Below are 72089 nucleotides of genomic sequence, written 5' to 3'. Positions count from 1 at the left end.
GAAGCTAGAAAAGGATAAATGAATTAAATAAATAAAGATTCATTTAATTAATAAAAGAATTAGGATAAAATAATTAAATAAATACAAATATTTATTTAATTAGACAAGACAATTTTAGGTGTCTACATTTTGCCCCTCTTTGAGACAATGCAGCTTATCACATTGTTTCAAAGAAGATAAGATGAACTGATACAAAGTTTCCCGAAGATGGGAATGATATGTCCCCTTGAGAGATTGGATTAAAATGTCTGAAAAGATCGTAGGCAATCTCTCGATAAGAAAGAAAGGATAGAAAGGATTGAAGAGATAGGATAGAGTGACAGAGTCACAGGATAAAGAAGACTGACTCAAGAGATTAGGGCTAGGGTAGTCTATAAGATAGACTACGAGGGAAAATATCCTCATTGTCATCCACACACCTAAGAGATCCGAGTCTAGAGAGAGTGGAGAGAAGTTAGAAGTCAGCGGTGATGGCATTGGTGCATAGATTCAATCGTGTTCATCGATATCAGAGGCAAGTAGATGCAGGAGAGCCGGTAAGAACCACAAAACCTCCTTGTACTTTGTTGCATTAATTGTTGTTATAAATGCATAGTAGGTAGTGTAATAAATGCACTTTAGGTAGGTTACAAAAAATGTCAAGCGGGGTAAAAAAATGCTAAGGAACATCTACATTGATGCCAAGCATGTCTAGGTTGGCTAGGCGCATCTATGTCAAGTGTATGCACGTCTATGATTGTAATAGCATCTGTGTCCAATGTGAGTGCGTCTATGAAGTGGAGAGGCATTTGTGCAGGATAGGCATGTCTGTGCAAAATAGAGGCACGTCTATGTGTTTGAGGTGCGTATGTGAAGAGCAAGCGCATTTGTGTAATATGCAAGCATGTGTGTATCTTCAAGGTCAAATCGACAGTTCTGTGATAAACACACTATCGATTGGATAAGTTGCTAAGAGGATACACTCAAGCAAGTCCTCTAGGGAAGACTAGAATAGTAGATAGGGCTAGGATTGACAATTCTATGATAGAACATATGTTGCTAACTAGGAAACTACTTAAGAGGATACACTCAAGCAAAGGCCCTAGGATAGGATAGAGCGAGGAACTTTGTGATGGACAAGGAGTACCAAAGAAATTGACAATTCTATGATAGAACATACGTTGCCAATTGGATTAGGCTAAGATTGACAATTTTATGATAGAACATACATTGTCAATTGGATAAGCTACTCAAGAGGATACACTCAAGTAGGTTCCCTAAAAGGTAGGATCAAAGAAACACTTTGTGATGAACAGGGAGTACTACTAGGATAGAGTGCCATATGATAGATATAAGCACTAGGATAAAAAGAAGCACTTTGTGATGAACAAGGAGTACCACTAGGATTGACACAGTTGATTTTCTTGATTGCACAAGGACCTACCTATGTTGGAGTCACAGGAGAGATTCCCTTCGACTCAAAGTTTATGATCAAAGATAACATATGAGGATAGTGCAGTAGTTGAGGCTATGGGCTTGTGATATATTATGTATGTGCTTGAGTGTCAAGTGAACATGGGATTGCTGACTGCATTAGCTGAGAGATGGCAATCATAGACATGTACATTTTATTTGCCGATGGGTGAGATGACAATCATCGTAGAGGATGTATATAGGATACCGAGTATAACGATCATTGGGGATTTGGTTCCTTATGATCGAGATGGAGACAGGGATGCACTGAGATGAGTGTTTCAGGATCTAGGACTAGAGATGAGGGTAGGACATGTGGCCTAGGACACTATGACAGCTACAAGATTGGCTCTACTAGCAGTGCTGGCAGGAGTGATCAGTTGATTCCTATGTACGCACAGGGAAACACAAGGGTTGGTTGTGGGATGGGGGAGGACTCTAGAGACATTGGTGATAGAGCACACTAGGTTTGCATGGGGGTTATGTCTATTGACACACTTATATTATGAGCTACATCAGTTTGTATATCACAAGTTAGCAGGATTAGGATGTAGAGTGACATTGTTGCAGGTATGGGCATATGAGAATCTGTCGGTTACATGTCTAATACACTTTAGAGGTAGAGGACATGGGCACAACTATGTACACCTTTATGATATGATTACTTCACAGCCATGGATTGGGAGGCTAGAGTATTGGTGTAGGGTGATTGATGAGATAGACAGTGTGGTATGGAGGTCATACTTAGACTATGATGAGTGGGAGGATGACACATTGGAGCTGCCGTATGTATTCAGGAGTAGGTATCTGATCGGTTGGACACCATATGTGATTGATAAGCAGTTGATAGACAGGGTATGCAGGCAGTTTGGTAGGATACAATGAATGCCATGGGGGTCAAGGATGTATGTGCAGACCGTGAGGGATCAGGTGCATTTGGGGCCATTATTGTCTTATGATCAGGTTGTGACACATATGCTGGAGATGGTTCCCATGCCTTGGGACATATGGGCAGATGTAGAGGATGCAGGGATGGGCAGATTACACTGCATATTGGGGAAAGCATCTATTTCTATGTTTGACGGATCTAGGGGAGCCGATAGAGAGAGACAGTGGAGGTGATGGAGATGATAGTGGGTATGGTGGAGGTAGAGGCTGACGGTGGAGGCAAGGCACAATGGTAGAGATAGATGAATGTAGTGAGGGGTAGAGGCGGATTGCCATTACAGGTGCCAACAAAATAGGTTCCCAGACAAGTATAGGTATGGGGACAGAGACAAGAGGAGCCATAGGAGTAGCCACAGGGATAGGGTGAGGGGAGAGAGGAGGAGGATAAGCTACTATCCTTGAGGGAGATCTACTAGGGATAGGTTGATGAGATCCAGGATCTAGAGAGGGATGCGGTTAGGTGAGAAGACAGCTAAGGGACATTGAGTGGGAGAGGGATCAGGCTATTCAGTGCTATATAGAGGTTGAGACAACATTGAGTGCAGGGAGGCAGACAACAGAGGACATAGGGGTCGGATATGCCTATGTTCTACAAGCAGGGGAGGAGATAGCCTACTAGCGAGACCTTCACTATGGAGTGGTGTCACTAGATTAGTAGGCTAGGAGCTTCCAGAGACCATCGCAGACTACGTCGACCATTGGAGGGAGAGACAAGAGACAGGTGTCTAGCGGTGGGGTCATGGGTCCTCCACCACCACCAGATAGAGGGGGGAGGAGAGATGATCCTGAGATGGGTCCTTCCAGGGCTCAGACTCCATCAAGGTTAGCTGGTTCCAAGGGAGGGAGTTCATCATAGCCTTAGAGGGTTGCCTATGTATCAATTTTGTACCATTTTGTATGATGATGTAGACACCTTCAAGTGATTAAAGCCATATGATTTTGACATCATTGTATTATGATGCTTATGATTTTCTGATATATATATATGAGACGATTCATCCTTGTGGTAGCTATATCCATGTGTACCTATGTGATGCTTCTATATGTCTTATGATGTATGTTTCTATGGATGCAAATATGTACATGATGAAATACAATATTTTTATTTTTTTATGTTTTTAAATTTTATGCAAATGCAAATGTGAATGTATGAAATGCAAATGTGAATGATAATGCAAATAATTATTTACATGATGAAAATGTAAAATGTGCTAATATGTGTTGTGTGTAGGATGTGATGTAATTGTGATATCTATATGTATGTATGAAATGCTAATATGTGGTAATGCAGGGGTGAACTACATGAAATGCATATATTTTTGGCATGTCATTATACTCAGTCATGTGATAGCAGGCTACACGGACTCAAGAAGGATGATGGAGGTCAATCAATAAAGGGGGATGTAAGATAAAAGATATGGAAGTGAAAGAGATTCTTGTGCTATTATCATCATTGAGGTTTATTATGGAAAATAGGATATGACAATCAAGGCATGTGTTCAACCCAAAAAGTCATTGTACCTGTTTGCATGGAGATCAAACAGTCACAAACAAAGAATACCCCAGTTCACACTAGACTCACAATGTCCTCATATCCTTGGACAAGTCATAACATTACTAAGAGACAATCCACTGACAACAAAGAAAAATAGGTGACGATATCCCATCCTTTCCTTTCTAGTCGAAGACATACTAGAGATAAAATCTCTAGTCAGAGACATCCTGAAAAAGCTAAAAGACATTTCACCAAAAGATAGAATAAAAAAAAAACTAAGACTCAACACCAACATCCACTGTAGTCCTCAAGTTTAGTGTCTCTTGTCACTTGTATAAGTCTATTTGATTGTGGTCACAATGTTTTCATTCACAAAAGGATAGATAGCACTGAACCATAATGTTGTCTGAGTCTATTGAAAGATTTGATTTGTGGAAGCCCATTGCTGCTTGTGTCTCATCTGAAACTAACTGAATCCATGAAACTAATACTTTATTGTAGAGAAGATGAAACTTTATTGCGGATTGGCGATGCAAGTGTTTCTTTATTATGGATTGTGCATGGATAGACTGAAGAAAACTGGAAGAAATTGTACTCCTCAGAACGTGTGATGCTCTTAGTTCCACACTCATCACTAGACTTAGGATTTGCCTTAGCCATAGATAGGAGCTGATTTATTATGGATGGAAAGGTTGTGCGTGTGTGCAAAGTGAAAGGATGAAATGGAATCTTGAAGGAGGGAGGAGCAATGTCTCTACACATGGTGTCGGTGACCCGGTTTTCACCATGGTACTTGCCCAGGATGCCATCGAAGTGGTTTTCACCTTTGGATAGATTTATTTGTCTTTACTTTTTTTTTTTGTCACAAGAAGCCTGTTTGCTAGGTTTACTTGATATTTTGATTTTTTTGTATTTTTGAAATAGGATATTCGTGAAGAGCTATGTATAAAACCTGTGAAGGTGCATGTTGTTGATAGGATCTTCCAAAGATTCTCTATCTGATGTTGAGAGATGATATGCACCTAATCCATAGATTATTGTGATGACATAGGGACCAAGCCAATTGGGCTCAAATTTTCCTTTCTTTTCTCGATCTTGCTGATTCTTGGGGTTCTCTCTCGGCACTAGGTCACTCACCTCAAATGTGAGAGGCTTTACTTTGTAGTTATAGCTGTGATATTTCATGACTGAATGATGTGTAGCTCGAGTGACTCTCTTCCTTGATAAAGGAACTGAGATATAATTACTAGCATTTGGAATACACAAGCCCACATGCATGTCACCAAAAGAAGTTTGGGCATCCTTGATAACAAAGTCTCTCAAAAAACTTGGTGAGAAAACCCCCCTTCAAATCCTCCAACTGAGGGTTTGAAAGGGTTTGTGGATACCCTCATATGGTTAATCAACAGTCAGAAGAAATCTGTGGAGGATAATAAAAAGCTGACCCACAGGGTCCAAATTCTGGAGACAATCAGTATTGGGGAAGGCAAATCTATGGTAGATTATGTTGAGGATTTGAGTAAAATTGTTGCTAGAGCCGAAGAGATTAGAGATTCCTTCAACCCTAGGTTTGAGAAAATTGAGAAGGCCCTAGCAGAGATAAAAAACAATGACAATGCTACAGACTAGAGAATGTAAGAAATTGACAACAAATTCAACAAAATTGAAAAATGCCTCAAAAGCATCGCTGAACAAAGCTACAACATTCTGAAGGCCTCGGCTAACAATACCAAAATTCTCATTAGCAAACTGGACAATGAGAAGGATTCCCTGGACCTAGAACCTAACACTAAAGGTATGGGAGAGGTGCAAGGACCTAGAATGAGGACTAGAGGCAAAAAGAAGGAGAAGAAGCCAAACAAGGAAATGAAAGAACTCAAAGTTGTTTCGATAAACTATGACCAGCTGGTCAATATGGAGGCTGATCTTCTTAAGTCTTTATAGTTGTTTTTTTAAGGTCGTTTCACTGGTTATTACACTTTGTTGTTCCTTTCTTTTGTTGTCTGTTTGGTTTATTGGCCTTTTTGCCAGTCTTTTGTAAGTTGTTTCTATGCTGGTATGGATGCTCTATGTTGAACTATTGTATGATCCTATGTTAAAGGTTGCGGGTCCTTAAAACCTATTTTTCATATTAATCAAAATAAAGTCCCTCGAGGAAGCTCCATTAAAGGTCCACGATGTATCACCAGAAGGGAATGGATGTGTGGAACAAGTGGATGAGTTATGAAGGCTTATGATTGCGAAAAGAAGTGAAAGTAGGATAGCATGATGGAGACTTAGGATCAACAAGTATGCTTTTTGACTTAAAATAATAGAACTTTTGCCCCCAATTATTTTGATATTAGGGGAGATCATCTCTTGTTCTTTTTTCTTCATAGGATTTTTATCCTTGACCTTGATTTTTGCAGAGTCCAATAGATTTTGATTTTGATTTGGACTGAAGGAATTTTCTTTATTTTTGACTTTTGGATTTTTCTTTACAAACCTTAATTTTTGATCTCCAATAAGTAAGGGCATTTGTAATTCTTGTTGATCCAAGTCTGAGAGAGGATTTAAAATGGAATGAGTGGATGAAATGGTAAGGCTATAGGATTTCTCAAGAGGATTGGCAATATGCTCAATAGATTTTTTGTTGGAACCTCTTAGGACTATTGATATCAAGAGTTGCTTGCACCACTAGAGGAGATTTGCATTTAGACATAGTAGCCACAACACTAGGTGGTTCACACCTAATTCCTTGCAAATTGTTTATAGATTGTTCCTATCGACTAAGTGTCTTAGGAGATAGTGGGAGTTGATCAACATGAAAGATATAGTCACTACATCCCATGTCTTTAACCTTGAATTTTTCTTTGAGCTCTGCTTGCTTTGATGTAGAAGCTTTTAAGGTTTCTAGATCCACATATGTTGATGAAGGAACAACTTCTCTCTTGACTAGGATTGTTATTTCTGATCTTGACCGTAGGTTGTTACAATATATGAATGGATTAGGATCACCATTAACAGTTACTTCAACTCCATTGTGAGGAAACTTAATGCATTGATGGTATGTAGATGGGATTAATCTCATCTCATGAATCCATGGACATCCTAGCAATATGTTGTATGTGAGATCGAGGTCTAGAACTTGAGAAACCACATCCTTTGTAACCGACCCTACTCTGAGAGGTAAGGTGACTGTGCCTTTGGATGAACACTCTTCATCATCATATGCCTTGATGGTAATTTTGTTTGTAGCATTCACATTTTTGTCTAAATATCCCAATTGTATTATTGTGTTCAAAGTACATATATTAAGACCAACTCATCCATCTATCAGGACTCATTTTATTCGATGTTTGTGTAGGAAGGATTCAATGTGTAAAGGTGCATTATGTGGTTGGCTTATGGAGGTGTCGTCAGCTTCAGTGAATGTAAGAGAATGTGGAATGAAAAGGTATCCCACCATGGCTTGAAACTAGTCCATGTTCAGATTAGTGGGTGCAAAGGTTTCTCTTATGACTTTGTCAAGTATGGCTTTATGTGAAGGAGAGATATGCAACAATTCTAGGATTGAGATAAGCACGGGTGTCTTCCCTAATTGTTCTACCAGATCATACTCAGGTTTGGTTGCTGAGGAAGCGGTGGTTTTAGCTAGAGCACATTGCAGGGTGATTTTACCTCGACGAGTTGTGACATTACATTTGGAGGTAGATTCAAAAGAAGGTCCAATTCCTTTTGGGACAACTTTGGGTCTTTGGGTAGAATTTTTCAGGTGTTTTATCCTTTATGATAATGGTAGAGACATAATTGTTCATCGAAATGTGATTAATAGTTAAATCATAGTTATAGGATGCTCTGGTATAGTTGGCCTGCTCATCTATGGTTTTGGCTTTTCCCTTGTCATGTTTAGGGAATGTTTCCATAAACATCTCATGTTCTTGATTAGATGTATGTCCCTTAATCTCAATGTGACATCTATCAATAAGATCTTGTATGATGTTCTTCAGTCGATGGCAGTTTCCTATTTTATGTCCCTTGCTCTTGTGATACCCATAGTACTCATCATCATTCCACCAATTTGGTTTGACCTTTGGTTCATATGGAGGATTGTCTGGAATTGTTATTATCTTGTTTGCCACTAGCTTCTTGAAAGATGATTCAAGTGGTTCTCCCAATGGGGTATATTTTCTTCATGGTTTTGATGTTATTTGAGTATTCACTTGGTTGTTTGTAGAACTTGATCCAGAAAGAATGATTTTGGGTCTCACTGTGTTAGAATCGACAACGCCATCATTTACTATGTTCTTGTTTTTGTTCCAAAATCTTGGCCTGTCTTTTCCTTTAAAGTCCTTTTTGTTTTCTTTGAATATCTTAATTACTCCTTGCTCAATTAAGACCTTCTCTATTTCTAACCCTTTCTCAATGACATCCTTGAAAGTGGACAAACAAGTTTTCCTTAAGTCATGGCCAATTTCTTTGTGGACATTCTGTGTGAACATCTATACCATTTGTTTTTGTGGAATTTCACAAGAGCATCTGTTGGCTAAATTCTTCCATCTTTGTAAGAATGATGAAAATGACTCCCCATCCTTTTTCTTGGTGTTGCACAAAGTGGTAACTAATATATCTGTCTCTATTTTATATGAGAAATGTTGTATGAAATATTTTTCTAGATCACCCCATGACTTAATTCCAGGTGGAAGTTGGGAGAACCATTTTGATCACCTAAGATTTGTGGGAACAATATCATCAAGTAAATTTCTTCTATTGTTACCTCAATGCAAGCTGTGAAAAATTATCTTATGTGTACCTTAGGGTCTACTTTGCCTTTGTACTTATCAAAATTTGGTGTTACAAAATGTGTAGGGAAAGGAGGCATTGGAATTCTCTTATCAAATGGATAGGGACATATATCTCTCATTGTGTAAGTTGGCTTTGGTGTATTAATGTCCTCCATTTTCTTTTGTAAGTCCTTTATTTTCTATTCCAAATTGTTCTTAGGTGGAGAGAAACTTCTCGGACCATATCCCATGCCCAAGCCACCAGGTGGAGGAAGAGGATACTGTATGTATGGATGGTATTGATCATAAACATGTTCATAAGGAGGGGGTCTATAATGATATTGCGTATGAGAACCACCTGGTATAGAGTCATAATAAGGAATGGAATATCCTCTTTATCCATGTATATCATATTCTAGTGTGTTGCCCCCAAATTTGAAACGGGGTTTCCTTGTGTCCAAATTTTGAGGATGCCTCTAGATATCCAATTGCTTTTGAGGTTGGTCCTTACTATTGGTATGCAATTGAGTGTATTTATCTGCATAAGACTTCCATAATGATCTGCGTAGATGGAGTTGTTCATGAGATGCTCTTTCATGAGTATCATAAGCTTGACCATGTGTATTTGGGACCTCAAGTTTTTGAAATAAAAATGATGGAGACTCAGGCACAAAATGTGGTCCTCTAGTACCTCCACTATTATGCCTCCTTTGATCCATGTTGAGTTGAGTTTCTTGCATAGGTCGATTTTCCACTATTTGAGACATGTGAAAATCATGAGGTATCTTAGCTCCACTTTGTGCCATAACTTGTAAGAAATATTGTCTATCTCTTCTCATGATTTCCTCAACCAATCTATTAAAATGGACACCCATGATGGATTCTTCCACTTCTGCAGAATGTACAAAAAAGTTGTCTGTATTGCCATTGTGTGTATCATTATTGTTCGTGTTATCCATGCTCTCATCATCTTGAGTGTTTCTATAAGTGTCCATTTCTGGTAATGTGGTATGATCAGAATTGAAGAAGATGTCATTGTCATACTCATAGGCACTCATGTTTGTGGACTCTTGAGCCTCTTTAGCTTCTCTCCAAGATTTTTGGGAGTGGGTTTCAACCATGAACTAGGTCTTGACCAAGATGTGTGAGACTAGATGAAAATGGAAAGAGTATGGAAGACCAAGAGTTGGATGGAATGTAAATGAATATGAGTTGTATTTCTAATGTCCAAAGTGTAAGACCAATTATGTATGTAGTAGAGTAGGTGTGGCTCCCAAAGAGATGATAGTTTCTCTTGATGAGGTAAGTTGACCTTGACTCTAAGTAAGACCAAATGAGACCCAAAGGTGATAGACCTTGATGAGGGACCACTTAGCAAAATGTTGTTGTATGTATTGTTTTGATAAAACAAGATGAGGACAAGCAAGTGACCTTTTGACTCAAGTTTAGACAAATGTGAATTTAATGCAAGGTGTAAAGCAATGATGAACTTTGTGAGACCCAGAAATAGGTTAAATTCTAGATGAAAACCTAGAGAAATAACCTAGGAAGCTCAATGAATCTGAAACTGATTGCTCTTGTTTGTTGGATTGTAAGTTTTTTTCAATACTGAACACAAAGGTGTTTGAATGCTTTAGAGATACGATTTCCCAACACAGACATTTTTGAACACTGCACCGATGTGTTTCTAGATTTTGTGAATGCAATTTTTCTTATGATGACACAGACGCGTTTCTATCCCACACAGATGTGGTTAAACGGCACAGATGTTTTTGAACACTACACAGGCGCGTTTCTAGAAACTGAGTGCAATTTTTCCAATGTGTAAAGTTGCTTGTTGTGACCAAATCTGAATGTTTGACTATTTTTTTCATGACAAGAGGATACAATGTTGATGAGGACTAAATATTTACAAGTATTTAGACTCAAAATGACTCAAAAGAAAGTGTGTTGTTTGATGTAAAAATGTTTTGCATACGCTTGAAGACAAAAAAGACACAATGTTTTGATGTTTGGTCTTGAATGTTTGGATGTTTAAAAGAAGACAAGCACAATTCTTATGGTTGGCCAAGACAATAGTTGTTGATCCCACATGGGGTTTCCCCCAAGGTACGCTATTCAAAGCGGATACTTAGATGCTTGACCCCACTGGATCCACCCTCGACACTCACTTCTCCGGGGCAGCCAAGCACTAGTCCCCATGAAAACTCCCTATGACAAACTTTGTATCTCTACTAAGAACCGTATGTGTGTGGGCCACTCCAGAGGTCCGACTTCCTGCCCCAACAACTAGAAGGATTTTGGCTTTCTAAAAAAAAAAGGTGCTAGTAAGGGTATCCGCTCGTGTGGCCATACATGTGACACTTTCAACTCTATAAATACAAAAGGATCCCAATCGATAGGGGTAACACCCTACAACTAATCAAATAAATTTGATCAAACGGGTTTATGGGGAGACATAGTGTCGGTATGAACTAATCAACACATGTTACCCATGGCTTTCACCATAGATACATTTATTTATAGTGGTTTGGAAGAGGTGAGTTTTCCTCGCTACCACTTGGGTCATTCTCTTCTCACTAGTAGTCCTAATGACCACATGGGGAGACATGACCTCTAGAGATTTAAACAAAAAAAACCTATTTCTCAAGACACAAAAGACATTGGTTCAATTTTAGTGCACCAATTGAAGTGTTTGGTAATGTATGAAAATAAGGCACAAAATAAAGATAAAAAACCCTTGCCAAAATTCTGCAACAAAGATTTAGTAGTTTTGCAATAATACCCCTCTTGCAAGAACACAAGTTAGGTAAATTATAGATCCAAAAGACTCTATGAAAAAAGGGGTCTTTGACAAGACAATTTGCTTCAAGGACAAGATGTACCACTTTGTTAGCTAGATCAAAAGATATTAGCTCAAATAAACCAAATCTGAAACATTAAATGCAAGACAAAATGGCAAAAATGAAAACGCTAAATGAGGAATTTTTTTTTTGTTTTGAAAACATAGACATGATTCTACCCTACACAGACGTGTTTTAACACCTCACAAACGCGTTTCTACCCAAAAAAAATAAAAAAATAGAAAATCCTGGAGGACACAGACGCAGTTAAAATTATCACAAACGCGATTAGATCTCACAGACGCAATTAAATTGCCCACAGATGCACCTATAATGAAAGCTTGCAATTTGGAAAATGAAAATATTGTCAGAAACACAGATGCGATTAAAAGGTTCACAGACATGGTAGAAAAGCAAAAATGTGGTTCCAGTAAGCACAAACGCGAAAATGTCGAAATGTTATCGGAAATGCCAGATCTGCAACTTCAAAAGCATAAAATCTGCAACCAAGATGTTAAGTGCAAAAGGAAAAAAGTCCCACCCGGCGTGCCAAAATGTTTATGGTGAAAATAGATAATGGCAATATTGAAAGACTAAATAGATTCAACCACAAAACCCTAGCCTAACAACAACAAAGATCCACCATAACATATGAAGATTACCTAAGACAATGTAAATCAACAAATCATAAAGATTATACCATCACATGTCCAATAGGGTTTGAATCTCCATTCTTCCTATCTCCATTGATCTTGCTTGATATATTTTCTCTCAGATTTTATGTTTGCACAAGAGCTCAACAAAGAACGAAAATGTGGTTGCAAGTAGGCTTGATCTCATATGAAAGTTCGAAAGCTAGAATACTTGAGAGTGCTAGTAGTTGACTAGGGTTGATAATGAAGGAAGCATCTCCTTATATAGAAGATTCTATAAGAAATGGAGGGATAAGATTTAGAGGTGAAAAAGATAGATGGTCAGCTAAGATTAGTGGGTAGGTAAAAGAAATAATAAAATAATGAGAGGGTAGGTAGTGTAGGAATTAAGAGATGAATGACATGTTTCATGGGTAGAAAAGGCTAATGAATTAATTAAATAAATAAATATTTATTTAATTAATAGAGGAAGTGGGATCAATTAAATAAATAAAATATTTATTGAATTTAGGAAAAGGACAATTTAAATAAATAAGAGTATTTATTTAAATGAGGAATGAGGCTAGAAAAGGATAAATGAATTAATTCAATAAATAAAGATTGATTTAATTAATAGAAGAATTAGGATAAAATAATTAAATAAATAAAACTATTATTTAATTTGACAAGACAATTTTAGGTGTCTACAGCTACAAACAACAAGGCTTATCAATGTTATAATAAAAGATTGAACAAAATAGTGCACTATACAAACATGAAAGTATGTGAAGCATGGGATTAGATTTCCTTGGAACCTATTTAGGATATTTAATTTGAGATCATACCTGTTGCTATCAAAGAAAAGACACCCTTGAAAGGAAGCAATGAGGAGAAACCATCTGAGGCAGAAGAAGAGGACAGAGAAGAAGTGGGACAAACAATTAAGACCCTAAAATATGTGTATAAGAATCATTCAGAAGATTAAATAAGTGGACACAAGAATAAAGGAGTTCAAACAAGAAGCATGAAAAAGGTAAATGAACAAACTAATTGATGTTTTATTTCACTTATTGAACCTAGATCATATGAAAAAGCAATAAAAGAAGAAAGTTGGGTTAAAACTATGGATGAAGAATTGAATCAGTTACAAAAGGATTAAGCTTGAGAACTGATACCTAGACCGGTGAACAAGAATGTGATAGGAATGAAGTGGGTGTTCCAGAACAAATTGAATAAACAAGGACAAGTCACAAGAAACAAGGGAAGACTGGTATATAAAGGCTATTCTCGGGTAGAAGGTATTGATTTTAAAGAAACTTTTACCCTTGTTACTAAGATGGAAGCTATCAAAATGTTTCTTGCATTTTCTGCTTACAAGAACTTTACAGTATATCAAATGGATGTTAAGTCAACATTTCTTAATGGATAATTGGAGGAAGAAGTGTACATTGAACAACCAGATGGATTTAGACTATCAAATAATACGAACATGGTTTGCAAATTAAATAATGCATTGTATGGACTTAAACAAGCACCTAGAGCATGGTATGTAAGATTGGACAAATATTTGTTACAACATAATTTTAGGAAAGGTGCTATAGACAACAATATTTATTTTAAAGTTGAAGGCATTAAGTTGTTGATTGTTGTTGTCTATGTTGATGATATTATCTTTGGAGGAAGTGATAGTTTGTGTAAACAATTTGTAGAAAAAATGCAAAAAGAATTTGAGATGTCTATGTTTGGAGAAATGTCATTTTTCCTTGGGCTTCAAGTTACTCAGTTCGATAATGAAATTTGTATTTCTCAAGCTAAGTATGAGTTGCATTCAAAATAGAACCAGATATAGAATATAAAAAATTATTCATACTTCAACTGAGTCTAGAATTAAGCTTCTCTTCTTTAATTCATTTCTTTCTTAAGAAAATAGTAGTCACCAAGTTATACTTAGAGAATAAATTGTAGATTTGTTCATGTACCTATTATATATCAGAATAAAATATCAATGTTTAGTATGAAATTAATATGTGGAACCAACTCATAGAATTTAAGGTTAGTCATAACCTTAATTCAAGAAGGTTCATATATGAAATCTTGCTTTGATTTATTTCATTTTTCTCATCTTGGAAGTTCCTTTTAAGAATAGTAGCTGTTAAAAAGACTTTCTTTTAGTCTTGAAAAGGTTTTTAAGAACAACTACATAGTTAACGTAGATGTTTCTTGATTAGATTGTGTAATTTTTTTTTGCATTAACGTTTCGGATCACAATTCGTGATCAATCAGATCAATCATCAGGATGAAAAAGAGAGCTAAAGGAGATAAAAAAAAAATTGCCTCTTGATGATAGATCACAGAGTGTGATCTGAAACGTTGATGCAAAAATTCTTTACACAATCAAATCCAAAAACATCTAAATTAATTCATTATGGATTATGGAAACTTGATATAATTAGCCACATAGTTATAATACTATTGCCTCAAATTTATGGAGTATTGTATTTAAACTTATATGCTTGATTTAGCATTCTTGTAATTTATCATAAATTGCATGTGAGCATGAAGAGAAAGGACTGATTCTAAAGCTCACATACAGTTACATGGTAACCTATGGAATTGTATTAATATTATATACTAAGATATATCTAGATGACTGAAATAAGACCAATGAATATAACTAAAGTCTTATATTTCATTCATGAATTCCTTAATCTAGAACCATGTTTGTGATTCATTTGAGGTGTCTAATATGAAGTATGCAATAAGAGTCTCATAAGAAATTAAACCTATAACAATTCACGGTAAAAATCAACTACCTAGGCACTTACAAAAGTGTATGAGTTTAAAGTTTGAGTATTTTAATGTCAATCAAATCACCTAGTCATAAAAGTGTAAAGGGTGAAGAAGTTTCATACTTTGTAACTTAAGTGTAAGTAATGTATCAAGATGGATTAACATCATTTTTTGTAATCATGGGAACTAGTGGTAGATGGTAAGATTGTATGCAATTATGCATAATCAGAGGACCCATGATGTCCTTGATTGGTTTAAGTCAACTAGTTTAACTTTAGGAGATCTAAAGTAACCAATTTGAGTAAGGGTAGGTGATAAGATGATTGCACTTCATATAAGTGTTATAGTATAAAAACCTTTGGCCAAGGTGGCACAAAGGTCATCTTGCACCTAGACACTTCATCATGTCTAGAGACAATTTAGTTTTGGGGTCATGCATAGTTAGCAAGGGTCTATAGTTGCATGATTACCTAAAAATATGCAGGATACAACACCAGGCTCAGATGACAACCTTGACCAATTCCCATATCTATACCCTAATGAAGGGAAGGGCCAGTTCCAATAGGAAGGTGTGTGGGGACCACCAAGTTTGTGGTTGGAGGTAAAACATTTGAGTGATGCTCTCCCTTTGTAGATTCACATCAAGACTTGTGATACAACTCAGTTATCCAGATTTAGAGAAGTCTCTTAATTGTCTCTCTCTTTGCACGCTATGCTATTTCAATGTGTAGAATAATAGGTTATGAACTAGAGTAGAACATAGGGAAATGGAGAGGAAACCTGAGATAGGGGAGCCTTTAATAGACATGAGAAGAGTAGTCAAAGTAATCATAGAGAGGAGTGTTTCAAATCCATAGCTGAAATTGAGATGAAAAGAAAGTGGTTTTTTAATTCTTTGAGGATATAAAAAAGGTCACACCCCCTAAATTTTAGGGATTGGTGTTAGGCGATGTTGTTGAAGCTTGGATCATAGAAATTAAAAAATATTTCAAAATGAAAGTCTACTTGAAAATAACCAAAGTAGGTCGGGGAGCATTTTAATTATCTAGGGAAGTCACAACCAGGTGGGAAAATAAGAAGGCTAAAATAGGCCTAAAATCCACAAGTTTAACCTGGGATCAGTTTGTAGTTATATTTAGGTAGAGGTGATTACCACAACTATTCTTTGATCAAAAGTTGATGGATTTCCAAAACATATGTCAAGGAGAGTCCACTGCAAATGAATACTAAGTGAAAATCACATTATTCCTTAAGTGTGTGCCACAATACCAAGTTGATGAAAGATTTAGGATTAGGAAGTTCATAATGGGTTTTAGAAATAAGAAGATATGGATATACTCTGCAGACTCAAGAAGACATTTTATGGACTCAAGCTAGCTCCTAGAGCTTGGTATGGAAGGATGGATAGGTACTTGTTGCATAATTTTTTTAGAAACGGTGTTGTAGATAAAAATCATTATTTTAAAATTGAAGGTAATAATTGTTGATTGTTGTTGTGTATGTTGATGATATCATATTTGAAGGAGATGATGATTTGTGTAAGAAGTTTACAAAAAAAATGCAGAAGGAATTTGAGATGTCTATGATAGGTGTGTTATCATTTTTCCTTGGCCTTAAAGTTACACAATCAAAAGAAGGCATTTTCATTTCTTAGACCAAGTATATCAAAGATATGTTGACGAAGTTTAGGATGGATAATTCTAAACTAGTTGCAACCCCTATGGCTATTGGTTGTAAGTTAAGATCTAGGATGATGGCTCTTTGGATGTTGATGAAGCAGTGTAGATCTGTTGGCTTGATGATGATTGTAATGAATGACTTCATATGTTGTCATTGATGGAACATGTACACACACATATGTTCACATTGTCCACTGGTATTACTTCTAAAGTTACTTGTATTGCAATCGGTATTGGAAATTTAGTTTATGATGGTTTAGAGAGTGTCAAATCGGTACATGTAGACAACCGGTATATGTAGGAAATGACTTGACACCAACTTGAAGATTTAGGGGAGACCATCAAACAAGCAATGGAGGACAATTGGTTTACATGTTGAAATGGTCAACTCTAATTGGTATTGGTGTTCCAATTGATATTCATTGATTGTGTGATGACTTATCACTGGCCGTGATGAGTTACCCTAACCGACAAATTTTGGTGATAATTTGTGATGAGTTATATTTGATTGTCCAGATACACTGCACCTAGGAAATTGTGATATAATTTCTAAGCTGACATGAAATCTAAATGTCTATATAATGAGATTATGATGAACTATTTTGAAAATATGATATGAGATGATTTGATGCGAAGATAGAAGTGTTAAGTTGTTGAAGGCACTGCAAAATATGTTGGTGATGCAGTTTTGAGTGTGCAGAAGAGGATCTATTCAAGTAGGTTGTGCTACTTCTAGATCACACCACCTGTTGTTTTCTAATCACCACAACAGTCAAATCCCCTAACCGGGTAAGCTCTAACAAGCTTCATTGTACAAATCCTTTAACAAGGTGATCCATTAGTTTGGATTCAGAAATCCTCTACCGAGGTTACTCCTAACATGGTACTAACTTTAAAAGGGTATAGTTCCTAACAGAGCTTTGGGATCTTTAACAAGATTAGCTCCTAGCAAAGCACTTTTGTAGACCTTAACCAGTCAGTTACCTATTACTGCAGATAGTTAACTTGTGAGTCCCATCTCACCGTGGTTTTTCCCATTTGGGTTTTCCACGTATAAACACTTGTGTTATGGTGGATGTTTTACTTATTGTGGATGCTTTAATATCATTTTGGATTTCATGCATAGTGTTCAGTAAACTTGTTAAGTATATCTTTCGTTCAGCATTTAAAGTAGTATTATTTTTGGTGTCACTAATTCACCCCCCTCTTAGTGCTTTATAATTCTACCAAGATCTATGATTGGAGGATTGTTGTATTTGACTGCTTCAAGACTAGATATTATGTAGTCTATCTATTTGGTTTCTAGATATCAAGCTAATCCTATGAAATCACATGATCAAGCAAGGAAAATAATATCCACATATTTGAAAGGAACTCTGGATTATGGTTTGTGATATGAAAAGGATGCTAATTTCACTTTGAAAGCATATACAAATGCTGATTGGGATGGATGTGCTAATGATAGGCTGAATGTGCTAACAATAGGATAAGTATAGATGGTGTTGTTGTTGTCACAGGGATTTGCACCGGGAAGCTAAGTGTGTTTCTTAAAAATCTCATGAAATATTGGAACATCTTCAAGCCTATGGGTTTCTCATTGTGAAGATGACCCTCTAGATTATGGGCTGACTCCCCTTTAGATATCCTAGAAACTATTGATTTTGCTTGAGAAAGGGGATAAGAAGATGCTTTTAAAATTGAAAAATAGTGATTAATAGGTGATACACTGAGTGAATGAAAAGACTTGTCCTACTATTGGACTCACAATATACTCAATTATGAAGCTATATTAGCTCACAACCCAGCTACACATGTTTGCAATAATGTTTCATATGAAAGGTTTAATGCTTTATGATGTTTTTATAAGGGAAAACAATGTTGTTTTCAGAATTTCATACATCAAAATTAATAACACATTCATTGATCTGCAGTATAACATGATGTCTCTAAAACAAGCATTGAAGGAAATAAATAAAAATGAAGGATTGCTAAGTAAAAATCACAATATTTTTATCAAAACATTCACATACAATACTAGAACAGTGAATAAATGAGAAGAAAATGAGCTTCTTTGTTGATAAATAGGAGCAAATTTCATTACAAGTTTGCAAAATGCCATAGATTGGCTGAAAATCTCATGAGGAATGAGTTACAAAGTATTTTCCTTCTTGCCACAACAAAGAAAAGACTCAGAAATAGAGAGGAGAGAAGAAGAAATCTGACTTATACTAAGAGAAGGCTCCAAAAGTTTTTAAATTTGAATTCCTTGGCTCCCTTTGGCTCCATGATTGAGTTGACTTGATGAGCTAGCTACTTCTTGTGCTCCAAATCAGGTTCAATTGACTTTTGAATTTGAAAATTAGATGCTTGGGTGGATGGAACTGAAGATATGAAGCTAATTTTTCTCCCAGAACTGCCCTTAGTTAATGACTCACCCTTGGGGACCCTTAAATCAGGTAATAGACTACTTTTTAACCCTCAAAAACCTCCTCAAATTGTGGGATTTCTCTTTGGACGACCCCCTTAACTTATTTTTAAAAAAGACAAATTTGACTTTGAAATTAAAATCTTGCTGATGCAAACTAAAAATACACACAAACACCTCTTATATTGACACCTCACTTCTATATACTTTTTTATTTTGAAGCTTAAGTCATGATAGTGGATCTCTGTCTTTTATGATTGTTGCTCCTCAAAATTTGAGCTCATTATTTTTTACATTATTTTCATAGACCTATGACTACAATTAGCCTATTTTACTAATCTTAGAAGGTTGATGTTGTCCATAATAAATCATCAATGTGAACCTTATTTGATTCCATCTTTGTACTGTTTTGACTGAGATGAGCTTCAAACATGTATCTCTTCTGGTAAAGGCCATTGATAGTGTTAAATTCCTCTTTGTGATTTGACAATCTTCATTTTCTTTAGGGTCTACTCCTAAACTCAAAATTATCATAATCTACCTTTACAATGCATTCCTTTGGTTATGGAATTGAGCTTCACACTTGGTCAAAATAAGAATACAAACTGAATCTTTTTTACGTCATACCTATGGTTTATTTGTCTTGTACTTGTCTAACATGTGGGTCTAAGATCTTTACTATAGACTATGATCTACATTTCATTGTCCTTCAACATATTTTCATTGTCAAACCCTTCTACTATTTCTCTAACCTCTTTTTTCTTTGCTACTTGACATGAAGATCTTGACTGTAGAGTTTGAAGCTATTTTACTTTCCATTCTTTGATGTAGATGTTAACAACAACCTTTTTTCTAAGCCTCCAAACACTGTCCATTACTTCTTCAATATTCTCATTGGTGCTTCATGGTGATTGTCTTACTTTGTAATTTTATAGTTCCCTCTCCTCATGCCTTGACTACAAATATTGATGCCTTCGATTGTTCTTCCCTTCATTGTATTGTCTCTTTTGGCTTCAATTTTGCTATCCTTTCATGTATAGAAGACTATATTCACTGTTCTTTCCAACATAGTGATTGTTTGAGCTTACATGACCTCATTGATCCTTGGCCTTCACTGTACATTTGAGACTCTTTGTAACACCTATAGGCTATCATTTTTATTCACTTCTTATACTATTTTTACTGTGATTTGGATTTTGGATTTGAAGTTTTGAGGATCTTTATAATTGTGCAAATGTTGCAATCTTGGTGTAGTCATGTCATTGATCCTCTATCATACTGGACTTTATGTATTTGTGACTAGGATTGTCTTGATGAGAGGACCTTTGTGAGAAAATAATCTCTCCGAGCCTTGGATTGTCCTTTGTGGTTTCTTTTGTAGGGGCTACACTTTGAAACTTTGTTGTTGCTATTGCTATAATGGATTGTGTTTTGTTATCATTTCTTGTCCCATTTCATAGTAATAAAGTCTTTATGAAGCCTTTTAGATATTCTTATGGATGCTTGCATTTACTATTCTATTCTCTTAATGTTCATTTTGTTCCTTATGTTGCAATCATTGCCTTACTAGTCCCTTAAAGTGCAATGATGTGACTTTATATATATATATATATATATATATATATATATATATATATATATATATATATATATATATATATATATATATATCTTTGAACCTCCATTATTCTAAGTACATAGAGCTCTTTTACATTTCTCTTTGGACTGGTAAAGTTTTCTCCAAAACTATGAACTAGGTTGGCACAAATTTTACTGGGTTTTTCATTTGATTGTTTTCTAATTTTTGTGAAAAAATCACGAAAGCCTAGTTCGTATTTTATTAGATATGATTGAAACATGAATGTGGTTGCTCCTAAAACCCTTGAATTTTTTAATTTTGTAATCATGCCATTGTCTTTGTGGTTGTTTGTTTTCTTCAACAAATATATCATTGGCCTTTACTTGAAGCTTCTCTTTGTGCACTATTATTTCCATTGTTTTCTCAAATTTGAATTTTCCTCCTATGTTCTACATGCTATGTATAGTCATTGTAAGGTTTGTTTTATTTCTATCACATTTTTTCTTGTGTTTGTTTCAAAAAAATTTCAAAACAAAGCTTCACAATAATATCGAGATGAAGGCAATGATATAAGTACAAGAAAGTATATGAATATCAGTGTAGCACAAGGGAAACTATCACTTATTTTGGCAACATGAAGTTCTCTTTGAGATGAGATTGGAGCCCCAAACTTGTCCTCAAAAATTAGCTATAAATTATGCTTCGACAACAAATTTCATTAATAAAACTATGTATCTCTCCTGATTCCATGAAAACCCTCTTTGACAAATACATTTCCATATATTCTTAGGTATTATTGAAGGGATTTTTCTCATTGAATATCAAGCTAGTACAAACCCCATGCATGTATTGAGATAAATATTAACACTCACCATTATAGAGATGATCATGGCCTTAAAATCTCCTCAACACATGGGCTCTAACTCCAAATTTGCACTTCATTTCTTGCAACCTACCCTCCATGCACTTGGTCGCCACAATGAACCCATTACACCATAAAAACTTGTAAAAAAAATAGGGTTTCTTTGTAGAAAACTTAAGTTTTCCTTCAAGAGAACTTAGAAAACTTATGCTATGTGGAGACAAGTTTGATGACAAAGAATACAACATGAATGACTCTTTCAAACTCTTACTTTCCCTCCAACCATTTTAACAACAAATTTGCTTTATCCAAACTCTTTTCTACGTGGATTTTGGAAGTAATAAAGCCCCCCCTTTTTTTAAATTATTGCCTTCATCAAAGATGTTAATAAAACTAAAGTCTTTTGGATAAAATGAAGTAACCAAGACCTAATAAAAACATCATGGGACCCATCAAAGCTATAAATATTTGACACAAAGTGAAGACTGCACCCACAAATCATCCTAGAATCAAACCATTCATTTCTTCCTTTTGAAAAAACTAAACCAAAATGTGCAATTTAAGATGAGATCGAAATTGGACAATGGGTGCATTTTTCTTGGGAGAGATATTGGTCTCTTGGTTGAGTAAGAAACAAGATCTAGTGTCATTATCTACTGTTGAGGCATAATACATTATAGTAGCATCTTGTTGTACTCAAATCATATGGATGAAGAAAACTATTAAAGATATCAAGGTGAAGTATGATGAGGCAATTCCTATTATGTGTGATAATACAAGTACAATTAACATGTCAAAGAATCCAGTGATGCATTCAATGACTAAACACATTTCAATCTACTATCATTTATTAAGAGAGATGGAAGTTAGATTGGAGTATGTACCTACTAAGGAATGAATTGTAGATATCTTTACTAAGGCTTTGGCGAAGGATACTTTTGAGTATCTCTGATAAAAGTTAGGGATTATCATCCCTCCTCCTATGAACTAGATGTATTCAAGTGGTTCACCTATCTAGGGAAGATTTAGAGTTCATCTTTTGTCTCCTGGATTAATCCAATTATTGCTCTCAAGTGGAGCAGTGTAGTGTGTTTGAATTCCTGGTTGCAAGAAAGTGGTTTCAAATGGAGTGATAAAGTTATCAAAGTTATTTCCGGAAGAGAGATAGAGAGTCAAAATGGAAGGGATAAATTTTAATAAAGTAGTTGTTTTTTGTTGTAAGTGTTTTATTTTCCTTTGATGTCAAAGGGGGAGAGAGTTCCATTGAGAGTTCAGTAGAGGAAAGTGTTCCTTGTTGTTGGTGGTACAAGTGTTGCCATCAATGACAAAGGGGAAGAATGTTGGAAACTTGAGTTATGTTGTCTTGTGTGGTCATTGGTGTCAACTTGTTTGGTGTTGTCATTGATGTCATTGTGTATTGTAGGTGGTCTATAAGTGAGTGTTCAGATGTTGTTGTGTGGTCTAGTATGATGTTGTAATGCCCACCAAAATACCCTAGAGAAAATAACTAAAATAACTAATAAATAGAGATTTTAAAAAAAAAACATCTACTAATGTAACATATTATACTACAAGAACTCATATGCATTAATCATAACATTGCATGAATGCAGAAACAACTTAATGAAGCCATCAATAATAAGGAGGAAACTCAAAGAGATCAATCCAGACTGGTCAACAAGAGTAAACACAATGAAAACACACAAATATGATGGAGGAAATGCAGAAAATATAGTTTTATTGCATGAAATCTGATTACATCCAACTGATAGCAACTGGGTTACAACATACCGACACTCAGGCCTGGTAGAATAGGTCACAATCGAGACCTTGAATCAAAAGATCTATCTTCTATGCACAGTCTGTCTATCTGATTCTCTAATTGATTCTAACTGATTACATTCTAAAGAATAATTATATATATATATATATATATATATATATATATATATATATATATATATATATATATATATATATATATATATATATATATATATATATATATATCGATCCAAAGGATCCAGTTGGCCCAAAAGGGATCAAAACCCAAAGAACAAGACCTAACATGAAAATAACAAAGGTCGGCCTCCACCAAGAGATTCCTCCAAAAAATCTAAAGGATGAAACTAGAAGGTCGGCAAAATGCCAAGAAACATTGAGATCAACATCCAAGCCTTTGTAAGCTTCTGAATGGGTTTTGGTAGATCACCAAAATAGGTCTTAGGCAACTGGTAATAAAGGAACAACCAGTAACAAGAAACTATCATGGAAACCAGTATTGATATCTTGTCAGAAAGTGATCCAAATGCGATGCGGTCTGAAAGAAAGAAAGATTATCAAGTCTTCAAGTAGAACCCAAATCCATAGGATTTGGTGAGCCAAAACTGAGACATGCAGAAAGGAAAACTAAAAAAAAGAACAAAGAACAAAACAAAAAGGAAAATGTTTTTGGTTGATGCAAGATTGTCGTGAACCAGGGATGCTCTTGCATCAAACATCCGAGGTTATTAAAAAAAGTGAGTCTCTCACTTTGCAAGGGTCGGAGGAAAACCAAGGCAGCCTGCCTCTACCTGAGAAATCCAAGATGAGTCTTCAACTGGTCTATCCTTCCACTTCACAAGATATTCCTTATACTCACTGCTATGGGTACTACACCCAATCCTACTCTCCAAAATCTCTTCAATCTAATCTGGTTACTTCCAGCATAATGATTTCTCCAAGTCTACGACATTGTCCCTATTGAAGTCTAGTTCATGGTACTCATGAAGATCTGCAATGTTGAATATAGGTGAAATACTTAGACTATCTGGCAGCTCCACTTCATATGCATTTATAGAACTGAACTTCCTCAAAATCTTACAGGGTCCAAACTTCTTCATTTGTAACTTATTATAAGTTCCAACTGGGAATCTCTCTTTTTTGAGATATACCATCACTTCATCACCAACTTTGAATTCCTTATGTCTCCTCTTCTCATCTTCCTTCTTATATTTGATATTCATGTCTTCCAAATGTTGTTTAATCTGAATATGCAATGCTTCCATGTGATCTGCAAAATCTTCTGCTTCTGAACTCTTTCAGTCTTCACTGCAAATGTCTCTCAATTTTGCTATACCTCTAGGGTGAACTCCGATAACAATCTCAAAAGGTTTTTTTCCGATACTTCTATTCACTGAATTGTTGAAGGCAAACTCTGCTTGTGCAAGAATCAAATCCCAACTTCCAGTTTTAACTCCCACTAAACATCTCAACAAATTTCCCAAACTCTGGTTAACAACTTCTGTCTGTCCATCAGTCTATGGATGAAAAGTAGAACTGAACTTCAAATCTGTCTTCATCTTCTTCCAAAGTGTTCTCGAAAAATAGCCAACAAACTTAGTGTCTCTATCTAAAACTATGCTCTTAGGCAATCCATGCAATCTCACCACTTCCTTAAAAAGTAGGTCTGCTACAAGCAATGCATCTGAAGTCTTCTTACAAGGTATGAAATGAGCCATATTCAATAATATATCCACTACCACAAATTTAGAATCATTTCCTATTGATGTCTTAGGTAATCCAAGTATAAAATCCATGCTTATATCCTCCCAAGGTATTACCGGTACTGTCAAAGGTTTATACAATCCCACATTCTGACTACTACCTTTTGCAACTTGACAAAATCTACAACTCTGCACATATATTTTAACATCCTTATGAATCTGGGGCCAAAAGTACTGGTCACTCACCAATGCAACTATTTTGTCAATGCTAAAATGTCCAACTAAACCTCCACTGTGTTTCTCCTTTATCAGGTTCTCTCTCATGGAACTCTTAAGTACACACAATTGAACTCCCCTAAATAACATTCCATCCTAAATGAAGTAATCCATCCATTTTCTTCTATCTACCATAATTGGTTCTCTACATGCTTTCCAAGGTTCTGCAAAATCCTGTTCTTCATCATACAAGGTCTTCAAATCTTCAAAACCTAATATTGTCACACTCATCTTTGTCAAAAAATTCCTTCTCCTACTCAATGCATCATCAACTTTGTTAGATTTTCTACTTCTATGCTTCAACACAAAGGTGTAACTCTGCAAGAATTTTATCCATCTCCTATGTCTTTGATTCAACCTACTCTGATTGTTCAAATATTGCAAAGCTTGATGATTCGTATATAGTACAAACTCTTTAGGCAACAAGTAGTGTCTCCATTTCTTCAAGGCTTGAACTATGGCATAAAATTCCTAATCATACACTGAATATCTCCTCCAGGCATCATTCAATTTCTCATTGAAATAGAATACTGCTATCCCTTCTTGACTCAAGACTGCTCCTATTGCTCTTCCACTTGCATCACAATCCACTTGAAATACTTTATTGAAATTTGGTAAAGCTAACACATGTTTCTCAATCACTTTGTACTTTAGCAGTTCAAAAATTTTGTTTTCTCTAGTGGTCCACTTGAATTCCTTCCGATCTCCTCTCATGGTCTTTGTCATAGGGTTACAAACTGAACTGAAATTTCTGATAAAATTTCGGTAAAAACTAGACAATCCATTAAATGATCTTACCTCTCCAATGCTTTCTGATGTAGGCCACTCAACAATGGATTTCACTATCTCAGGGTCCATCTCTAAACCATCCTCAGATATCACAAAGCCCAAATAGACTAACTCATCCTTTATGAAAGTACACTTCTTGATATTGATCAACAACTTTTCTTCTCTCAACCTCTGCAAAACTTGTCTTAACTATAACAAATGCTCCTCTTTTGTCTTACTAAAAAATTAGAATGTCATCCAAACACACAATAACAAACTTACCCAATAATTTCTTCAATACCTCATTCATCAGCCTCATGAAAGTACTTGGTGCATTAGTCAATCCAAAAGGCATCACCAAACATTCATATAGTCCTGTATTTGTCTTAAATGTTGTCTTCCACTCGTCACCTTATCTGATCTTGATCTGATGACATCCACTCTTCAAATCTATCTTTGTAAAGTATTTTGCTCCACTCAAATAGTCAATTATGTCATCCATCCAAGGCAAAGGAAACTGGTATTTCACTGTGATCTTGTTTATTTCAATTGAATCAATACATATCCTCCATTCTCCATTCTTCTTAGGTGCTAATACTATTGGTACTGCACAAGGGCTCAGGCTCTCCTTGATCAAACCTTTCTTCAACAGCTCCTACACTTGTGTATTAAGCTCTTCATTCTCTACCGGTGTCAACCAATGTGTAGCTTTGTTAGGCAAACTAGCTCTAGGAACCAAGTCCATGCAATGACTAATACTTTTTACAAGTGGCAATCCATCACATACATTATCTGAAATGATGTCCTCATACTTTCTTAGCAAATCTCTTATCTCTTCCAGGTTTTCTCCTTCTGATTCTGGTCTCTTATTCTTCTTAGGAATTAAGGCAAAACACACATTCTCATGTCTCAGTCCATCCATGAATTTCCTTCCATCTATTAAATAGATTCTGGCATTCGTATAGAATTCATTCTTCAAAGGTTACTCCAAAGGTAACAAGGTTTGCTTTATCCCATTGGCCACAATAGTGTATGTATTCTTCCTTCCATTATGTATTGCTTGTCCATCAAACTACCAAGGTCTACCCAACAAAAGATGACAAATATCCATAGGCATAATATCACACAAAACTTCATCATGATAATTCCCAATTTTCAATTTCACCAAACATTGTTCACTCACTAACAACTTATGTTCATCCTGAATTGATGCTATCTGAAAAGGTTTAGGGTGTTTCAATCTCTTCGATTTCAAATTATTCACCATCTCTTCCAAAACAAGATTATTTGAACTACCATTATCAATAACAACTTTACAACACTTACCAGATACCTTACATCTTGTCTTGAACAAATTCTTCCTCTACAAGGGCTCTTCATTTCCTCTGGTATGACACAAAGCTCTCCTTATCATCAATAGTTCTCCATCTTCTGGTTTATTATCTGATCTGGTGGGGTTTTCTTCCACCACTATTGCTCTTTTGGTAGCCTCTATTTTCTTACATTTGAATGCATGGTGTCCTTCTCCTCTACACTTAAAGAAGGTTCCTCTAAATGTCCTCTTGTCTTGTTTTCCAAAGTTCGCATTCCACTAACCATCTGGTTCCCTCCTCCGATAGGAATTTCTATCATCCTTCTGGTATGGATTACCTTCTTTTCTCACTTCCTTGTCCTTGTTCTTATCTGTATCAGTTCCTCTTCCTTCGGTATATCCTCTTCCTCCTTGAAATATTCCTTCGGTAAACCTTCTACCTCTACCTCTCTATCTCTACTCATGTGTTTTGTTCAATTTCTCTTCAACCTTTAGGGCATACTAGTAAGCCTCTTGAACACTCTCCAATTTCATCATATTAAGTTCATCTTGTATAGACATCCGCAATCCATTCAAATATTTTGCAATTTGTTCAACTTCATTATCAACATGTTTGGATTTGATGTTCAACTTGTAGAATGCTTCAGTGTACTCCTTCACACTAGATTCCTTTTGTCTCAGATTCTGCAACTTCTGGAACAAATCCACTTGATAATTTTCTGACACAAACTTCGATTTCAACTTAGCAATCATCTGATCCCATGTCTTAATCTTCTCTTTACCTCTTCTCTATCTATCAACTTGAAAATTCTCCCACCAAAGAGATGCATGACCTTTCAACCGAGTACATGCATATTTCACCTTTCTCTCTTCTGCAATGTTTTCAAAAACAAAATACTTCTCCATCTCCGAGATCCAATCCATCAATTCATCTGAATCTAACTTCCCATCATAATCTGGTGGGGTAAAATGAGGTTTAGTGTTCGCCCTACTCAAAACCATCAAAAACCTTTCTTCATCTGGATCAACCACCAGTAGGTTTAGTTGTTCTGCTGGGGCTTCTTCTCCTTCATATTCACTTACATCTTCAATGTGTCAGCCTCTTCTTTGGGCTGTCTCCATGACTTCTAAGCACGCTTCTATTCCTTGCAACATCTCCATCACAAGAGGGTTTGCATTCCCACATGCTCCACCATTCCTAGTTCCTCTTCGCATCATCAATTCACACTAGTCCTCTGCAATTGCAGGTCAGATCCACAATCTTCCACCCTACAACAAAATTCAGGACACACAACCTCCAGAATGAAACTTCTCTCTAATACCACTTGAAGCAGTCACTCGTAAGGAGGGACTTCAAAGAGATCAATTCAGACTGGTCAACAAGAGTAAACACAACATAAACAAATAGATATGATGGAGGCAATGCAGAATAGATAGTTTTATTGTATGAAATCTGATTATATCGATCCAAAGGATCTAGTCAGCCCAAAAGGGATCAAAACCTAAAGAACAAGACCTGACATGGAAATAACAAAGGTCGGCCTTCGCCAAGATATTCCTCTAGAAAATCCAAATAATGAAACATAGAAGGTCAACCACACACCAAGGAACATAGAAATCAATGTCCAAGGCTCCGCAAGCTTCAAAGTGGGTTCCGGTAGATCACTAGAATAGGTCTCATGCAACTAGTAACAAAGGAACAACCGGTAACAAGAAACTGTCATGGAAACCGGTAGCAATATCTTGTCGGAAAGTGATCCAAATGCGATGCGGTTTGAAAGCAAGAAAGATGATCAAGTCTTCAAGTAGAATCCAACTCCACAGGATCCAGTGAGCGAAAACTAGGACACACAGAAAGGAAAATTGAAACTGCAAACAGAAAACAAAATAGAAAGGAAAATGTTTTTGGTTGATGCAAGATTGTTGTGAGCCAGGGATTCTCCTGCATCACTTAAGCATAAACATATTCTTACAACATAATACATAAGCAAAATAATAATATATCTCACTAACAATCATTCCCTAGGGTATCTCAACATCATTACTTAACTACCATTAAAACACATCTATACATCATGATACCATCAACATCCATTTCATTTAGTTCCTAATAAATTACTTCCTTCCTAACATGAGAATGCAAATCCTACATATCCCCATTAACTCTTGAATTCATTTTAAGACCCCAAATCAAATGTTCCTAATTCCCTTTTTAAAACCATCTAGTGTGATAATATCAGCTTCCTACATAAAGTATTACTTAATACAAATCTAGTTTATTTATTTAAAGAGTAACCATATAACCTACAAGTTATGCATTCATATTCATAATCCAACGATGACCAACATTAAGAAATAACATCTTTCAATTTAGTACATTCACTCATAGACATACATGAATCATTTAATATTTCTACTAATATCCATAGAGATGCACAAGGTATTCCAATCACATTACTTAACCATTTAATTCATTTCTAATCTAGAATTACATACAAAATAAATATCCATTTACAACATTCATAATCTATAACAGCTCATCATGATCTCAACCCACTACAAGTCCTATTACATATGATCACAAGATACTAGTTACATAATCTTGTAATAATCAATCATCCATACCTATCCAATCTTCAATTTTAAGTATAAAATTTTCTCATTTCTAATAGAAGAATCCACACATCTAAAGCATAATTTTTAATTAAATCACATAAGATACACATATTCCCAATCTAATAGCTTCATTATTCATTCATTAACCTTAATCCCTAAAATCATGGATACTGATAAACCAATATACAATATAGGGCCAACAAGGATTGCTACACTATATTTGGTTAAAAGAGTGATGGTCACAACCTACTACTTCCTAATCCATTTCTAACCACATTACACATGCATAAAGCACTAAATACACATCAATAGATCCATTCACATTATTTCCATCAATGAATCAATATCCAAGTTACAACAATGTGTTCTCTTACAAGAATCATAAGCATTTCCCAATACATCAACCATCATTACATATATATCATAGGAGCATAGTTCTCATCTATATATGCAATTATCTTATGTAATCCATAACCCATATGCCATATGAATCGTGTAAATCCATCTGCTATAATATCCATCCATAAGATGAAGAGATAAGAATTCCACATCCAGTCACAAGAGCATCCAACAAGAACATCCCAATGGAAGAAGGCATCAAACCACCTGACCATGTGGAACCATAAGGAACCACCTCCCATGCTAGGAGATGACACAAGGTCCTAAATAAGACTCTAGACTTGGGCTGACACCTACAACCAAGGGACACATCATGACATTCACAAAAGAAACCAACCAAATAGTAATAAACCAAATCACATCACGAGGCTAAATAAAAAGCAATAAAATCCCAGAGCGTACCAACAATCAAGGCATATAAATCATGGACACATGTAGGGAGAGTGTGTCATCACATGCTATCCTTACAAAGAAGGGACCAAGCCACACCCTAATAGACATGTGGAGTTGTCTCAACCTTGTAGCTAATCAAGGGAGTTTGGCTTACCATCTCAATCATCTTCCCAAGATCATCTCGATTCTATACTCAAGGGCTATGAGGTGGGGTCACATAAATTATTTCATTATCTTAATTAAGTGAATCCTAATTACCCAACCCACTAATCAAATTATTATGGTTATCACTTGCAAATTAAACATAAGTTCCCTCTATGTGGTCCCATGGTAGGTCTATACCCTAAGCATCCTTACAAGGAATCCTTTTAGAAGCCTATTGCTCATGACCTCGGTCCTAAACATGGAAGAGCCCACTCTCCCTATCCATGGACCAATACCTTAGGGTGAAACATAACAATAACAACATCACAAGGAGGCTCAACATAAGATTCGTCAATAACAACATCACACTGATACAAATCTGAAGCATAACAAGGACCATGAAGTCAACTTGAAAATCAAGATCCTCAACCATCAAAAGCACAAAAACAAACAAGAGTAAGGCATACACCATCTTACTCAACAATAATAAAATACAATCCTCAACAGTGGGGCACATCCATCCCACTGGAGCTCATATAAAATCAACCTCAACAACAAGGCATTCTCCTTCTTGTTGGAGCTAATCAACATATATGCACAATTATCAATGGCAAGGCATTATCCCTCTTACCAGAGCCAAAATAACAATGAAACAATCAAATCTGAGCAATACACAAAGTCAAGAACCTCAAGGACATCACAACATGCCTCTGGTAAAAAGCCAAATTCAAGAAAATTGATCGCAAACTGACAAAACCATCAAAACCCAATAAAAATGCAGATTGGTGCATTTAACACATACTTTGGCACATTTGACCAATTAAGTGACACATTCAACATTTTAAATGGCGCATTTAACCTTTTTTGTGGCACTTTTGAAGCTTTCTATAGCGCTTTCAAAATAGCAAGCAAAAACTCAGAAAAATGGAGCTATAAAGTGACGATTGGCTTAGATAAACACTAAGGCATAAAAATAGGACTCAAAATCCATCCAAAAAGATGCAATGATGATCATTTCACAAGGATCAAATAGAAATTTCATTCAATTAACCAAGACATAGACATTAAATTCATTTCCAGGTGACATAAGAGCTCACGGCACGACTCGAAGATTAAAAACTTAAAACCATCAAATTGAATCATGAATAGGGAATGCAATCATTCCAAAGTCACATAAGGGAGTATGACAATCCAAATCACTCTTCCTAACCAAAATAATAGCTCCTAGAAACCAAGGAAATCATAGTATACATGCAGAGTTGTTCGCGACAAACCACAGGTAAATGATCTATTAAATGGAAATGAAGAATACACACAATTTAATTCCCCGGTCTCTATAGCATATCTATTTAACATTCAATATTCAACATTAATTCTCCCAATACTCGATAGACAATCTTTTGTAGACACACAGAGAACAAATTTTCTTTCAAAACTCAAAATTGCAAGAGATAAGATCCCCCAACTTGGAAATAATAGAAGTTATGGTCAAGAAAATCCAATGAAGAGTAAAACCTAAAATCCACAAGCTTCAACAATCCAATCCAAGCTTCCAATTCCAACCAAAATCTCCAACAATAATCAAATTCATCCAGAGGAAAGGCAATAAATAAAATTTAAAGCCAAACTATAGAAAAATCTTCTCCAATCAAAATATTCCGATAAACTATATTCTATACCAAGCCCCTTCAAAAAATCAAGGTAAGAATATAGAATAATATTATTTACTTACCCCCAAATCTCAACCAATAAAATAATAGAGTAGGTATAAACATAATATTTAATTACTCAATTAGTAACAAGAGAATATAATAATATAATAACCAATAATATTAATAAATGCTCCAATTAAATAAAACCACAAATAATATAAATAAACAAACAATTAAATAACAATATCCTCACAAACACAATTCCCAAGAGGGCCAATCATAACATGGGGTGGGTACATAAATAAATAAATAAATAAAAAATAGACAAATAAATAAAATGGATAATAAATAAGTAGATGTATGGACAAGCATAAGTACTTCAACCAGTAATTAAACAATAAATAAATAATAATCCAATAAATCAAAAGCTCAATAATAAATATCCAAATAAACATTAGACTATAAAATAATAATAATATAAAATCATAAAATAAACATTAATGAATACTAATCTCCCAATAATCTTTATCACACATTAGTATTAAATATTAATGCCATCCATTAATTTATTTTAATACTAAATAAACTATATGAACTAGTTAATTATTAATTAATAAATAATCGCAAACTCACAAGGCAACCCGACACAAGGGTCGAATGACACACTACAAAGTGCCACATGACGATCTAAACCATGACAAAAGTTACTAACACAACGACTCATTCTAAGACACATAAACTAACAAGGATGACAACTTAAGCCTAGAATGTGTAGAGAGAATTCATGCCCTCTCCAACAACTTGTCATTGGGATAAAGACACACTCAGACCTATGAAACAAGGTGGAGTCAATGTCCAGTACCTCCAATCCTGCAACCACCACTAACCACAATGCAACATATACATAATATATCATAAATGAACAGACAAGTGGTAGAGAATTGCAATGCCATATCATGCTCGCAATGAGTGGTATGACATAGTCCCTATCACGAAGACACTAGAAGACAGACACAATCATCATAACATCAACTCAATCATCATCATAATCATGGAATAGGGTTAGCATAATCAAGATGTCATCATAACCTCATAAGCAATATAATTAATACATGAATAATGAGTGCATCTAGATCACTACACATAAATCTGATCAACATATTAGTCCAGGACATAATTTTATCCACATAAATTATAATGAATCCACTAATTTCAAAGAGACTATCAGAGTACAAATATAAAAGTGTTTATCACATGCTCTCATAAAAGATGAGTCAGGGAGGGGCACTACAGATGTTGAGTAAGTATGAGGTGATCCTAGAAGGCTAGTGTGGTGGAAGTTTCAATATGTAGGAAACTGTTTATATGTAGCAATATTTGATATCCCATTGGAAGAATATTTTGCATTCCTTTGATTTGTGAACATTGTGGCTTGTAGTTCTAGATATAATGCTTATGATTTATGTATATTGCACTATCATGTTTTTAGGTCCTTTTATTTCTTAGATGGTAGAGCTGGTTGTTGTTGTTTATGACAGTGAGGTTGTCTATTAGAACTGGTTCGGAGAATGGTTGGTGATTCTCATATATGTGGACTCAAGTGTTGAAGCTTGGAGGACATGTTCATTTGGTTTGTGTAGTGTTCCAGTTCATTTTTCTTGTGCTAGTTTGTTTGGCAAGTGAATTTATCTTAATCCATGTTTGGAATGCTTAGTTGTGTTAGCTTTTGGCCGACCTAGTTGGTTTATCTTATTTGGATCATTCTTTTTTTATGTTTTGGATATGATTTGGAGGTTGTGATTGGATGTTGATTTGGGTCTCACCATGGTGTGTGTAGATCCACATTGTATATTTTGTATTCGAAGATATTTTTGGATTGTTTGGTTAGCATGCTTTATTGATTATTTACATGTTTTGTTTGAAACCAACTTTGGAGGATGTGTTAGTGTGCGCGGTTCATTAGAATCATTTAAGAAGGATGTGTTGTGATGTATTTGGGTCCCCTTTATCTCCTAGAGTGGACAATACTTTTTGTTATTTGTTTGGGTGGTTTAATTTATGTAATATTATATATTCTCTTTGTGGCCGACCTAGTTGAGATTTTTAATGAATAATATTGTATATATAGATGTGCAGTTGTATGAGTTGAAGTATGGAATGTGTGTGAATTGTTGTGAAGTAGATGTTAATGATGTGCAAATAGATTTGGTCTAACAAAAGTGAAAAAGTTAGTCTGTGAAGAGCTTTGATGATGATATCTCCAGTGTGACAGGGTTTTGAGAGAATGATAGATGTCAAATGTGTTTGCCATGATATTTGTTGCTTGACACAAAGAGATCTTTTTCATTTCAATTCATCTATTCTTTGTACCTATCCGAAGACAATGTATTTTTCTTGGTAGTTTATGCAGTCCCTTGTATCTTTCCCTAAGGTTGTGTGGCTTAGTCTTGCAAGTCCAATAAGGTGTAGTGATTTCCTTGGCCTTGAGCCTAAAATATTATAATTAGTTATTCATATTGTGAGTGTGATTCTCGCTATGGTTTTCCCCTGATTAGGGTTTTCCACTTAAATCTAGTTTTGATGTGTTAATTGTGCTTTGTGCTTTCATGTTTCATAATTACAATAATGAGTTAATTGTGGTTTGAAGTTTAAAAGATCAAAAGTAGAGTTGTTTGTGGTCTAGATTGATTCACCCACCCTCTCAGTCTTATAGTGTGTTCAAAATTGTAAACTAATAGAGATGCATATGATTGCATTAGTGTTGCATTGAACAACCATGTAGAATAGTTATGCACATGAATAACCATAAGCATGAAAGTATTGGTCTTGCATTGAAATATAAACTGTAGAATGATGAAACAATATAAGATGCATCTAAAAATCCATATAGGAAGAGTCAAGATGTCTCCTCTTAGGAGAGCACATGGACATGAGATCATTGATATATGTTGTATTATTTTTATGGGATAAGTCGTGATTCTGAGAAGGAATGTTGAATGCATAAAAACAAAGGATGAGGATTCTTTTTTTGGGAAAATCCATGTTTTAAAAGTGCATTGGCCAAATCATAGTGCATTGAAGTAGATGAATTGCCTAACAAATTTAATTAATACGTTTCTTTGCCACATCTTGATAATATGACACTGCATTATCATATAGTAAATAAGCATGTAGATTTATTAGGTTGCACTGTGGTTTCCATCCTACAATTGTTTCTAGGTAGCTAGGCTATTCATGTAGGGTAGGTGGTTCTTCATGCTAGGAAGAACTCCGCGGAAGCATAATTTCTTTTTGGTTGGGCAGAAAAGTGCTTGGGCCATGTTCCTGTCCTCAACTAGCATATGACCATGTTGTTGGTGGCGAGCAAGGATGATTGATTTCTATTTATTTGTATCATTGCATTGTATTTTACTTTGTGTTGATATCATCATGGCATGTAAGCCATCATTGTATTTATGACTTATGTATATGTGCTTTCCTTGAACAAGCACTAGAACTCCATTTGTAATTTGTAATTGTAATTTGTTAATTATATTTTTATATGAAGTTAATACTAATAATCTATATTTTATGTTGTGTTAAATACATTAATTGAATAATTATAGTTTTGCGGTCCTTATAGTAAGAGCAACATCACATGATATTATATAAAAAATAATATAAGCGTAAGAAACATGAGCTATACTATCGTCACACAATGATAACATGTCAATCACTACAAGAGAAACAACTCAAATGAATGAACCATCAGCCATGTCATGAGAAGAACAAGTATGAGTTGTAAAAAGAATATGCACATTGGAAAATAATGCATTGAATCATAGTGTGCTCTACAATCATCATTATGCACAAGAGAAATTAAAACACATATATCACAATCACTAGTATATCCATCATCATGTGTCACACAAAGGGGATAATCATCACATATAATCTTGACAATCTCTATGAAGGAAGAAAAATGAGAGACATGATCAAGAAAGAGATGCATTGAGTATGAAGAATCCACCATATCATAGAAAAAGACAAAGTCATCAAGGATCTATGGATAGTAATGATGATTCCATAAGTATCAAGCCCCATCAAGTGTTCCCTTTTTTTAGGACCATACATCGCTCACGAACACCAATGATGAAAAGGTTTGCAATCCAATGGATGACTAGAAAGCCAATCTTTGATTTAAGGATGACTCCCTACCTAATCTAAGCTCACTCTATTTGAAAAGGAAAGAGAATTGAGTGGCATGCTTGAAAGTAAAATATCAATGTAGTAACAGGCCATAAGCCAAGAATCGATATCCCTCTACTAATTGGCCAAAGCTTTACAACTCACCATGCAATATTAAAAGAGACACCAACATACAACATAAGTATGCATCAATCACTCCAAATCATATAAGAATAAGGTTCCAAAATGTTAGAGTCACAACCTCATACATTTCATACTTTGACAAAACAATATAGCTATATAAACATAAATGATCAATTACAGGTACACATACATTTAGGCTTCCCTAGAACCAAAAGGACAAAGGCAAGATAATACATAACCCAGACCTAAGAAATAATAGCATAGCTCTAGATATAATCCTACCTTAGAGATAAGAAACAACAACAAAACATGTCTATTGGAAATGATGCAACCTCTTTGTACATTGAAATTCCAAGGATATATATTGAAGAGGAGGAGAGGTAACTAGGAAAGGAGAAGAAGAAAAGAGAGGGAAAGATGAGTTACATGTGATTTGACTTACACTTGAATTTCAAATGTTTCAATTTGTTGGAGATACATTTATGCCTATAATTACCTCTTATAAATTATTGATTTTATATTATTATTTGACTTGTGTGAACTCTCCCTTTAAAATGTTATGAAATAAATAATAGCATTTCATTTTATAAAAATTAGTTTTAATATTTTCCTTCTTTTACATTTCCCAGTCACATCTACCTACATAATTACTTTGAAAAACATTATTTCTTACTTAATATATTAAATGATTTTCATTTGCTCTAATTCTTGTTAACTTCACATTTGAATTTGCCTACCTCTGCTTGAAATAGTAAAGTTCAAAATCTAATATTAAATCATTTTGCTTTCATGGCTTGATCTGAATTATTTTGTCAATTCAAAGGACAATACCCAAAGGAGAATTGGTGGTATTGTAAATGCATAATAAATCATATAAAAATTTCATTTCATTGTAAATATGTAAGAACCATACAATTTTTGGCAAACTCTGTGAAAGAGAGTTGTATGCCCTTGAATCTATCCAATTTGGGCAAACTCTGTGAAAGAGAGTTGTATGCCCAGAATCCATCTAGTTTGGGAAAACTCTGTAAAAGAGAGTTGTATGTCCAAAATTCATCTAATTTGGGCAAACTCTGTGAAAAAGAGTTGTATGCCCAAGCTTGTACAAGTTAGGAAATCTTGTGAAGGAGTGTATGCCTGTGGACTTCATGAGAGCTGATACAAATTGGCTAACTCAACAGACAAGATGCATGTCATAGTTTTGCAAAATCATCCTAAGAGTTGTATGCTTGTAACTCTATAACTCTCTGACTCCCTACAATTGGATTCGAATTGGGCTTATTTATAAGCTTTCAAAGAAGTTGATCAGCCACTACATTTATGTCCTCATCGGAAGTCGAAAAGACAATCCAGTATTGAAAGGTTATCACATTTATATGAAAATAAAAATTAATTAAAGATTAAAATATTTAATACTCTGACTTATTTATGATCATTACTCCCTTCTTGAAAGACAATGAATCCCATTTCTCGATCATCTTCCAAATAAAATCCTTCCATGCAACTTGAAGGTGATAGATGAGAGCCTCTACTACAGATTCCTTTAACCAAGAGTCTAAAGGTGTTAAAAGTTGTTTGATTCCACCAATAATCAGGATCACTGCTTGAAAAACATTGATTCAATCTTGACACGACCTCCTTGTGTAGGAAGAATGGAGTCCAAAATGTTACTGTTCATTTTTATTCACCTGGGTAAGGGAGATTGAAGTAGGCGCTCTTCCTCTACTCTATAGTCACGTTAATGTGTGACATGCCAGGCATCATCTTGGGAAGCAATAAATAAAACCACCAGCCTGTCTGGTTCAGAATGTGTACCCACAATTTATTTGGAATTATGTAGATGGAAGTTCCAATCCTTGGCAAGTCCACCGCTCTAAAATGTTTCTTGGCAAATTTGAGAGAAAGAAAGGCCATCAATGGCTGTATTTTCAATGTGTACAAATGGCAGCACCTTTGCATATGATTTATCTTACAAATGATATTGATTTTGATAGTTTGCAGCAGTTTAGAAATCCACAAAAACTTGGTAACGAGGTACTTTCTTTTCAACATGTGTTAGGATCTATGCTTGGTTGCAAAAGACCTTACAGTTGAAAGTCTATAATACAGGTACAATCTATAGTTTAGACGGTAAAATGTTTGTCGGACAGCCAACAGTCACCAATCTTCTCCCTCTATGCATAAGCCTATGAAACAAACCAGATTTACATGATGCCAATGGACGTTACCTCATTTTCAAATCTTCGGTCGCTCTGACTTGAGAAGTCTTGAGAAGTCTAATTTCATGTCTTGTGAGATGACTGACATGGACGTGGAAAGAAATGCTCCTTATTAATGGCGGGCTCACCAATTTTGAGCTTATTGTAAAGACACCATACTGTAAATTGAGAAATGATCTAGAGTCAACTAGATGCCAAAGAAGGCACCTTGTAAATGCACTTGAAATGATCAAACATAGCTCTGATACCACTGATTTGAATTATTTTGTCAATTCAGAGGACAATACCCAAAGCAGAATTGGTGGTATTGTAAACACATAATAAATCATATAAAAATTCCATTTCATTGTAAATATATAATAACCATACATTTTTTGGCACTCTGTGAAAGAGAGTTGTATGCCCTTGAATCTATCCAATTTGGGCAAACTCTGTCAAAGAGAGTTGTATGCCCGGAATCCATCCAGTTTGGGCAAACTCTTGAAAGAGAATTGTATGCCCAAAATTCATCTAATTTGGGCAAACTCTGTGAAAAAGAGTTGTATGCCCGAGCCCGTACAAGTTAGGCAATCTTGTGAAGGACCGTATGTTTGTGGACTTGATGAGAGCTGATACAAATTGACTAACTCGACAGACGAGATCCATGTCATAGCTTTGCAAACTCGTCCTAAGAGTTGTATGCATGTAACTCTATAACTCTCTAACTCCCTACAATTGGATTCGAATTGGGCTTATTTATAAGCTTTCAAAGAAGTTGAACAACCACTACATTTATGTCCTCATTGAAAGTCGAAAAAACAATCCAGTATTAAAAGATTATTACATTTATATGAAAACAAAAATTAATTAAAAATTAAAATATTTAATACTCTGACTTATTTTTTATCAAGGCTTCCATTTTAATATTCAATTAAAATGCAACACCATTGTTTCCTTTGGCCACCACCTCTGTAACTTAGTTCACTTACACAACTATCTCTATAAATTCCCATATGAATTGTCATGCTCCATATGAACTGATGCTACAGTCTTGCTATTTAAACTGTTATTGTTTGCACATAGAATATATGGCTTGTCTATATCAAAATGTCCTAGTGCTATTCTTAGAAGCACTTGTACAATTTCATCTGAATCTTAATGGAATTGTCAGTTGTTTGCAGAGACTCTATCTAACTTTTATGCTTAAGATAAAAAATTATTGTGCTAAGGAAAATGTCTCTACCTTCAGGATAACTGGACCTTATACTGAATGGTTACACAGCATGCTCAGAATCCTTTCCGAAAACATTGCATTAACTTTTCCAATCTCTGACATTATTCTAGAGCTGTGGATCCTCACTTAGCAATTTGTAGTATGAACCCACATTGCTCTGTTATCATTCTGCCCATTGCTCTTAATGGTGTGCAAAAAGAAAATCTGAAAGATTTCAATGGTGTGCATTGACTGCATAATAGGTAGTATGCCACAAAAAATTAAAAAAACATGAGGATCCTTGATACAAGACTGGATAAAGTCCCAGGGTAAGGGATGATCATTTAGTTATACTACATTATTTACATTATTTAATAATGGAATACAACTCAAAGGTGGTAGGATATGGATGACAGATATATTAAATATTGAAGATCCAAACCTTAATCAATGAAATATAAGGGTGGATTTAAGTCTTAATCAAATTAAAGTGATAAGATAAAAATATAGAATTTAAAAATTGGAAATGTAAGAATGTCATGTGATATAAATTAGAAAATTAAAAAATTAATAGAAATTTAAACATAATTGATTTCAAAGGTGAATAAATATTTTTTCATACTTTTAATCATAACTTTTGAATTATAATCTAGAATCATTTGATCTTGGTTGTTTTGAAAGAAAATGATAAAATATGAGTAGGTCATTGTCAAAATATTATTAGGTGAATTGCAAAATATAACAAGAATTGAATTCATTAATGTGGATATGATGGATAGAAATGAACTTTGATCCATGCTTTGGAAATTATTGGCTAAGATAAACCTAAACCTACAAACAAATATATGGCTAGATGTTTAGACCTACATAGTAATGGTTGCTAATAAACACCTTTAAGGAGTTTACTAAGGGATGATCTTTTTGTTTTACCCCTTTATGACACCGAGTGAATGACTTTATATAAAGAGTAGCAGACAACATGTAATGAATGTAAGGACTACCTTAAATGAGAAGTAGCTTAAAATTTATAAATTTAGAATGTGATACATGGAATTTGGAATTTGGAATTTGGTGCAAAAATGCATTTAACACTCAATTAGAGTTTAAAAATGTGTAGAGGATATGAAGGTATGAATGATTTGTTGCTAATTTGGATATGAGTCCCTTTGTGTACTTGTAATAATAGCTAAGATGCTACTAAATTTTAAAAATTGATAGATGCTAGATGGAAAGTGATCAATATTAGGTGAAAGGAGGTGATGTCTTTTTATAAGTGAATTATTGGCTTGGCTTTGAGTTTGACTCATGGTTTTAGATATGATTTGATGGTTTCTTGTTTTTTGGTTTCCTTTACATTGAAAAGCACTAGATAGTAGATAGTATGGTTCTTTGTATTTGTATCCTTATGTAGTTAATCTATTACCAAAGGGATATGCGAATTGCATTATTGTACTTCATCTTTTGAGAGCAATACACGCTTGTCCCTTTGAAGTAAATTTTTTTTTTGTAAGGATTTCTCCACATATGTCTAATGTAATAGTTTGTTTAAGCTTCACCATTTTTCCACTAATACATATTTATCCCCTTAATCACAATGTAATAAAATTAAAATCTATATTGTTTATTATTTTCATTGTGTTATTTACTTCATATTTATTTTTTGAATTGAATATTTTTTTAAAATCTTATACAATCATCAACATTAGACCAATACAAGCTCCTTATAAGAAAATAAATTAGAAATCACCTATGAAGACCAAGAGTAGCTTCTTAGAAATCAACTTTCATTTAGAAAATTATCTCCATATTAGAAGCCAATTGTGGAAGACCAAAGAGCAACAACTTAGAATTCTACTTTAGATGTCAATATGGGAAATCAAAATTAGATTTCTACAATGAAAACCCTTTGTTTTAACTAATTAAACTCGTCCCATTGAACATTTACCTTATATTTTCAATAACACATTACAAATAAATAGAACTAAATTTACTTAAATGCAAACTAAATTTGAATCCTCAAAATTCTAAATCAGATTTATGAAACTTATTAAAATTTTAAAATTTAAAAAAAATAATGTAAATTAAAAATTATTTCAAAAAGATTTAATTTTAATTATAATGATCATCTAAAATAAATAAAACTACATAAAATCATCTTCTAAATTAAATCTTTAAAATATTCACAAAAAATAACATAACATTTACAATAATATATTTTTATCCATTACAACTAAAAACTTTTATATAAATTAAATAATATTACTATTTTACCTTAAAACATTTTTACATAAAAATATCCCAACAATGCTTTCAACATCGATGTTACAAATTAATCCATTGCAAGAAAAGCTACTCTAGCAAAACTCATCACAAGTTTATTTGGGTCTCTTGAAAATTGTTTCATAACTAAAATATGAAATGTTTATGGATTGCCAATATATAACATGTTGGTCAAATGATTATTTTCCATATAGAACATATTGGTCAAATGATTATTTTCCATATAGAACATATTGGTCAAAGAATACATCATTTAAAAAGTTAAAAATATATATTTAAAGTTATCTTTTGTTTAGTAATTTTATGTCAATTGTAGACAGTGTGGATATATATGGAGAGTCAATTTGGGTTCGTACTAGGAAAGTTCCACAGTTATACAACTAGATTCAGTTGACAGATCTTTTTAAGAAGTCTTTTTAAAAACTGAGAGAGGAGGTCACTATTGGAAAGTTCCGTTGTGACTTGAATCTTTATTACTAGATTCAAATGACAAAGTCTTCTTAAGAACTGGGAGAGCAAGTCACTATTGGAAAATCCGTCAATGATTTGAACAACTTAGTGTTCAGAAAAACTGAGAAACTGGGAGAGCAAGTCACTTTTGGAAAATCCGTCTGTAATTTGAACCACTCAGAATCTTTTAAAAACTAGGAGATCAGATCACTATAGATAAATCAGACTATAACTTAAACCTGAATAAACATTAACTGAACCCAACTCTCAAATCCATTCTCAAATCCATTTTTAATAGAATTATCATATTACTCCTTTTAACCAAACATTAGTTTTAAAGAAATAACATTTTGATCAAACTTTTCATATGATATTGCTATTCTCATTTTACAATGATTGTATATAATATGACAAATCCCAACAACGAAATTCAAAATCTGGGCTAGGTATTGCAAGAAAATACTTTCTTAAATTGCTGCAAATAGTCTTAAAGAACTGTCAGAAAAGGGCAAATTTTCAATGATGTTTGCCATGTGAGCAATGATGTTGTGACTGCTGTAGAAAAAAGAACATTAAACTCCTAATTAAACCTTGCATACTATTACATAGAAATTGTCAAATAAGTGAACAGAGAAAGATGCTCTCTCCAATGATGACCTAAAATTACTTTGCCAACATCATTCTAACAAATTCTTCGTAGTTGACTTGCCCATCTCCATCAGTGTCTGCCTCTTTGATCATCTCTTCAATTTCTTGCGGAGTTAGCTTTTCCCCCAAATTGGCCATCACATGCCCAAGCTGCACAAGAGAGAAAAACTAAATATTAACAGACAAACTCAAGGTGTTTTGAATGATTTCAAAACATGGGTGGAATAACAGAATCCTTAAATCAATCTCCCAAATTCATCACAACACAGGGATGATTTATATGCCCAACAGATTTGATTTTCTTCTACTTCATTTAAATAGCTTTTCAAAAGTAAAATTCATTGCCATTAAAGAAAACTTCAGTAAGATTGACCTGCAAAAAATAACCCACCTCAGCAGCAGAGATGAAACCATTCTGATCCTTGTCAAACACCTTGAAGGCCTCCTTCAGCTCTTCCTCTGAATCTGTGTCCTGTAACATCATCACCAATCTTTTAAAAGGGGACAAAACAAATACAACCATTCAAACAAAATTTCAACATCGATTCACTGATCACTTTTTGTGATTTAAAACATCGATTCACTGATCATTGGGCCTGATTCAAAATATCAATTCAAAAACATACTCAATTACAATCTTTCAAACATTTAAACATTATAATGAATAACATAACATTCACACTGTTTTTGACCAAAAAAAAAGATTAATTCAAAAACATAAACAGCTACAATCTTTCAAAAATTTAAACATTAAAAAGAATAACACAACATTCTCACTGTTTTGGACCAAAAAAACATCTCGAGAATTAATACTCAAGGTTCTGGCATGCTGATCAGGCAGAGAAATTCATTCCACATAATAAACTTTAAAGGGTCTGGCCCAAAGAAAAATAGGAAAGGAAAAGAAAAAACAAGTTTACAGATGTGTAAATTAAAACAATCAAAGAAATCGGGTATGGCAATGAAAAACCTTCATTTTGCGAGCCATTAGGTTAAGAAACTCGGGAAAGTCAATGGTTCCATTCCCATCCGCATCCACCTCGCTGATCATATCCCTCAGCTCAGCTTCAGTGGGATTCTGCCCCAAAGACCGCATCACAGTCCCCAGTTCATTGGTCGTAATGGAGCCTACAAAAAACAATCCTTTAATCACAAATCTTTACACAAAAGAAGAAATTATAACACAAAAGGGCGGGTGGAAAAGCCCTTTTTGAAGATTTTTCAAAACAGAGGCCATTGGAGATCATAATTTGAAAATTTACCATCGCCATCTTTGTCGAAAAGGCCAAAAGCCTCCTTGAACTCTGCAATCTGATCTTCAGTGAGATGCTCTGCCATTCAGGTCTGGTCAATGATTTCAGGGCCTCTGATTTCTTGGATTCAATGCAAAAGCTGTGAATTGGAAGACGCGTCTGGAGGGGGATTTATTAAGAATCAAACAGGAGACCTCAGAGAATAGAAATTTCGCCCTAAATGCGGCTTCGAGGCAGAAGCAGCGAGAGATCGAGGAAAAACTCCTGAGCTGAATGGAGTCTCTCGGGCAGCCGCCTGGCTTCTGCGCAGCACTTTCTTCGTTTCTTTCTATACGATATGTACGTTTCTAATTCTTTTATTACTATTTTTTAAATTAAATTAATAAGGCCTTGCAACTTGCACCTCAAACCCTCACCCTCTGCCATGTGCAAACCAAAAACTCTTTTATTTTTTCTAATATTATATAGGGGAATATCACTAATTATTTAAAAGGAAAACACTCACATTTAAAATCAGTGTATAGATATAAAATTAATTAGTGAATAATTAAAAACTAATTAGATCTGTAAAGTATAGAATTTAACAACAAAACTTATATTAATATATATTTTAATATTATTTAGTGGTTTTTTTCTTTTTTCTTTAATATTTTTTAATCATTTTTTAAAACTTTTTTTCTATTTTTTCTTGGTCTTTTTTCTTTTTACATCCATATTTTACAATGATGACAGGGTCTAAGGAGGTCAGCAATGGTAGGGTCTAAGGAGGTAAAAAAAGAAGAAGTTAATATTAATAATTGCGACTTTCTATTGGGTCTAAGGAGGTCAACAATGGGAGGGTCTAAGGAGGTCAAAAAAGAAGAAGTTAATATTAATAATTGCGACTTTCTATTTTTGTTAGATTTGGATTTCACTTTAATAGCTAAGCCGCTCTCAAATAGTAAGAAAATATTGATGGAAAGAAAGTTGTGCCAATAGTAAGAAGTTTGGGGATTGATTTGTAAGGACGACAACCTGCGAAAGAGAAGAGTCGGGAAAGATGTAGCTTCCAGAGGCACTGAGGTGTTTTGGTCCAATGGACTAAGGTCTAGATCAGCAGAGCGTTACTAGAGACAGAGTTGTTAAGCAGATGATCTATGAATCATAGATTTGAGTTGTTTGAATGATTTCACGATTCTGGGCTACAGTCCAACATGAGTAAAGCCTGAGGGCATATGTAATTCATCAAATAATAGAAGGATTGAGATTTGAGGCTGGGATTTTCCCTTTGAGGGTTTTCCCAGGGTATATCTTGTGTTGAAAAATCTTGTTTTTCTTTGTTATTTCATGGTGTTTGTGTTATAGGTTGCAAGGCGGGGCTGCCCTTCTTTGGATCTCCCTACCTTGTCTGCATCAAGTGGTATCAGAGTTGGTTATGAACCTGTTGATGGAGGAAGAGCTGGTTGTGAATTGGTTGGATGAAAAGAACTTGAGGCAGCTTGAAGACTTGTTCAAATCATCGAGCATTGAGGCAGTACAAGGCTTGCAAGCAGACTGCCGAACCTAGGAGCATGAAATTGAGGCAGTTGGTAGGTGGACTTGAACAGATCGCTGAATTGAGGCAGGCTACAAGGTTGTTTGGTAGATCATCGAGGAGAGGCAACTGGAACTTGTAGTGAGACCACCGAACTTGAGGCAGTTGCAAGTATTTGTGAACATATCACTGAAACAGATTTGATGTAGCATTGGTTGTAGAATGTTGCAGATCAAGTGATGGAACTCACTTTTCAATTAACCCCGAGAGTTTGATGTAGGAGCATTTGAGTAGTTCATCCGGTTGGAGCAGTTAGCAGTGGAGTTGCTTAGAGATTGTTTTTTATTACAGGATAAGCAGATTTTGAAGGGATCCTGAAACCCTTTACAAAAGATCCTTAAAAGATAAGAGCATTAAGAAACAAGAAAAGACATTCTGCAAAAAAAATAGCACAGATCTGGGCAAAAACCAACATAAAAGCCCAACAAAACCAGCAACATCCAACCATAATAGAAAAAAGACAAAAGACAAATTACTTAATGTTTTTTAGGGTATTAGCCAAATTTTTGCTAATCCCTTGCAAATCTTTAATATTATCCCTGAGCATAGGGATTTCCTTGGAAGAGGCCAAAGCAACTTTTTTCATACTCGCCCTAGTCCTTTTTGTCGCGCCATCAGGAGCACTTTCCACATTCCCTACCTCAATATCATCCTCATCAACATATAGGTCCACAACAGGTTTGGAAGTGCTGGAGCCATCAAGGAACTTGGCAATTTCCTCCATATTCCTGGTCACAGAGGTAAGGATATGCGGAATCATAACCAAAAATTTCTTCATGGTTGTTTTTCCTTCCTCCCACTTACTAATCTGAGCTTCCAGCTTCTCCACTTTTTCCTCCATAACCTTTTTCCAATTCTCCTGGCTACTTTCATCTTTCTTTCCCTACTCTTCCTGCTGCTTATCAATTTTTTCCAGACTCTTGATTCTTTCATATACCCACCTATCAAAACCCATTCGATCCTTAGACTGGTTTTTGAGTTTATCCAGAATAATCCCATCTCCAGCTTTATCATGTTCCCTGCTTGTTTCCTCCTTATCCCTCTCTTGCTCAGTTTCCATTTCCCTTTCCTCCTTATTAATCTGATTGTCTTGCTCCTCCATAGGCTGGTTGTTAACATTACCAATACTCATGTTGTGGGTAGGGCTATTCTGATCAGAAACATCCTTTGCTCCTCCTTCCTCTTCCCCCACTTCCTCTTCTTTCTAGCTCTCCTCTCCATCAGACTCATCAGTCTCCATCTCACTTCCATCTTTTCCCATGTCCTCAGAATCAGCCTCTGTATCCTTTTGTTTACCCATGTCCTCTTGAATTTTCTCCACAATGGCTTTTTTAACCTTTTTACTATGTATCAACTCATCCTTATTGGGCCCACATTCCTCAATTTTCCTCTTTCCTTTCCCTGGCGACACCGACAACCTCTTGTTTTCCTGGATAGCTAGAATCTTGCAATGCTCATAAATGAGCAAAATAAGGCCATAATGAAGCACAGGCGAAGAAGGGTTCTTGCTATGCTTGTTCAGAGACAGCGACAGAGACCTGAAAAGGTAATAGGGCAGAGAAATCCTCTTCTCATGTCTAAAGTGATTTAGAAGCACAAAATGGTAGGTGTGGACCCTGGTGAAACGACCCTCCACAGTAATATATTCCATAATTGCATTAAGCACACAACCCCAGATTTTATTGATATTAGAAGCATCATAATACCCCCCGTAGCTTTTCCTAATTTCGCTCTCTCCTTCTCTTTACATAGAAAAAGCTTAACTTCATTATTAGACACTTTCAGGTCCCTAAATAAATTAAGACTAGAATGGGGCATACCTGTGACCGTCAAAATGAGGTCCACATCCAACTTGAATCTAACACCATGAATTTTGAAGGAGCTATTTTTCCAATTTTCAGTAACTTTGGTAACTGCTAGGTTTACTCTGCCTTTATCATAGTCTACCAGTTTTTCCATGAAATGCGTCATGAATCCCTTCTCCAGCTTTGTCTATACCTTAGACATCTCTCGCCATCTGGAAATATTATCAGGTTCCTCTCTTCTTAGATCCCCCCCCCCCATTTTAAAATTCGTTTTACAATTTCTCTGCTTCTACAACTTCAGAGCTTTCTTCCAAATGACACTCGACTTTTTGAAAATACACACCCACAAAGCATGTGGAAATTTAATATTCTTGTTTAGGACTCTGCCCTTCTGACATGCCATCATTACCTTTCTAAAAATTTGAAGATTAATCATTAATACTTCCATGATTACCGTGTGATCCTTCTTTCCCCATAAATCTGTTCTTTCTAATGAGTTCTTTAATGTTAAAATCAATGTTAACTTCCCCATTCCATATGCTTTGGGCTTCGGAAATAATGCCAAGGTTAGCAAGACTGTCCGCTATGACATTTTTTTCCCTGAAAGCATGTTCAATAATAATTGATTTAAAGCTTGAAATAATTTCTCTAGCTTTAAAAATAATATTTTCTATAGTCCACGAAGGCTCAATTTCTCCCTTAAGGCATCTAATTATGTTAAGAGAGTCTCCCTCCAACCATAGATTATCATGATTGATATTTTTTGCTATAATCAAAGTATTCAGTGCCACCAAGGCTTCAACATAATGACTAGTTTGGTTACCCAAAGGGCCAACAACAACCACAAGGCAACTTCCAGCAAAATTCCCGACAATGCCCCCATAACCAGCTTTCCTAGGATTTCCCTTAGAATCCCCATCATAGTTGGCCTTAATCCATCCCTGGGAAGGAAAGCACCAGAAAAGACCATCCCTAACCTTATCCTTAGTATTTTTGTTATTGGAGAGGTTCCAATTTTCATTAAAGTCTTCTTTAGCAACTAAACCATTATCAATTCCATATAAACATTCATAGATCCCTCTATAGATTTTATCCACCACCACTTCAGGGTTCACACTTTTATCCCTAAAAATCTTGTTGTTACGCTCCTTCTAGATGTTCCATATGACAATAGCGAGAGTTAGTCTCCAAAGCTCAACATTCTTAGAATTGGAACTAGGGCAATACCATTGCTGCCAAAACTCTTCTAGAGAGTTCAGGAAAACCCAACTCAACTTCCACCTACTAAAAATAATATTCCAAATTTCATGATTGAAATTGTACTGGTAGAGGATATGACAAGCAGACTCCTCCCTGTAGCAAAGAGAACACGGGAAAAACAAATCCATGCTAATGGAGATTATCAAGAGTTAGCACCTTACTTTGGATTAAAATCCAAAAGAAGATATTAATTTTGGGCATCAACTTCTTTATGCACACTTTAGCCCACAAAGGGATCTCTTCCAGAGATTTTTTATGGATAGACACCGCTGAAGACACAAAATATTTCCCATCAGAAGTTTCCCTCTAGATCAAACAATTTTCAGAGTGGTCCATAAAGATTTTGGAAGAAAGCAAGCTCTCTAAAAAATTTAATCCCGGACAAAGCTAGCTGAACTCAATCCACTTCCCATTTCTCCAGTAGTCTCTTACAAATTCTCCATACCTTCTTTTGAACCAGTCTTTCCATTCCTTAAGAATGGGGATTTCCTCCAGCAGTTTATCCATTAGCCATCTGTCCTCCCAGAATCTAATAATTCTCCCATTCCCCAATTTCCACTTTCTTCCAGTTGCAGCCCAAGCTTTAGCCGTTTGAACTGCATTCCAAATTGCAAAGCCTTCCACAAAAAAGGAATTTTTCATAAATTCTTCCTCAGAGGGTTGCATGTAAAGGTATTTCTTTTTCCAAATTGAATTCCATTCCCTTTCCTCCCCCTTTCATTCTCCAAATTTGTTTAGCTAGCAAAGCATTATTCATAGTTATAATGTTCCTTAAACCAAAACCCCCCAAAGCCTTAGGAGTACAAATATTATTCCATGCAATAAGGGGGATTCTATTTTTATCTTCCACTCTCGACCATAAGATTTTTTTTTGAATTCTTTCAATGGCCTTGCAAACTTCCTGGGGATTTTGAACAAACTAAGGGCATAGATAGGCAAATTTGAAGGGTAGCTTTAAGCAACATCACCTTACCCGCTTGGCTAAGGAGGGCTCCTTTCCAACCAGCCAGTTTGAAATTGAATCTATCAACTAGCTTCATCCAAAAATTCTCTGAAGGCTTTAAGCATAGAGGGAGACCCAGATAAGTAGATAGGAACTCAACAATTTTACATACAAGGATTCTTTCGATCCTTCTTTGTCTATCCATAGGGGTATTGATGAAAAACAAAGAACTCTTATCCCAATTTATTTTTTGACTAGAAGCAGCTTCATAAGAATCCATAACACTCTTCATGTTTCTCTCTTCTCTTATGGTAGCTTCTCCCATATTGATAGAATCATCAACAAACTGTTCATGAGTACAATTTAAGTTGGACGAAGAAGGTTTAAGGCCTTTGAGCTTCCCTTCTTCCACACTTCTCATTATAAATCTACCCAAAGTTTCAGCCAGAATAGTAAACAAGATAGGAGAGATAGGATCCCCCTGTCTTAGGCCTCTAGAACTTTTGAAGAAACTGGAAGGGGATCCATTAATAATAACAACAGAGGTTGAAGTGCCAGTCAACTAAGAACAAAGTTGAATCACCTTTTCCCCAAACCCAAAGGCTTTCATAATTCTAAAAAGGAATTGCCAGTTCACTCTGTCATAGGCCTTGGACATGTCCAACTTAAGAAAAAAGCCTTGTTTTTAGCAGCAGTTAAAGAATGAATATTCTCATGAACATAAATGATAGAATCCAGAATTTGTCTGCCAGGGACAAAACCATTCCATTGAGCCGAAATAATGTGGGGGAGAGTATCTTGCATTCTAGAAGTAAAAACCTTAGATATTATCTTGTAAACAAAATTATAAAGATTGATAGGTCTAAACTTATTGAGAGAGTTAGAGTTGCTTGGAGATTGTTACGTTTCTTCATGTTTGTGAATTTAGAGTTACAAATTTGGATTTAGCATCTGGAGATCATTGCATTTAACATATTCATGATTTATGAAATTTGGATTTGATTCCGGTGAGATATCGATTTTGGTATTGGTCTGGTGTTGGTGTGTTCTTACCGGTTGGTCTTGCAATGAGTGGATAGAAGAAGAATTGGGTTGCAGATGGTTTCCGTAACTTGCGGATCACTGGGAGATGTTGTTTTGGGCTTGACTAAAGTTCTTGGAGGTCCACACGAAGTTCTAAGCATTATTGGAGGTGTTCTTGGTGATTTGGCTGACATGTTGGCGTTCTCACATTTCATTATGAATCGGTGGATCTTTTGTCGACTTGATTTAGTTGTTGATACTTGCAGATAGTATAAAGAGGAAGTTTGGGGATTGATTTGTAAGGATGGAGGCTTGTGAAAGAGAAGAGTCAAGAAAGATATAGATTCTGGAGGTGTTGAGGTGTTTTGGTCCAGTGGACTGAGGTCCTGATAACAGAGTGTTACCGAAGATAGAGTTGTTAAGAAAATGATCTATGGATCATAGATTTGAATTATTTGAATGATTTCATGATTTTGGGCTATGGTCCAGCATGTGCAAAGCCTGAGGGCATATGTAATTCATCAAATAATATAAGGATTGAGCTTTGAGGTTGGGCTTTTTCCTTTGAGGGTTTTCCCAGGGTATATCTTGTGTTGAATGATCTTGTTTTTCTTTGTTATTTCATGGTGTTTGTGTTATAGGCTGCAAGGTGGGGTTGTCCTTCTTTGGATCTCCCTACCTTGTCTGCATCACATTCCTAGTTTGATATTGTTGATAGCGCAATAAAGAATTTGCATTTTCATGGAAAGGAAGGGAAAAAATTTGTTGTCCATAGTATCTTGCCATACTAAAGCATAGAAGAAGCTAGTAGATTTTTGAAAAATTCTTAAACAAGAGAAAAAGGTCCACTCAAACATAGAACCATGTACATAGAAGTAGAGTCACCCATAATTTGATTGTAGAGTTTGTCAGGTTCTTAAAAATTTGCCTCTTCAAGGCTATAAAATATTGAAAATAATAACACTTCCTCAATAGATAACTAAAGCTTACTAGACTTTTCCCATCAAGTATGCCAAAAATTATCATCACATGAAATTGCATCCTTTTGGATTGGGTTCAACATTCCAATGACACATGAAAACAACCTCAAAGTGTGGGAACTTTTCAAAGTGAAATTAAATCTTTAGATAAGGTTAGGTTCCTTTCAAACCTAGATGCATAACATCGGTCTAACCCAAAACTTAAAAACCCTACTCTAATCCTATTCTAACAAATTTTACAAGAAAAGGGATAAAAAATGCATAAAAAGGAAGGAGGAGGTGATGCACCTAGATTATAGGTTATGTTCCTTCCTTCTTAAACAATATAATTCATTAATAAAACAATACGAACTTACATAATTCTCTATTTCACTAACTCCTAGGGGTATACATGGAGGTTAGGGTTTGATAAAGCATTGGAAGGAAAGAAGGTATTCATAGCCAATACTTGAAAGAATATAATTAACACAACACATAGACCTAGAAACTAGCAAATACACATTCAAATATGAAGGTAAGATTATTTTCACATAGCACATGTATAAGAGAGAAGAGGTAAAAATGATAGTTTATTCATACAAAGTTATAAGCCTTCTTATAGTTTCAAAATGCATAAAATATAATTTCTATCAAATAAAATAAGGAGAATCAACCCTTTACAATGAGGCTTAACATCCTATCTATCATCTCTAGATGTAGGAGAAGACTATATAATATAGTGAATTGTAAATCCTAGCTCCACTAACCCCTAGAAGATCTAGCAAAATCCACGTTGAATCTAAACTTGGATTATCAAGGAGGCCTTAAAGGATATGACTCCAACTCAACCATGCCCTGACATTAATGATTCTAAGTTAGAGTGCAAGGAAGAGGAAGATTGCCATAAAATCATGATCTAGGGAGGGATCAAGGATGGAGCATTTATGCAAGTATTGAAAGAGCATGGGTCTCATTTCCTTGTTAAATCTATGTCAAGACATAATCAAGACCTTCTATAAAACACAAATCTCAAGAAATGTTGGTTGGAGGAGTTATTGGACCTTAATGGTGGTCATTGTTCTTTTCTATCACATTATTGGACTCATTCCAATGAATTAGAGGCTCACAAATAGCCATTCTCAAAATTTAAATGTTGACCATTGAATAGTATTTGGAATGGAAAGATCAATGGTGACCATGGCTTGACCAGATTTGAAAATTTTAGCCCTAGGAAAGTGATAGATTAAGAGCTATCGACCAATCAATATTTGCCATGAAGAGTTCAAACTTTATGCATCATTGGTCAAGGCTCGTAGACTAGGAAATATCCTTTAATAATTCAATGGACTTATGTTATGATTGCACAAAATCATGGCCATAGTTAGTCTTGGCATCTTTCCCTTTGCAATAGCATGAAACATCATCACATGGACCACATTATCAAGAGGATATTTTTGATATGCTATGGGGCCCTAGGCACTTGGTACAATTATGCAACAACATGACCTTGAGGTGGGAAACCTTTTAGAAGATTTTGATCATGTGATGAGGAACCATGTCGATCTATTAGTATAAGTTAGTGCTTGAGGGGATGGAGATAGTAGATGGTTCCAAGACACATGTTTCAATATTTTGACATCATAGCTATGTGATGAGTCAACCTTTTAAAGCCTATTATAGTACAAAACCAATTAGGAATCACCACATGGAACAAAATGGAAAATTATTGGATTAAATATAATATATTTAAAGTGATGAAGAGCGGGGGCCGACACCAACACTAGGACGCACATCACAATCACACACCATTCTAGGGTAAACTAAGCCAGTCCCTTGGATTCATGTGATGTCATGACAAGGAACTATGTGGTCAAGTAGGGATCACCTCATTGGAGTGAAGAATTAAGGAATATTGGAGCTCACCCTCTGACTAGGAGATAGATGTCAAAATTGTGTGCCATCATGTCTAAAATTAGGTTTGACTCTCGAGGTATTGTAATTGCACAATAAGGCACCATTAGACAGGTTGATACCATCTTCAAGAGTGCTTAATGCGATCACTTAGGAATATTTATGAAAGAAAACTTGCAACCATACAAATGACAATTTCCACATAACCCAAATGAGAAATCAAAATAAATAAGAACTTAGAATCCATATGCAAAGATTAGAAAACATACCCATCAAAGAGAGACAAAAGATATACCTTATGAAAACCCTCATGAGGGAAAAAACTAACCTCCAAAAGTATTCATCCATCATGTATTATTCAACAATGCAACATTACTATACATCTATGAAAGCCTTTGAACCCCAAGCCAACTGTCATAACCCCTCTTTGGACATTGGATTAAATAAATATGATAATTAAAACATTTATAAATTAACATTTAATGATATTGGAAAATCGTCTCATTTATGAGACTTCACGATTTTCCTTTAATATATGATTATTAATATTTATTATTTGTTATGATTATTATTTATTATTATTGTTTTATTTTAATGTAACGTTCATATTTCAATTATTAATATTATATTAACTATTAAAGAAGTTTTACCATTATAACATAAAATAGATATATTGAATATATTACACTAACTGAGTCAACTTAGTTCACTAATTAATATACATTGTATTATGTATATGAATCAACTATTATATGATTCGATTCTATGAGTTAATTAATATGAATCGATTAATATATGAATCGATTCCATATAATGCTTAATATATATGAATTGGTTAATATAATAATAAACATCATTGGTATTGACATGATAAACATAAATGAGCAACCAACAAGCATTAAGTAGATATCCGATAAAGGAAGATATTATAAGCATTCGATTGCTTTGGATCAATTATCGTTGCATAGTAAGGATCGACCCATAGAATGCTAAGTAACAACCAAAGAATATCGATTAAGACAAGAACTAACAAGCAATGATTAATCATGGAGGGCGGCGATTATACAAATGAAAAGTGTTTTGCATAATAAACTAATTGGTATCATGAAGGGATGCGATTTGTATAACAAACCAATATATTTATGCTAGGAAGAGGTGCGATTCGGAAGAGATATGCCCCTTAGACCCTCAAGAGATGCAATCCCTTCAATATTGCAAGATATATAATGGATATCAAATCCATTCTCTCTGAGGCAGCAGATTACTTCTTATTTTATTTACATCCTTATTGGACCGCTCAAGTGAGCAAGTGCCATTGGCATAAACTGGTTGCATATACATAAAGAGCAAAATCAGGAAGAGCGCCATTGTTGTTTACCAAGACTGATCCGCAAACTCCTAACCTCTGATTTTGCTCATTGTGCATCATTGAAGCATTGAAGTTTCATATGGAGGTCAACGATTTTAATAAGAGACTTAGACGATTCTTTTTATGACAATTTAAAGGAGGATTGGTGAGGAATCGGCCCCTTATGAATTAAAATCAGAACCGAGCCTAGGCTGCCATGGCCCATCGTATTTGCCTCTAGCTTGTCGATTTGTCTTCCAAACTCTACATCGAAAGTAGCGATACATCCCAGCATTGAAGGCGATCCTATTGGTGGAGGTTTGAAGTGCTTTTGGCTGCCATTCATTGAGATCTCAGACTTCACATTACAACAGTAAGGGCAATTTTGGAAGAAGACCGATTTGGCACATTAGAGGGTCTTGGACATTGGATATTGCTTTCTTCTTCAAGGCATCATTATCAGGTTCATTTACGAGTAGCGTTCATTGTAAATTCTCAGTGTGAATGCATAAGTGTAGTTGCAGTCCTTGAGTCTTCAGAAGTCTGAAAATTGCTCATTTATGACGGTCCATGTAAGTGTTCATTAGCTGCTCAAAATAAGTAAATCGCCCTTTTCATTAAAGTCTTGACTTAGGCATATAATAATTAAATTACCCAAAAAGCTTAGCCACCTGGCTTATTAATGAAGTGGTCCCCTAGTTATAATTAATTAGGAATATCCTATAAACTTAAAATTCAAAGACCACCCTTTATTAATTATTCATTTATTCCCTTTATTATTATATGCCTTAGCCTATGGGAATAAAATAGGTTGGCAATGGTATATATTATTGAGCTAGGCGGAAAGGGACATTACACCAACAACAAGCACTCCATGTGAACAAGTATGTAACCACACATCCCATGTCATGCTTCCAACCTCCACAAATGCTAACTGGGGTTACCCAAACAATTACCCTTGTGGTTGCTTTTATAGACACAAGCTCCCACAAAACCACCAAGTGGTATTACATCATAACCTTCTGCTAAAACCATGGGCTACCTAAACCTTGACCCCAAAATTAATGTTGGATACTAAGTTTTCTCTTTTTAAATATTTTCCCCAATATTAAATAATTATAATATAATCCAAATGTTACAATACAACTCATCAAGTGACCCCAAGAATATTCTTAGGAATATCTACATGTTACACGTCCATGTGCAACTCACATAATAAATAAAATATTATAATTATAAACATTATTATGCAAGGTTTACAACACCTATTTTCCCAACAATTTAGGCACATAGTCAATTGCTAATAGACAATTGTGCTAGGAAGAGGAAGTGATCATTGTAATGATATAAAAGACTTAAGTTATAACTTAAGTGATTGAAAATGGACAATGGGAGGTCAATAAAAAAATAGAACATAAAGAGATAGGAACTAAAGGTCTTTGGTTTTATCCAAGGGAAACAAAGATAAACACTATTGATATGCATGATAAATCCCAACAATAGAAGATTTGACTAGGTGGCATGAAAATGTCAACATTCTCAAGGGCAGAAATTTTGTTAAGCATTCAAGAATAATCTTCATCATCTAGTGCCAATCATCTAGCAACACTATAGGCATAATTATGAGGGAGGATGCATGGTTTTTCTTCTCATATTAGTTTTGAGAGGGAGCCTTTCTTCACATGGATTTATTTCCTTCTCACTTTTTGGGGGTCACATAGAAATTCTCTCTTTTCTCTCTTATGGGGAAATATTTTTTGTACCATGTGCTAGAAGTAGTCGTTGGGGGGTGACAATGGGTCCTTCTATATTATTCGCTTTTACATTTGCATTCAATTTTTTCTCTTTTGGAAAGGGGTTTTTTCTTTCCCATTGAGTTTTTTTATATTTTAATCCATTTATGAGAAATTGTACATGTGTACCTAATATGGCCTAGTATTTGGAACCCATCATCATCATTTCATACATTACCCCCTAATTTGCACTTTAGGGAGGTGTTAGTGTAAAGATAGACATTATATATTGAGTTGGTTTTTAAGCTACCTAGGAGAGTCCTATTCACACTAGTTAAATCTCCACTTAGACAATTTATTCATTTTGTCTCACTTCATGTGATTAAGATACATGTACTCACCTTTTGAGACGCTTCACAACTTATATGTGCTTAGACACTTATCATATGAGTATACATGTATTTCACTTTTGGAGGGGTAGTTAGTCATTCAATCCTACCTTTCTACCTCCTCTACCTTGCCTATATATGAAAGGATCTCATTATAATTTATTTTATACTCATCATTATATATGATAGATTTCTAATTGTGGTTATTTTCTTCACTAATGAAAGTTTATTTTGTGCTTTCAAATATTGGCTTGTTGAAAATGGTATCAAAGCATGCAACTAATTGATATTTATGGCTCAACAAATACGAACATTACATGTAATATTTTGTTGAATCCAATAGATAGAAATGAAGAAATTAATGACGGAATCCAATTTGAGAGTGAGAAATATGACCTTGGCATTTAATAAAATAGTGTGAAAAATGAAGAAGGCACATCTACAAATAAATTATTAGATGAATATGATCAAGTAGCCAATTATACAATCCAAACACATGTTGATAATGAAAATGGTGGAAAGGAAAGTTTTTTATGGAAATAGGGCTCACTAGTTTATGTATGCAAACTAAGAACTAAACCTATTTCAAAATAATTGTACATTAAAAGGAGAATGAACTCAATAGGCTCAACTTTCGACTTGATAAGGAAGGGGCTAAACACAAGGTGAATTCAATTTTCCTTGATTGAGTTGAAAATAAGCAATGGAAAAGATGTGAATTGAATGCAAGATCTAGGTTTAATGATGTGAGATCAACAAGAATAAGCATGTATAGTTAGTTTTAGATAACATATGCAAACATAAAGTATCAATCTGAAAAGGGGATGCAGAGAGGGACATGTGTTTGAAGCCTATACATTGGCACGTGGGACAAAGGTTCTTTGGGTGCCACTATTTAAGATCAACAACCTTGTCTTAGAGTGTTAAATGCTAGTAATAAATATTTTTTGGGATCACAATGTCGTTCTAATTATTTCCTTGAAGTTTCATTGGGAAGTTGTCAGACATAGATTCTCTAGGTGACCTCTTCCTCCACTTTTGCCTCTGCAAAAGATAAACCTATATGTCTCTATCTGCTCCTCCCGAATTCACAATTATGTCTTTAGATCTAGCCACCTACACATGTAAAGGATAAAATGGTGTTGTTGATAGGGGTTTGCCTAGGTTGAACCTCTAGTTTGGAATTAACCATATAATTGAATTGAAATAAATATAGGAAACATGCTTTGATAGGGAAAAAGCTAGATCTAAAATTAAAATGGCTGAATGGAAATGCTTGATTGAAATGATGATACCTTCAATTGATGACACAATTCTCTTAGGATAAGTCCTCCATGTGTTGATGCAATAAAATGATAAATCATCATAAAATCCATCACGAAATCATAATTGAAACATAAATGAAGATGCCTTGATGTAGTTTTCTACTCCTTAGATTCATATATGCTCTTGAATTGGTATGATGATGGTGATATGGGAATGTGATAATAGAAGATGATAAAATAGATTAGAAGGGATGACATATAAATATCTCAAAGTAAAATCACCTTTTGGTTGTCTTAGAATTGTCATATTTTTTGCATTGGGGATAGTTCTAGAAATGGTAAGATCGACATATTATCCTTCCAAAATTCTAGCCAATAAGCATTGGACTTAGGTTCCTCAAGCACCTATGTCACAACAAAATAGGCCTGAATTTTTAGGGTCGCAAGATAATAGGGCCTTGATACCATAAATGTAATTTATATGAAAAGATCTAATATTTAGATGTGGGAAAAGGTCCATTTAACTTTGAAAAGACATAAGACCCATATAAGAATAAAATGAAATAAGATAAAGGGCACACTTAAAATAAGGGCCCAAATAATAAAGTGTTGATGTATTAAGTGAAATAGGACTCACAATGTTGAATTAAATATTAATTTAAATCAATAAAGGTCCTATAATGCATAAAGGAATGGGAAATATTAAAATGAGTACTAGAAGAGTGTAAAATTGGACACCCTAATTAAAGGTGTGCAATTTATGATGCTATAGACCTTTATTTTAATTTTAAAGTTGTTCCTAATTATTTGAATGGGGACAACACAAGCACAACTGCACATGATAATGAAAATATAATCAAGAATGGTGATACAACTAATTAATTTCAATATGTAGATTTTTCAACCAAATAATATGAAGTGGGTGATCATATGAACACGTGAGAGTTTATTTTCTTAATGTGAAACATTTTTTCTTCCTCATACATATTACATTTCAAAAGAGTCATATGAACATGTTGTAAGAATAAAGTTGAATGGAGAAGGGTACCACTAGTTTGATTTTGGCAACATATAAAAATAACATGTTGTTGAGTGAAGATTGAAACATCAAAATGATTTGAAGAGTGCATCTCTTCACTCAAGGTGTCTCATGATCCAAATTTTCATGTCGACGAAGATTGCATCAACATAAGTGAATGTGAGGTATATTAGTCACTTTTTCTAAAGGTGATCAAAATTGAATAGGAAGCTTTTTGTCATGATGAAGTTGTAGCTTCTCATACTGTGGAAGATGATTTACCTAAGTGAGAGTGTTTCAGTTGGACCCAACATAGAACTTGTAATAATGTTGAGAAACAAAAATTCCAAGTTGATGATTGTTAGAGTTCTCATGTTTCATATATACTTGAGCTTTACCTTTTTTAGTTAGATATATTAGAGGAAGATCTTTGTTTTGTAGGTCAAACATATGATGAGACATAATTCTCTTTGTAATGTGAATTGGAGGTTTTCTTCCTTAATTCACTCAAGGAGGTCAATAGGTATGAAAATACCATTGTTTCTTTTGGTGTTGATATAATTTTTTAAATATTACCCCTAGTTATTGTGAAAATAAATGATACAATGTATGGTGGTATGGTGGCCTATATTTTGTGGTTTCCATACAAGACTAAGGTTGGTGGTGGAGTTGGTCTTCACTCTCTCGAATATAATCACAAATTTGTGCTACAAATAATAAGGCCACATTTTCTTAACTATGTGAAAGAAAAACTTTGTGCTAAGGAAAATGAAAGTGATTCTATCATTCCTTCGCAAGGTTTGCATACATGGTGCTAAATTTTTATTTCATAGCCATTCTTTCATTGTTTATTTATTTTTATAATTTTTTGCTATGAGTTCATTGTGTATACATTTTCTTGTCCTCCACGTGTTAGTCCCAATATTTTTTTTCCTAAAATTTGTTCCACCTAGAGATTATGGATTCTTGTTGTCCTTATAGGAGGAACTCATCCCCAATCAAGGTCTCTATTGGGACTCAAAATTTTCATGCTATTTTTCTTGAGTCATTTCTTCTTTCAACTTTTGTTCGCCTAGGTTTTAACCAATTTAATACAATTTATGTGGGCCATTATGTTTGAGTTTGCCTTTTCCTTCTGTGTTTTCTTTTACATTTTACTTTAATGAATCATTAAAGTATGAAAAATTCAAAATTAACTATCTAATTATTTAGCTTTCTTAAGTGATTTCAAAAACCAAGTTGGGACCCAAAAATGTTTTCATAACCTTGTTAACACTAGTCATGATTTATCTCACCTTCTTGAAATTGTTTGTCTTTATTATAAATATTTTGTTGAAGTTTTAAATCCTCTATCAACAGATTACAATGTTCTCACAACCTTGTCAAAGTCTAACACTGGTTTTTATAACCTCTTATATTTCTTTTTGTTAAGTCTTTGTGGGCATTATCTATAGGTTTCAAAACCTATGTTAGGAGTTGAAAAGGTTTTCACAACCTTGTTAATACCTAACATTGATTTCCTAACTTTATAATTTCAATTGTAAAATATGTTGTCTTTTTGCATTAGTGAGTTTAGAAGGCCCTTAAAACTTTGTTACCTCCTGATAAGGTTTTCATAACGTTTTTGGAAATTGATGAATTTTTTCTAACTTCCCAAATTCTCTAGGTTTGATGCTTGTTAGATTGTGGAGTATTATTCAAAACCTTTTTAAGATCTTGATAAGGTTATAACAACATTGTGGGGCTTGATATGGTTTTTAAAACCTTTTGAAGAGTGAAAATTAGCAACATATTTAAAGGCTTGTCAATGTGTAGAGGAAGTTTCAGAAACTATGTTGGCTCTTGATGAGGTTCTCACAACCTTTTTGGAGCTCGATAAGGCTCTCATAACCTTTTTGGAACCCAACATACTTTTTAGAGCTTGTTGAAAGTACAATAATGTCAAGGAGAAGAAGGTGTGATTACTAAAAAAATAGAAGAAGATAAAGAAGAAATGCAAAGTGGTGGCATTAATGATATGGAATGGTTTTAAATCCCCTATTGGCTTAAAAAAAATATTTCACAACCTTATAAATAGTTGAAAAACTTTTGATAAGTTTTGTAATAGGATCCAATGTGGTTCAATGTTATCTTGGTCAACTTTATTAGGTGGTTTTACAACCATGGGAAAATGTCAACGGTAGGGTTTTTGGGTACTAGATTATTTCAAGTATTTTTTTAGCATTGAACCTAATTGGAATGTTCTTCTTACCACCTACTCACATTGATGGTATTAGGTCTCCCAAATACCCCCCATTTATGTTGATCTTCACTCTCCTACCAAAACTTAATGTTACTTCTATTTTTTTAAAACTATGATGCTCATTTTGGGTGGGATTTATCCTTGGTCATTGATCTCTTGGGTGTTATAGTGCAAAAAATAGGGTTTTGTGTTTTGTAAGTGTAAAACCAAGATTATTCATCATTTCAAAGGAGGTTGTTTTAGTGATGGTTCTTTAGACACCAAAATGTTATACAGAAGCCCAAGATGCCATGACTAATTCATTGTAGGATTATAGACCTATGTTAATCAATGAAGATTAGTATTGTAAATGTACTTCATTATAAAATATCTCCATGATATTGTGTATTCATAAAGATTTCTTAGTCATATAAAAAGATTTTACTGTGCCACATATGTTAATATGATTTCAATTTAGGTTAGATGAATGTAACAACATTTTAAATATATAACAATTCTTGTAATGATCTTTCTCACTTTTTGTATGGATACATGTAATTATAGTTTGAATTAATAAGTATGCTCTATTCAACTTTCATGATATTTATTGTATTAAAATACATAGCTCCATGGATTCTACTCTATTTTGTTCTCTTCTTTATGAATTGTGACTATAATTTACTATAGATGGGCACTTATCTTGAATTATACACCAATCTCACATCAAGTAAAAAAAAATCAATAGTTTAGGAGTAGCAGTTTTGTGCATTCATGACCTCATTTATAACCAAGGATTTACCTTCAAGAGAGATATTAAAATGAATATATACTATGTAGGTCATGCTTACATATTTTTATTAGCTATATAGGGGCTTTGAGATAGCTAGTTGACTTGGTTTAATCATATTTTTTTAGGACAAATCAATAGGTTGGCTTTAGTTGTGAATATTCATGATTGCCCATTTTGTGACATGATTTTGATAATTGTTAAGGTATATCCCTAGGAATAACCTCCAAAATTATCATAAAATAAGTATTTTATGAGTACTAAATAAAATATGATAAGCTCCCTGACTATAAAAAATGGTTGATAGTTTAAAATAATATTTTGCACAAATCTAGTTTGAGAAGGTACCCTATTTAAATAGTAAGAAAATAGATGGCATGAGAACCATTTGATCACTTGTAGACATGCCATATAATAGTTAGTGATGTGAATTCTAAGTTACTAAATGTAATTGATGAAAATGATTACATTAGAATGAGAATGAACTCAATAGGATTAGCCTCAAACTTATTAGGAAAGGACTAAACACAATGTGAATTTAGTGCTCCTTGATTGAGTTGAAAATTAGAAATTGAAAGGATGTGTATTTATTAAAAATTGAATGTAGAGAACTAGGGATAGAAGGTGCAAAATTGACAATGGGCAACATAAACAACCAAATGCAGAACTAATAATTGAATAGAACCAACCTAGATCTAGCAAGAGGATGAAGATAGGAACCTAGCATATAAATTTGAGTTTAAATGAGTGGACATTATGTATAGGTACCCTTATCCAACAGGTGAATTTCTAAGCACCAAACTAGATTTGAGACCCTAGAATTATGTAGTTGTTTCTTGCCAAATCTAAACTTGAATTAGGAGGACAATGGTACCCCAAGAACCATTTTCCAAGATAATGGCACCCTAGACACCCTTGTCTAGAGGATTACTAGTGAAATTATGAGAGGTCCTCTCTTCACTAGTCCTGAGCAAATTTTGATCCTTTATCTCTATTGGAAACTTGTAACTAAACTTGAATTTGTACACATGAGGAGAAAAATGGTGTTTGGTTTTGTATAGAGGTTTTCTTGATTCAAACCCCAAGTTGGAACTCAACCCTACAATTATGATCAATTGGAAATATAGGTTTCAATTGAAATGCTTGAATTGTAATGATTGGCTGAACTAATTATTTCTTCAATTGATGATGCAATTCTCATAGGAGAAGTCCTCCATGTGTTGATATAGTAACATGATAAATCATCATAAAATCATAACTGAAGATTCCTTGATGTAACTTTTTGCTCCTTAGACTCATATCTACTCTTGAATTGGTGTAATTTATCTTGGAATGGAACTTGTATATGTATGAATGTGATAATAGAAGATGACAAAATGAATTATGAATGATGCTTATATAGGGATCTCAAAGTAAAATCACCTTTCAATTGACTTCGAATTGTCATATTTTTGCATCAGGAATAGTTTTGGAAATGACAAGTCCAACATATTATCCTCTCAAAATTTTATCCAAAAAGCATCGTAATGGTGCTTAGAGAGAATTGTCCCAACAAATTAGGCATAAAATTTTAGGGTCTCAAGATAATAGGGCTCTAGTACCAAAAATATAATTTATATGGAAAATGATATTTAGATGTGGGAAAAGGTGCATTTAACTTTGAAATGGAATAGGACCCATGTAAGCATTAAATAAAATATGACAAATGGAACCCTTAAAATAACAACCCAAATAAAAAAGTGTTGATGTATTAAAGTGAATTAGGACTCATAATATTGAATTAAATATTAATTTAATATAATAAAGGTCCTATAATGCATAGAGGAATGAGAAATACTAAAATGAGTGATAGGAGAGTGAAAAAATGGACTCCATAATAAAAGGAGTACAATTTATGACTATACATTTTTTCACCCACTTTAGCAGAGTATGATCTCATAATCATACTCATGGTAAAGTAGAAATGAAGAGATATAGCATCTAAGAGAAAGACAAGCTAGGGATAGAATAATACTGAGGGATGATCAAATCCTAAAGCATAGGCTCCTATCAATCCATTTGAGTAACCTTCACAAAGAAAACACCATTAGTACCAAAACAAAAATTTTCAAGTCAGCTAGTTGAAGAGATCTCAATGATGAAAATGTCTCAACCGCTAATATCATTCTTAGCACGTTATTGCAAGAGCACGAGTAGACTTGTAGAAAGAGCAAGGATGTACATTAATTGAGAAGAAACCATGATCCAATGCTAGAAAAAGTGTGTTATGCTATGAGTTCATGGGAGAAGGAGAAAGGAAACATGGATTCCATGAGATTAGAAGATGTGTTATGCTATGTGATCCATGGAGGAGCACAAATTCTATGAGACATCAATTTGTGCTATGTTGTGTGTTCCATGTGGAAAGATAAGGGATGCATGAAAATAGTCTAGCAAGCTATTTTACACTAGTTAACTCATCTTGCAAAAGGGGTGCCAAAAATTTAAGTTTTCTTATTACAAGGAAATTGATTGGAAAATGTCTAGTTTTGGGTATGAAACATTATGATGCAACAATCAATATAAGAAAAATGATAGTTGATAAATATTGGACAAAGATAACTAAAAATGCAACTAGGAGGCCACATATATACCCCCCACACTCTGCCCCTAATGATGTCAACATAGCCCTATGTTGATGTTTTAAGGTAGAAAGAAGAGACAAGGATAAATACCAAGTCATCACCAAGGAGATATCCTTTAAGAAACAATGTAAATCACTCTAAGCTAAAGAGGCATAACTCTTTTGAAGCAAGGAAGAGATAATTGTAAAATAAATATCTTAGGACTAGTGTAAAGGGATCCTTTTGAGGGATGCACAGTGAAAGGAGGAACAAATATTTACCCAAATATATATATATATATATATATATATATATATATATACCTTCAAAAAATAGAGATCTTTAATAAAGATGACATGTTTGAAAGGGGAAGGATACTAATAATATACACCTTCCATATTACTAGGAAAAAGTAGATTCTTAAGGAAGGATTGCGTACTTTCTAAGGAGAGAATATTCATAAAGGATACACCGTTTCAAGTAAGAAATAGGTCCTAGCCAAGGAACACACATGTAATTGCATGAAGGATAATTCTTTGCAATAAAGGACATCAAGTTATGAAATATGCTCCTCAATAAAGGAAAAGCGAGTCCTTGAAAAGAGAAGATTTAAAAACTATTCTTGGCCCCAAAGCATAGAGACAAGAATAAATAGGCTAATATGTTTCACACTAGGTATGATTGTGCATGAAATTGTACCACCATGAATGATATTGAGCTCCCAAAAGGTAAGCTATCAATGCCACATGGTGAGGAGCAACATAATAGGTCATAAATGTTATTTAGAATGGTGACGACAAAGATGCCACTCATTGTCACCCATTACTTGAATAATACCCAAATCAATGAATTGTTGAATTTTAGTATGAAAGGATTGATTTTAATTAGTGTAATGGGCATGGAGTTGATGATTAAAAGAAGAAGAATTCTTAAAACCTTGTTAAAATCTTGTCTATATTTTATCCTTTGTTTGGGCCAAAGATGGGAAATGAATTTGGTTTGAAATTGGTTGGACATGATACTATTTTGTTGTAATAAAAAATTAGAAGAAGAAGATATGGATTCTCTAGATATTGGGGGAAAAAATGTCAAAAAATGAGGGGTTGGAAACCTAAACCTTCTTTGGAAAAGTGTGATGTAGATTTTTCATGAGCCTCAAAACTTTGTTGCACACATCCTAAACCATGTCTATTGTATCCATGTTTAGAATCAGATATAGGTATTGAAATGTCTAAAGGAAAGGGTTCACTCTTCGGTTGAATTGGATTAAAATTCAAAGATCCCTAATCAACATCTAGACATGTGTTAGAAGCTTGAATAAATGAAACACTAGGCTCCTTCATGACTTTGTATTTGGCTTAAAAAGAGGGTGTGAAGTCCCCCAATCATCCTCCAAGAGTACCTCTTCAATTGAATAATTATCTTTAGTAGGAGATGGTTCATTTGTTCGTATTGGAGAAAGGATTGAAGGAATTGAAGAATATTGATCTTGTTTCATAGAGAAAGCACTGGAAATATTGTCATAAATAGAAGTCTTAATAGTATCATCTTGTTGCTCCAATGCATTCTCACAAGTAAGAAAAAATTTAGGAGAGGGACAAACATAACTCATTAATGCTTCATCTCTATAGGGACGTGATGAATACTAAGAGGGGGGGGTGAATTAGTATACCAAAAATCAATGCACTAAAACACTTAATCAGTCTAAAGATAAATTGGTAAAATAGTTTAACAGATAGACCGGTTATCACACATGCAAACCAAAATGCAAATAAAGCATTCACCCACAAAAGCAATACAACCATAACACAAGATATTTTATGTGGAAACCCAAATGGGAAAAACCACGGTGAGATGGAACTCACAAGTCACTATCTGCAGAATAGAAACCAGACCGATTAAGGTCAGACCAGTTAAGGTCTTACAATGTTCTTCACCAGAACAGATCCTATTAGGAATCTCAATCTTTGTTAGGAGATAAGTCTGATTAAAGACTACCTTTCTAGAGGATTTTAGATTCACAGAGGTGAACCACCTTGTTAGAGGATTTTACAAAAGGCTTTTGGGCCTACCCGGTTAAGGGCTACAGACTTGTCAAAGATGTGAGTAATCAACAAGTGTTTGATCTATCTAATAGCACTGACTGCTTGGTTAGATCCAATATAGCTCACAGTTAATGCATTCCAGCATTACTTCAATCTTCTCTGTCTCTCACTCAATTACAACTTGATCTTCTTAGATAAGATTGTACTTACAATAACTCATCAACCGCCTTAAACCCTAGACATGATGTCCTTTTAAAGGAATCTAATTTCATGTTGGTCCAATAGGATTACATTACAATTTCCTAGGTTCAATGAATCTAGACATACTCAGTAACACGACACAAAAAGCACCGTTAGTGTGTCAGCACCGTCAAACAATCGGTGGATTGATAACTTTTCATAAAATGCTGGTCGGTAACTCATCATAGAGTATTATTGGTTCATACAAAATACCGGTTGCTGGTTTGACAAAAATGAAGACTGGTAAGAATGTGTTATGCCACTTTGCTCCCTTGTACCGCTTGAGATCTACGAACTGCTTGGGGTTGACATGCCGCTTCAGACCGAGAAACACATTCTTGCAAAATCATCAATAGTCTAAAGACTAGAATACAACATACCAGTTGGAACAGATACCGGTTGAGCTCTAGCTCATACATATAAAGGGGATCTTAATGCAAATGTGTGTCCATCAATGACAACCACAACATAAACATCAAAAATGCCAACAATCTCCCCCTTTGGCATTGATGGCAACACTTAGGAAAATAAAATTTTGACATCTAAGTGTTTTACAACAAAAACATGCCATTAACAAAATTGCTCCCCCTAAGCATATACACTATCCCTTAATCAATACAATGTATAGCAATTTTGCATACAGAGCATAAACATTGAGATAACAGAGCATATAGCATATATCAAAGCATATAGAAAAAATTTAAAACCAGATACTTCTCCCTATACTTCTCCAAAATAGATAGAGTACTTCTCCCCCTTTGCCAACAATGACAAAGTACCAATGTACAACCCTTTTTCCATTTGATATTAAAATAATAAAAGTTTATGACAACAAGGAATAATACTTGTCAAAAACTGATTTATAGTCTTGCAAAAACTGTTTCATTGATAGAGACCAGGACTCAAGTAGGGAGGTGGCCACTTCTTTCTCTATTTGCATTTGGGATACATGTTCTTCCCTGGCATCAACTGTGCTCATCTCTTGCGTAACTATCAAGGCATCCAGGTTCAGATAACACTTCTAAAGAATTTGCAGATGTGGAAGTAAAACTAGTTGTAGCTCCTGCAAATCTCTAGACCATGTACTGATCTCTTGCTCCATTTTGGTTGATTGGATCTGAAACCAGTGAATGGTTTGCCCATAAGTTGCAAAGGAATCATAAGGTGGCTTAAATGTGCTCAAGTAAGACTGTAAGTCCATTTGAAGCTTTTGCTTCTGAGCTAGCACATCATCGTAGAATAGATGGGGTTGATAGATTTTGCTTAGTAGCACATTTCCCTCATCCAAAGCATCCCTTATATCCTTTTGGTCTTTGAGTAGTTTAGACCAAAGTTCATTCAACTTCTTCACCAGAGCAAAGTTAAGAGCCTTTTGGTGCTCTTTCTTGACATTTGCCTTAGCTGCTTCTTCCAGGCTCTGCACCTGATCATCCACTACAGTACATAGTAGCTTTAGCTATGCTAGTGATGATTCAGTGTTGGGAAGATTGGTACTGGGGATCAAACCGGTAAGGGTGTCTATAGCCGCTTGAATTATATCTTGCTCCTTTTTCCTTCGTATGATTTCAAGGCGCTCTTGAGCAACCTTGATGCTCTGCATTAGCTCTGACTCACTTGTAGATTGGAGATCGATAGGACTGGAGATATCAGCCGATTTGGCTTGACTCCTGGTTGCCTTCGGAGTCTCCATCTGTGTGCTCTTCATCACTTTCGCTGCCTTGTCTACTTCTTCCTTCTTCTTTTTCTCTGCTTCCTTCTTCTTTTCTTGTTCCTTGTCTTCTTCTTCTTTCTTTTTCTTCTCAGCTTCCTTCCTCTTCTCCTCTTCTTTCTCTTCCTCTTCCTTCTTCTTCTTTTCTTCTTCCTTCTTCTTCTTTTCTTCCTTATCCTCTTCTTCTTTCTTTTTCCTCTCATCTTCTTGCTTCTTTTTCTCTTCATCTTTTCTTTTCTCCTCTTCCTCTTTTCTCTTCTCTTCCTCTTTCTACTTTTTTTCATCTTCATCCCTCTTCTTCTTGTCTACCTATTCCTCAACCACTTCCTATCTGTCCTTGACTTGCTCACTACCTCGTTCGATCTATTGCCCCTGTTCTGTTCCCTCAGAAGGTATTTCCTGAGTGACATCTTCTACATCTAGGGCATCGACATCAATAGTGTCGATTGGTTCTTCAACCGTGTTTCCTTCTTCATCAGAAACTTCATCTGGTTTGGATATAACTGGTTCTTTTTCCACTTGTAGGTTGGCCATACGTGCTTTGTGAGCTTGGATAGCATGATTCATATGCTAATGAGTGTCTTTTTCAACATCATTAATTCTTCCCTCTAACAGCTAGAGTCTTCTTCTCCTTGTGAAGAAGAGTCCTTTATTTTGGTCCAAAACATCAAATAATTCTGAGTTTGAGAGGTCGAGAAAGTACTGTGCAAAGACTTTCTCCCTAATCTCCTATTCTTTTTCTATGGCAATGCGCCATTTATTATCTAATGCCTTATATAATGAATTTGGTGTCTGAGACTTAATCTCTGATGGTGATTGGTCATTCTTACACAAATAAATAATAATTTCCTATAGTACTTCTTCTTTCTCCTCATCACTAAAATCATCATAATAATCTACTAAATCATGAAGTAATTTTCTCCTAATATTCTTTACTGTTCTTTGACAATGTGTCAAAGGTTTATATGAGGAGATATCGATATTTACCGGTGCAGACGCTGCCAGTTCATTCTTCTTCATCTTCTTCGTCTATCTGGCCTTCTTTGGCATTTCATCAGACTCGGTCTCTTCAGAGTCCAGTTCATTTGACTTAGTCTTCCTTTTTTTTCAAAGACTTTTGCCTGTGCCACTTTTGGTTTCTTCTTTGCAGGTGACCGCTTGGTCACTCTTGGAGTTGCAGTAGTAGCCGGTGCCGATGCTGCAGGCATTGCCTTTGCTTTCTTTGCTACCGGTTCTTTTCCTTTCTTAATAGAGGGTTCCTCGACCGGTGCAATCCTTTCCAGATAGGTTTCGGTCCTCTTTGTCTTGGGATCAAGAGGTGAGGCAATAAGGGTTGAGGCATACCCTTCCAGCATATCGTACATCACCTCATAGCCCATTGGCTCCACTTCTTGCATTCTAGGCTCAACAACCTCCATTAAGCATTTGTCCACCTGGATGGTGAAACAAATGTCATCTTCATATTTCTTAACAATATCACCTGAGATCCCCATCCTTTGGCTCATCTTCTGTCTAAACTCATCAAAATATTTGTTTAGCACATCAGGGTAAATGGTTTTGATAACTTGAATGCTTTCCTTGGTCTGCTTGGTTACCGATTGGTTAGGAGACCACTGGACATCTCCTACTCCAGGAAATTACCCTTGAAAATAGAAGAACAACCCAACCAATAACTATTCGAACTTGAATCTCATTGCATTATCCTATTTGATCGACTTTAGATTAGATAGGAGTTGCCTCTGCATACTAGTGCATAGGTCAAATGATGCATCCTCTTTAATCATTCAGTAAGCGACATTTATCGCTGCAACAGATACAGAGTTAATTCTGCTGGCAGAGAATATTCTATAGCCTATCACCATGCAGGCATACTTAATAAGATCATCCTTGATGGAGTTGACTGTCATGCCTCGTGAATCACTCACTGAACTAGTGAGCTTGGCCATTTCAGTTTTACTTATTGTTCTTAGGGCTAGCACTTCCCCCGTGTTGCAGAAACTGGTGACTGCATGAATTGCCTGCAGCGTGATATCATGTGTCCTTTCCAGTTACATCTTGTCACCATGGACTCTGCTCAAAATGATCCTAATATGATCCTCTGTAAAGTCTTCCAGAAAAATATACTGCATTATGGAGTTTCTTCTTCTCTAAGATACTATATTCCGGTTTGATTTTCTTGTCCTTTCCAAAAAACAGACCTAGTTGAGAGTGGATGGCTAGAGACCCTAGGTCTTCAATCTTGCAATCAATATAGTTAGAGATTCCCTCTTCTACTATCACTCTAGCCAGAACTTGTGATAGGGCATTATACTTTGACTTCCTTTGAATGAAACTTTCAGACTCAATGGATGTACTAGAACTGGTATGAGATGCAGAAGCCATTGTAGAATAT

The 72089-nt window shown here is 34.9% G+C and overlaps 1 protein-coding gene across 1 annotated transcript; it reads right to left on the bottom strand.

The window, feature by feature from the left end:
- Positions 1-43414: 43414 nt before the first annotated feature.
- On the bottom strand, positions 43415-45210 carry LOC131070494 (calmodulin). The gene is made up of 4 exons (XM_058006055.1): positions 44876-45210; positions 44584-44741; positions 44005-44085; positions 43415-43763 (listed from the first exon to the last, which is right to left on the bottom strand). The coding sequence occupies exons 1-4, from the start codon at positions 44949-44951 to the stop codon at positions 43629-43631; spliced, it is 450 nt and encodes a 149-aa protein (XP_057862038.1). The 5' UTR covers positions 44952-45210; the 3' UTR covers positions 43415-43628.
- Positions 45211-72089: the final 26879 nt, after the last annotated feature.

Source organism: Cryptomeria japonica, chromosome 11 (assembly GCF_030272615.1).
Source record: "Cryptomeria japonica chromosome 11, Sugi_1.0, whole genome shotgun sequence".
Taxonomy (NCBI): domain Eukaryota; kingdom Viridiplantae; phylum Streptophyta; class Pinopsida; order Cupressales; family Cupressaceae; genus Cryptomeria; species Cryptomeria japonica.
The sequence above is the reverse complement of the archived record's forward strand: the minus strand, read 5'-3'. Positions and strand labels throughout refer to the sequence as shown.

Bases quoted from the DNA above. Each gene is read 5' to 3' on its own strand.
- LOC131070494 (XM_058006055.1), bottom strand. From the start codon at position 44,951: ATGGCAGAGCATCTCACTGAAGATCAGATTGCAGAGTTCAAGGAGGCT. The intron at 44,742-44,875 runs GTAAATTTTCAA...TGTTTTTTGTAG, and splicing joins TTTCGACAAAGATGGCGATG to GCTCCATTACGACCAATGAA. The intron at 43,764-44,004 runs GTGGGTTATTTT...TCTCTTGTGCAG, and splicing joins GTTTCATCTCTGCTGCTGAG to CTTGGGCATGTGATGGCCAA.